The following is a 70,504-nucleotide window of genomic DNA, read 5'->3' as shown; positions in this document are numbered from 1 at the left end:
TCTATGATCACAAAGCAGGTTTCAAAGAACCAAATCGTTTCACTTGAAGATTCTGAAGATCCAGATTGTGCTTTGCCAATTTTGAAGGGTTTCCTGTGACGTAATCAATGATTTGCCAGATATCATATGCTGTCTCAAAAATATAATTTTTTTAAAGCCATTCAACTATCTTCAGTGTTGTAAAAAAATATACAATTTGGCCTATGTTTACAAAAAATTCTTGGATTCCTTGATTACTAAGTTACTGTAGAGAGGAGTTTTGCTATTCAGAAGTTTATATGTAAGTCTATGATTAAAGGCTTTCAGATTAGTCAAAGCTGACAAGGACAGCTAATGATACACATCTTTTGTTACAAAATCACTGTTCTATAGATGATCAATCAGCACACATTCATTGACTTGTATGAGACCTAATTTCATGGATAACGATGAATTTCATGCATTTCAATAGAATTTTACATGTTTATTCTCTGAAACTTATTCTTTTCCTATCATCTCCTGTAGATTTATGATTATTGGAGCTGAACCACATCTTTGAGAGATGAAATTTAAATAGAACTATGAAGATAATCCACACAATTAAGTATCGTGAACCAATTTCATTCTACTTGTACCTCTGAAAATGTTTTGGCAAATCGCTCTCCTCATTGGAGCTCTTCGCAAGATGATTAGTAAAACCAACAGCAAGTCTCTCTAAATTTGAAAGTTCTGGTGGCAATAATAAACCTCCACTCACACATGTCACATTGTTGGTGAAACACTCATCACATGCTGGAAATCTAGCAATCGTGACTTCAATTGCTATATTCTGAGAACACCAGAAATGCATAATTACTTATATGTGTTATTTGAGGACCCCAGTCTGTCAAAAATTACAATAATGTTTCTGTTGCCCTGGTATTATACATGATAAGGATAATACAGGTAATACCTTTGGCCATGTAAACTATATCGCTGACTTCTAAACCGAATACAAAACATACATCTCTCCATTTAATTGTATTGAATGTCATTGAATTTGAACAGAGTGATCACTGTTAAATTTTCCAAGGAAAGGCAATCTATAATTTTTTTCATGTTCTATTAGTACACAAGGTTTTGGCCCAGGCCCATATTATCTTGCTCAGAAAACACATTGAACAAAAGCGCCTTGAGGTTTACCAATACTTCTTTCACGTTATCACATTGAATCTTTCCATTGATGATAAGGCTCATTGGTAAAAGGCACAAAACCAAGATCAAATAGAGTGAAAATGGTATCATCACTACATTCATCCATAAAGTATGCACCATTATTCCATTTGCTCAACACAGCAAACATTGTTCACATCCGAACGGGTTTCCTTCTGATGAAACATTAAACTGAAATTGCTTCTATAAAAAGTTGGGCAGCAGGCTGAGCTCTTACTAGCTTGAGCATAATCTCACAAAACAAATGTTTACAGCATTTCAGCACATGGACAAATATATTCTGTCCCTTATCCATGACAGAATTGCTCAGAACCAAATAATACAACACCTTGGTGGCTTCCACAATATCGGGTAAAACAGGATTGGCCAAAAGTACTTATTTTAACAGGAACTTTAAGACATCTCAAGTGTGAAATTATTTACATTACAAAAACTATCACGTAGATTTACTTTAAGTTAAAAAAACATATGTGAAGGAAAGTTAAGAGATCATAAGTAAATACTCACCTTCAACATTAGAATCTCCATCTACATTGCAAAAAAGGGTTAGTTTAGTTAGAACGCTAGATCAAATTAAAAGATTTCTTAACATTGTTGGATGATTATCTACGGAACTTGGAAACGAGATTATGGATGGCAAGGTGCTAATGTTTATTGATGACATAATGAAATAGTTGCACTTCCAGTAATCTATATGACCATTCACATGCTAATGAGCATCCTCATAATTGAAGGAAGCATGAAATTTTTCTAGTCAACCTTCCAACTTCTTTTAGAAATAACTGGAAAATCACGAGTTTTTCATTATTCCCCTTCACGACCCTGGTTTTCAACGATTTTCGAAATGCCTCTTCCCAACCCTCTCTCATTAGGTTGTTAAGCTTATGTCATGACCGTACAATGATGAGGTATTATGCTTGCATTTATTTGATTGCAGTAATTTAGGAAAGTAATAAAAGTGCAGGAAAATTAAGGGGCATTGCGCAGTTTTTACTAGCCCAAATAACAAATTTTATATATCCCTTTATATAAAAAAGCTCTGTTGATATTGAATATTGGGAACTTCAGGATCTCCTCAGTAACAAAACACAGACATACATAGACCTTGGATACCTTGGAGCAAATATCATGGATGTAATCAATAAATTTTTCGGGATATCCTGTGAAGGAGAGGGTTACAATTGTACCACTGTCATAGTCACAATAAACAAAAAATGATGAGCCAAATAAAACCGAAGGGACAACTGGGAAATATGCTTGAGATTTTCTTTACTCAACAAATGCCCCCATTTTTCCTCAAACGCCTTTGTCAACCCCCCAAAATTGAGAAGTTCACATAATTGACGAGCAGGCATGAATCAACCACTAGCAGAATATAATTGCTCGAAGGGAGTTGACAAATGGCACTTCCGAAATAAAGAAAACATCGGTATTTTTGAGTTTTGCCTTTACAATAAATGGGAAAATAGAAGAGTTGAGCATAGAATGTACGAGTAGCATCCACTTTCTTTTGGAAGTGAGCGTAGTTGCATAACCCTGGGATTGTGAAATGCATCATAAATTTGATATTGTCGAACAATATCTTCAGAAAACTCTACAACATTCACAAAAGAACAAAGTTTTGATCAAGAGGAGGATACAATATCATTGCATTTTGACGAGTGTTTTTCCCAGTTGAACCTACCTGTTGTCATGATCTGAAGTTGTCTTCCTGTATAAACAGGCAAATTACAAAAGCTTTAAATTCTCTCACAAAAGATTAAATTCGGTAATTTCTTCCATACATCCATAATATTCTCCATGTTCCAATGGTTTACCAACATTCAAAATTTCTCAAGGAAAAAGGTATATGAAGAAGACACAAATGAGGTGGAATAAGAGAATACTCAGGCTCAATTAATTTATTTTTAAAGAAAGCAATGAGCTCCAAGAACTTGTCCATACCATTTTTCTAGCTTTCAAGCATCTAATTATAGACTATAGTGGCAAACAGAAAGGAACAAATCAGGGAAACTTTTTGAAGAACATCCACAAACAAATAAAAAACTTTGACTTGCTTTTGTTATCTTCGTTATATGGCGCATAATTGGAAAGAGGATAATAGAGATGTTCCATTATTTTCCAATTTCTTGATCCAGATTGTTACTCTCAATTAAGTTCTATATGTAAAGCTTCAATATCTTAATCTTCAGCCTATAGATACATATTTCTGTTGGGGCATTGACATAGAATTGGACAGTATGTCCACTGGAGATATAAAATTATCAATACATAGTAGAAGTGCATTTCCTTTCCTCTTGGCTTTCCAATGTGAATTAAAACTGAAATACTGAATAGATATCTCAATTTTGATGCTATTATACCTACATACAAAACAACCCTATAAGTGAATACTTCGAGAGAAACTTGTTACCCCAAAACAACGGAGCACTAGAGAAACATGTTTGGTAAGTGGATATAAAACATTGATAGAGCCTTTGAATTTCTTCATATTGTATGCCTCGTCCTGTGTCAGAAACTGAAACAACAAAAAATATGAATCTTTAGACAAATTCTCTTAATTTCAGAATACAAAATACTTCCATTATGGTTTAATGAGCAGGAAACGTTTGCTTACTTGACAATTGGAAAGAGGATAATAGAGAAGTTCCATTATTTTCCAATTTCTTGATCCAGATTGTTACTCTCGACAATGAATCTCCATTTATGCAACTCCTAATGGCATTTCCTATCAACTAGAAAACAATCTGTCCCCGTGAGTCTAACATGTTTTTTCAGGATTTTGCGACCATGTCCTAGAGGAAACGCAAAAACTAATACATTGAAAAGAAATAAGATCTCTCATGACTAGGATATTTTTCTTATACATATATGGTCTGAGTATATGTATGCCATCATAAAATAAGTTCATTTTTCCCAAAAGAAGAAGGGATGCATGACTAAAGGATAAGATTCTGACATAAGATGTTATTGATTTCAATTGCTCCACAGTAAGAAGGAAATATAAGATGCAGAGATTTACAGATAAGCACAGTTCACTCAAAATGAAATAAGAGGATCTATTATGCGTAGAATATTTTTGTTCATTTTGATTGCTCAAGCATATCAATGTCATAAAAGAACATGTCCGGTTTTCCAGCAATAGAGCTTCATGGCTAAATAATAGGATTCAGCAATTTTATCACGCCATGATTTCTTATATATTTATTTGGGAAGGCAATAACTCGATCTCTAATCAATCAGATATTTTTCTTCATTCCACAGTTCAAGAATATGAAAGCGATAGAAGAAGACATTCATGTGTTTTCCAAAGAGAGGGGGCCATGGCAAACGGATATCAGAATTCAGACGTACGGCGTGACTGATGTCATGCTTTCGCTACTGTAATGAAAGAAAGAAAGACAACCAACGCAGAAATTTACTTCTAACCACAGTTTTGTTGAGGAGAAATAAGAGGATTTCTTATCAGAATGATGTTTTCTTCGTTTTTGAGTAGGGGTCAAGCATATGAATATGATCAAAGATTTTGTCTAGAGCGGAAGGGTTCATGGGTAAAGAAGGATTCACACATATTATGTTCTATTGCAAAGAGAGGAATGTACTTCAAAGGAAATCTTACCCTACATGAATATGATTAGTCAAAGGCGCTTATGAGTTTCCAGAGAGAAGGTACATGACAAAAAGGATATTAGGATTCAAACATTCCAGTTTCTCTAGTGTAGAAAAAGAAAGATGAAAATGTAAAGAAAACGCTTACACCATATGAATATGATCAAAGAATACATTTAGATTTCCATATACAATGAAGAACTCAATTCATATGCTCTCTCTCCTGTAAACAGAAAAGAAGTTTTGTAAAGGAAAAGCTTATCAGGACGTATGACTCCGAGGTTTTCAAAAAAAATAGCCTCATGGCTAAAAGGAGTACGTCTCAGACAGTATTATAGAAATTTTATTGATTGTAATATTCCTTCTACTGTGAAGAAAAACGAAGTTCCTAAAGAAATATATTATTCAGCCATTATCACACAAATGCTACTGATTATCCTCTCTCTCTCTACATTAAAGAAAAATCTTACAGTATGACAGGCTGAGTAACCATCCAGAGGCAAATTATTTGAAGTTGATATTGGAGATCTTTCCATGTTTGGAGAAACCATAACTTAGGTGTGATCCGTCTTCAGTAGAATGGAACCTAATTCGACACCTTTTTATACATATAAATATATATATATATATATAAATATATATATATATATATATATGCAGAGGAAGGAACCGAAATCTAAGAAGAGTTCAATTGTAGAGATTCATCGTCTTAGTTTATGCGAGACAATAACTAAAGAGATTCATAGTCTGTGTTTCGATATTCAGAAAAAACTCTTCAAAGGACATCCATGTAGAAGAAAAACTACATTCAGAGAATGCCTTTATTAGATTGTTGCAGAGATTCATCTTGATTTCAATTTCCATTCGAGGAATACATGTACGTACGTACATATGCACATAGCTAAAGACGTGGGGGATTAAAGTTGGAAAATATTCGGAAAATATTCAGACACATACACGAACTAGGGATTAGAGTTGCAGAAACTTCGCAAAGCTTTCCTGGCGACGGCGAGGAAGCAGTTCTGAGTTTTGTATGTTTCAGTCGTAAAAGAAACGAGAAAACTATGACAGATGCTTGTTGGCGCCAATAATCGTGCCACATACATACACAGTTACACTATAGGGAAAAGTACCCGGATACCCCTACCCCTGGAAGCTCGTCTATTTACCAGAATGCCCCTGGAAGTTCCAATTTTACCAAACTACCCCTATGTCAAAAAAATTACACTTTATAAAGTAATTATACACTCAAATCTACAAGCCCTATTTACGAAAGATGGAAGAAATGGAGTGTATAATTACTTTATAAAGTGTAATTTTTTGGACATAGGGATAGTTTGGTAAAATTGGAACTTCCAAGGGCATTCTGGTAAATAGACCAACTTCCAGGGGTATCCTGGTACTTTTGCCTATTATTTATATATATGTATATGTATTACGTATTATGTATATACATATATCTTTGGTCAATGTTTGGAAATTTACGAAAATACCCCAGGCCGCCTTCACCAAATTGCTTCCCTTTCCATCCTCATTATCGTTTGGCGCAATTACCGACGGTAATAATCTCCCCCCAATGATGGGGCTATGAGCAACGGATGAACTTGTGGCAATGCGAGGAACTCTAGATGTTGTGAGCGACATCAGAGCATGAAGATAGAAATAAAGATCAAGGAGACAATGATGAGGCGAAACGAGAATACTAGATTGATGTGTCAATGACTGCTGTTGAATCCCTTGAAAGGGACCAAGGATGTTACAATTATTTATACAATTTCCAGGATTGAATATCTCTAGAATATACTCGAGAATATACGTTAGCCTATCTTTGGCTGCCTGGGCCATCGAGAATTTACCTAAATGAGCACTAAAAGTGACTCCCAGATATACATATGATCCAACTACCTCGACTGGTTTATGAGAGAGGAGTATTTGACACTTACTCCTAACTCGAGACGATGTGTAAAAGATAAGGGCTTTAGTTTTCGTTAGATTCATTACCAATCCTTGTGGGGGTAAAAGTGATATAGGGCATTAAGGTGCTTTTGTAGGTCATGTTCTGAGAGCGAGAGCACAACTATGTCATCAGCATAGAGTAAGAGACTAACTTGTGTGTCCCCAATGGCAACTCCGTTGCCTCTCTTACGAGCAAATAAAATCAGTGATATCATGAATGTAGATCCCAAAAAGTGTTAGTGATAGGGAGCAACCCTATTTTATGCCAATGGTGCTGGTGAAGCAATCAGAGAGGTCACGTGGGCATCTAACACACCCAAAGACTTGCTCATATAGAGCATAGATGGCCCAAATCATGTCAGTTGGTATCTGTAAGCTTTTAAGCCTATCAAACAACCTCTCCCTGGGATCTGTGTCAAAGGCTTTGCGAAAGTCCACAAAGCAACAATATAGTTTCTTCTTGTGGGCCTTCGTCTGGTCAATTAAGCATCTAAGTGTGAAGATATGGTTAATAATGGAGAAGGCTTGTCTAAAGCCAGCTTGCTCATGTGCTCGAAAACTTAAGGTCTCCATATAATCATTGAGCTCTGCTTCCATTGTAACTGCACCATATAGTTTAGCGAGCGGATGACCTATCATGATGGTCCTATATGTATTTAGGTCCATTGGGTCCCCTCCTTTACATATAGGGGCCACTATGTTCATGGTCCACTGTGGTGGAAAACCCTCGGCGAGGGTGCGGTTGAAGATTAGGGTGAGAAAATGAGCTAGGCACTTTTGAGCATATATTATGTGTTCGGCTCGCAATCTTGTGTGGTCCATGGACTTCCTATGTTGTAATTTTTTTATGACCTTCGTGACCCTAGAGGTCGTGAAAAGTGTCCCCGTGGTAGGTCGAGGTGTGGAAGGCATTGGAATGGGTGGTTGGTTTGGGACGTGGTTACTAAGTCTCTCTATATATGTGTGCCAAGTGTGGGGATCCTCGATGGGTGTTTGTGGTCTTGGTTCTCGTAGTCTCTTCCATGCAAGGGCGCAGTCCCCATGAGCATGTGGTAGAGTTCCCTATATTGAGATGCTTCCCAAGTTCATCTTTTACGATGTGTCATCTTGCGCATCTCTTTGCGAGCTTGCACTAAGGAAATAATACCACTAAGTCGCGACACTTTAAGTTGTCTATACAAAGTTCTACAATCTTCATCATAGGACCTATTTTGTGGCATAGACCTTATTCTATTTTGATTGGAGTGTTTCGTGTATGGGAAGCTACTAACCGTTGTTGAGTGAAGGATGTGCATGAGTTCTAACTTCTATAGTTAGGTTCTCTAAAGGCAAGGAAGAATCAATAGAGGAGAGTTAGGCTTGAACATGTCGGGAGTAGATGCTAGAGAACTCATGCGTGAAATGTATGGTGGTGTGATGGTTTGGTTGACTAGAGTTGGTGGCGTTGGAGGGGTCTCACTTTAGCTCAAAGTATAGGAAGTTATGGTCTGTACCAATAGGACATGGGGCCACCCAAAAGGAGTTAATCATGTGGGTAGCTTCAAGGCATCCTATGAGGTAATCAACTGTGCTTTCCCCTCCATGTGGGAAACATGTGAGCTCTTCCAAGCCCAATTACTTGGCCAAACCATTATATATGATCAACTGGTGTCGACTTCCAAGTTCAAGCAAATGATGGCCAAAGCTTGTGGCGTTTGCACCAAGTTGATCTTTTAACCTACGTGTGATGCCTATGGCTAAAGCGTTGACATTCACCATTTCTAGGTTTTTATACATCTGAAATAGTGTGGATTGTCGGGATTGGGTTCTCTCATTGAAGTCTCCTACGAGGAAGACTTCCCCTTGGGAAGAATATTAGATTATGTCATTCGATAAAGGTTCGTATGGAGAATGCCCAGGTGGCGCTCCTTCATCAACTATACTCGCCTCTCCAACCATATTATATCGGGATCCTTTCGGGGGAAAGTAACAAATGGCGATAAATATTGCCTGATCTTTGCCTATGAGGACTTTCACCCACATAAAACGGGTTTCTGAGTCTATCTTTAGTATTTGAAATGTATGCTTTAGCCACCCCCTTGCCTTGTGAGCTAATATTAACTATACCCCCCCCCCTTGTATTCTTATACATCTCAATAGTGTATCTTCGATATTGCCCTTGATAGTAAATGAATAAATGATAGCCATATTTGCCAAGTCTATCCCGTCACACACTAGAGCACCCCAACCCCCTCTTTCATACTAAAAAAGTTGAGAGAAGGTTGCATGATGCCCCGTCTAGAACTTAAACAACTTTTATATTGATTGTAAAATATATATTATTCCAGCAAGCATATGATTTGATGTTGTTCCTATTAGCCCAACCTCATTCACATGTAAGCAACATTTCAACATAAATGAAGCCTCCATGAGGTGCAAGTATGGTCATCTTATCACTGGCATTTGTTGGTATCATGCAAGCCTTCGTTTTGTTAGGAGAAAACCACATAACACAATGTCTCCCATGTAAAAACTAGAGATTTCAACAGCCTTGATGTTGTATGACAAATAAGGTGTTGGGGCCTGTCCACTCAAGTGGAGCCCACAATGTTAAGTCGGCTAAACGTCGAATACAACTTAAAACTAATTAGTTACATTTAAATATATAAATATATATATATATGTATGTATGTATGTATGTTTCCTCTCTTTCTTTTTTTGTATGTTTTTGGGCGTGTGTCTTTTTTGTTTTGTTTTGTTCAGGTGTGAAAACAGATTCGAAAAAGGACGTTGCCCTACAAGGCTGAGGGAAGAGGGGCAGACGCAAAAACTGTGACAACGAAAGAGAGTGCAGAAAAAAATCAGAGAATATACAAGTGTGATACAATCTGATTTTGTGAGTGAAAAAAAAAAACTGAGAGTAAAAACAGAAAACTGAGAGGGAAGTCTTCGAGAAAGACAGAGAAAGATAGAGAAAAACGAAGTGCATAAGAAAACATATCTAAGAGGCTGAAAACAGAGATTCGACAAAAAGAGGTGTGTAAGAAGACACAAGAAATCAGAAGTGAACAAGTGAACAAGTGTGAGAGCTCGAGAACAAGGTGATCGAGAACGAGAACTCGTTGCAAGTGTAAAGACGGAGATCTAGTGAGGTGTTGTTTGGACCACAACAACTCTTCCGTTTACTCGTAACAGGTTTACTTGTTCGTGTTTCTTTTGGGTTTTTCTTTTGGTTGTTTATCTTATTTGGTAGGGTGAACATTGTATCCAAGGCGGTAGCCTTGAAATATAAGTGCATATCTCTAGAGTAAACTCTTGAGGCTATATACGCCTTGTACACTCAGAAATTAGTGAATTTGTTTTGGAACCTAAGGTTCCCGTGGTTTTTCCCAATTTTTGGGTTTTCCACGTTAAAATTTGGTGTACTCTCTTTTTGTGTTGTGGTGTTGTTTATTTTGATTCTTGAGTTGGTATTATGAATCATCCCGATTCCGCTCCATATCCCCATCAAGTGGTATCAGAGCAAGGTTCATACCCTCCGCAAAGACTTGGAATATGGATGAATCATTAGGGGGGATGATTAAATTAACGGGATCCAACTACTCCATTTGGAGATCTAAAATGAGAGACATGTTGGTGTGTAAAGACATGTGGCTGCCCGTACTACATGGTCAAAGCAAACCTGAAGACATAAATGCATCAACTTGGGAGGCAATGCATCTAAAAACAACATCATATATACGTTGTTTCATAGATATGAGTCTATATAACAATTTTGTAGATGAAACCAAGGCACACGAACTATGGGGGAAAATAGAAACCATGTTTCAGACTAAAAATGCCTTGAATAGGGTCTCGGTGTTTAGGAAACTTGTAAGACTTAGATACCAAGATGGCTCTAGTATGGCAGAGCATCTTAACACTTTTCAAGGACTTGTAAGTCAAACAATCTCCCTAGAAATACCTTTAGCACATGAGGTGTTGACTTTGTTGTTGTTAGGCTCTCTCCCAAATAGTTGGGAAACCCTTGTCGTGACGCTTGGGACCGCAACACAATATAAGGAGCTAACATTGGATTCGCTCAAATCGAGTCTTTTGCATGAAGAAGCACGACGAAAGGAGCGTGAATCTAATAATGAGGAAGCCTTGCTCATAGAAAAGAATCCCGATAGGGGAAGACGCCATACTCGGGGTCCACAAGGTCATAGAAATAATGATGAGGGGAGGTCAAAATCTAGAGGTAGGAAAGACTTCAAGAAAGACTTCACGTGTCGTTATTGTGGTGGTCCAAACCATTATGAGAGAGACTGTTGGTAGAAAAAGAAAGACCAAAAGAAAGGAACCACCGACAATAAGAGCAATGACCCCACTACAGCCACTTGTGATGGCGACATTGTCATTGCATGTGATGATGCGTGTGCTAGCTTAGCATGCCAACAAACTGATTGGATTATTGACTCGGGAGCCTCGTATCACATTACTCCATATCGAGAGATGTTCTCGACATATGCCGGTGGTGACTTTGGTAAAGTCAAAATGGCGAACCACGGCATAACAGAGGTTGTTGGCATGGGAAATATAATTCTAACCACGGACACGGGTTGCAAACTAGTATTAAATGATGTTAGGCATGTACCGGACATTCGGCTGAATATTATTTCAGCCGGTAAGCTTGATGATGAGGGTTACACAAATTCCTTCGGTGAAGGAAAATGGAAGCTCATCAAAGGCTCGCTAGTATTAGCAAGATGCCTAAAACAGAATTCTCTCTACGTAATGCGTGCTATGGTGTCCAATGGGGAGGTGAATGTAGCCGATAAGGAAGTTCCCATTGAATTGTGGCACAAGAGACTTGGGCACATGAGTCAAAAAGGACTCGAGATGCTAGCTAGAAAGAACATCCTACCTGAGATAAGAGGTATGCACTTAGAAACTTGTGTTGATTGCTTGGCCGGCAAACAACACAGAGTTGCCTTTCAACATCTGCCCCCAAAAAGAAAATCTCAGCCATTGGAATTGGTGCACACGGACTTGTGCTATATGAAAGATAGAACTCTTGGGGGAGCATTGTACTTTGCCACATTTATCGATGACTTCTCGAGGAAGTTGTGGTGCTTTGCATTAAAGACTAAAGATCAAGTGTTTGAAATCTTTAGGAACTTTCATGTAAGTGTGGAAAGAGAAACAGGAAGAAAGCTGAAATGTATCCGTGCCGATAACGGCGGTGAATATCAGGGACGATTTGAGGAATATTGTCATGAGCCCATGGTATTAGACTAGAGAGAAGTGTCCCGAAAACACCTCAGCACAATGGCGTGGCTGAGAGGATGAATAGGACAATTTGTGAGCGGATAAGATGCATGCTATCCCATTCAAAATTACCGAAATCTTTTTGGGGTGAAGCAATGAGGACTGCCGTTGACCTCATTAATCTGTCCCCATCAATCCCTTTGGATGGTGATGTACCCGAAAGGGTTTGGACAGGTAAGGAGGTGTCATACAAACACTTAAGAGTGTTTGGTTGCAAGGCTTATGTCCACATCCCAAAAGATGAAAGATCCAAGCTTGATGACAAATGCAAACCATGCATATTTTTGGGATACGGCCATGAGGAATTCGGCTATAGACTTTATGACCCAATAGAGAAAAAGGTCATTATAAGCAGGGATATGGTATTCCTTGAGGATCAAACCTTACAAGATCCGGAGCCGAATGAAATGCCGAATCTCACCCCTGATTTTTCAGTCACTGAACACCCAATGCCTGCCCAGACACACAAGGTCATGGGGGAGATACCGAGGAGTATGATGATATGGCTGATGATGCAGCCAACGATGATGACGGGCAATATCATGACCATCATACTCTAGGTGACAATTCAGCAACTCCTCCGGAAGAAGAAGAGGTTAGAAGGTCTATGAGACAAAGAAGACCTTCTACTAGATACAACCCGCATGAATATGTGATGCTTTCAGATGGAGGAGAGCCAGAAAGCTTTAGAGAAGCTATGGCAAATGATCATAAGGAGGAATGGCTTGATGCCATGAATGATGAGATGAAGTCTTTGCTAGACAATCACACTTATGATCTTGTAAAGCTGCCTAAGGGCAAGAGAGCGTTGAAAAACAAATGGGTTTACAGGCTCAAGACTGAGGAACATTGCTCACAACCAAGATACAAGGCAAGATTGGTTGTGAAAGGGTTCAGCCAGAAAAAGGGAATTGATTTCGAGGAGATTTTCTCACCAGTGGTGAAGATGTCCTTGATCATAGTTGTACTTGGGATCGCTGCTAGTCTCGATCTGGAAGTTGAGCAACTTGATGTAAAAACCGCCTTCCTCCATGGCGATTTGGAAGAAGAGATTTACATGGATCAACCCGAAGGATTCAAAGTCAAAGGTAAGGAAAACCTGGTATGCAAGTTAAATAAGAGCTTGTATGGCCTAAAACAAGCTCCTAGACTTTGGTACAAAAAGTTTGACTCTTTTATGCTGAACCATGGGTATAATAGAACAAACACAGACCATTGTGTGTTTGTTAAGAAATTCCCAGATGGGGATTTTGTCATTTTGCTCCTGTATGTTGATGATATGTTGATCGTTGGTCAAGACACCAACAAGATTGAGAAGCTGAAAAAGGAACTCAGCAAATCTTTTGCAATGAAAGACTTGGGACCAGCCAAGCAAATCCTTGGGATGAAGATAACCAGGGACAGGGCAAATAAAAGACTTTGGCTATCTCAAGAAAAGTACATTGAGAAGGTACTTGAGAGATTCAACATGGCTAAGAGTAAGCCGGTCAACACTCCACTCGCGGGCCACTTTAAACTTAGCTCAGCTCAATGCCCTACGAGTGATGAAGAGCAAGAAGAAATGACACAAATACCATATGCCTCTGCAGTCGGCAGTTTAATGTATGCTATGGTATGCACGAGGCCGGACATTGCTCACGCAGTTGGTGTAGTGAGTCGTTTCCTCTCAAACCCTGGAAAAGATCATTGGGAAGCAGTGAAATGGATCTTGCGATATCTGAGGGGTACCTCAAGAGTCTGTCTAAAATTTGGTGAGAACCAAACTATATTAGATGGATATACAGATGCCGATATGGCTGGTGATGTTGACTCCAGAAAGTCTACATCTGGTTACCTAATGATCTTTGCAGGGGGAGCAGTCTCTTGGCAATCGAGATTGCAAAAATGTGTGGCATTATCCACAACGGAGGCCGAGTATATTGCTGTCACAGAAGCTAGTAAGGAATTGTTATGGCTAAAGAAATTCCTACAAGAGTTGGGGCTGACTCAAGAAAAATACATCTTGTATTGTGACAGCCAAAGTGCTATACACTTAAGTAAGAATTCTTCCTTTCATTCCAAGTCAAAACACATAGATGTTAGATACCATTGGATTAGAGATGTGCTTGAAGAAAAGCAAATGCACATTGAAAAGATTCACACAAATGAGAATGGTTCTGACATGATGACAAAATGTTTGTCAAGGGAGAAGCTTGAAGTTTGCAAACAAAAGGCAAACCTAGTTGTGCCTCCCACTTGAGATGGAGGGGGAGAATTGTTGGGGCCTGTCCACTCAAGTGGAGCCCACAATGTTAAGTCGGCTAAACGCCGAATACAACTTAAAACTAATTAGTTACATTTAAATATATATATATATATATATATATATATGTATGTATGTATGTATGTTTCCTCTCTTTCTTTTTTTGTATGTTTTTGGGCGTGTGTCTTTTTTGTTTTGTTTTGTTCAGGTGTGAAAACAGATTCGAAAAAGGACGTTGCCCTACAAGGCTGAGGGAAGAGGGGCAGACGCAAAAACTGTGACAACGAAAGAGAGTGCAGAAAAAAATCAGAGAATATACAAGTGTGATACAATCTGATTTTGTGAGTGAAAAAAAAAAACTGAGAGTAAAAACAGAAAACTGAGAGGGAAGTCTTCGAGAAAGACAGAGAAAGATAGAGAAAAACGAAGTGCATAAGAAAACATATCTAAGAGGCTGAAAACAGAGATTCGACAAAAAGAGGTGTGTAAGAAGACACAAGAAATCAGAAGTGAACAAGTGAACAAGTGTGAGAGCTCGAGAACAAGGTGATCGAGAACGAGAACTCGTTGCAAGTGTAAAGACGGAGATCTAGTGAGGTGTTGTTTGGACCACAACAACTCTTCCGTTTACTCGTAACAGGTTTACTTGTTCGTGTTTCTTTTGGGTTTTTCTTTTGGTTGTTTATCTTATTTGGTAGGGTGAACATTGTATCCAAGGCGGTAGCCTTGAAATATAAGTGCATATCTCTAGAGTAAACTCTTGAGGCTATATACGCCTTGTACACTCAGAAATTAGTGAATTTGTTTTGGAACCTAAGGTTCCCGTGGTTTTTCCCAATTTTTGGGTTTTCCACGTTAAAATTTGGTGTACTCTCTTTTTGTGTTGTGGTGTTGTTTATTTTGATTCTTGAGTTGGTATTATGAATCATCCCGATTCCGCTCCATATCCCCATCATAAGGTACCACTGGGGTGTGGGTGTGTGTGTGTGTTTTAGAACTTCAATGCAAGTAAGAAGGGGGGGGCGTGTAAGTAAAGGTTCGTATATATCGTATAAAGGCAATATTAACCTGTGTTTTCTTGTGCTTTAGCACAGAATGTCTTGTTCTAAAGGTAGCTTCATCATCCACCAAAGGATAATTTTGATCCTTTAGAAAAATAAATATATAATACTTGGCTCTAATGAGAAGGCAAAGTATCATTCGGCTTTTGGATGCAATATATTCACACGGAGGCAACGTATCCCTTTTGCTTTGGATGCACACACTTCAATTCACAACCTGTGCATTCGATATATTTTTGGTTTGGAAAATGCTCGTATCATACGTGATATATGAGGAGGAGTAAATTAATTGCATCCGAGGGAAGAGGGAACATTGTATATACATAATGAAGTAGGCCTTTTGTCCTAATGTACATTTAATAGGTATCCCTCTGAATGAGCTTTACATATGTATGTATAGATAGATAGCGTTTGGCGTGCAAGTGTGATTTGGGAGATTATTCACGGCTCCATCTATACATAGCATAGGCCTGGTTAGGCAGTGGGGCGGGCGGAGATGTCAAGGCGACGTCCAAACGATGATGGCAGTAGAAGCAGCAGCCGGGAAACGAAGGGAGTACGTGTGGATGAAGATGGATATTATCAAGTGGAGGTGAGGGTGGTGTCAGCCGAAGGTCTGAGGCGGGTGGCGTGGTTTGGAAAGAACCAGCCAGTGGCCGTTGCATGGGTCAACCCACTGGCGGCACGACGTACGGGCGTGGCCCGGGACGGCGGCTCCGACCACCCCGTTTGGAATGAGCGCCTCCTCGTACCCTTGCGCCGGGATCAGCTCTTAACGTCCCCGACAACTTGGGCACTCAAGGTTCAGATCCTCCACCACCACACCGCCTCCTTCTTCTGTGCCCGCCTCCGCCTCCGCCTCCGCCATCCCATCGGCACCGCCATCATCCCCGCCGCCCACATCTTGCAGGCTGCGCACAGTACTGCTGCTGCCCAGGAATACGATACTACTTCTATCCTGAAGTATCCTCTTCGGGGCTTCTTGGGGCGGCCCCATGGTGCGCTCAACCTCATCGTGCGCCTCCACAACTACGCAGCTGTTGTTGCGCCAGAAATACATCCGCAGATACTACCTGCGGACGACCACGAATTAGGAGGCGGTCACAAGTCGTCAGCGCAGGAGAGACCCGCTCTTATTGGAAGCGACAGCAACGATAACAATGTTCCAATGACAGCCCCCGGTGGGACAACAACTCCCATGCTGTCAGCACCTGATCAGCTACTACTACCAAACTCTTCGACCATCAGTGACGACCGTCGTCCGCCTACTAACCCTAAGTCCGACCCCTGGCCCTCCCGGCTGAAGCCAAACGTAGTTTATGATACACATAGTACTTTGGATTTTCCTATGCCTACTACGGTACCACCCACCAATCGTCTTCCTGCCAGAACTTCACAGCAGTATTCCAATACCCTGCCACGTCCGGAGCCACCTGCCCCCCGGCCACAGCTAGGCGAAGACATGGCACCGGCGGCAGCAGTAGCAGCTAGTGGCGGCGGCCTGCTTCCGCATCCGACAGCGCCCCCCGCTTATATCTACATGAACCCAAAGTTACGGCATCCGCGTCCTGGTCTGGCTGGCCCTGTTGATCTGGAGCGGCAGCATGAACCGGCGGCAACATCGTCCCAGCCCATCCCCATCCCAACGCTCGGCAATTCACACAAGAAGGATGCCATTGCCAATGAGCACGTCAGAGGATGGACACCATCACCAACAGGAAATATGAATCAGACTCCCGATGCTGATCGGTCGTCGCCTGTATTCCCTCTCTCTGCGACTTCTTTCAGTGCCGCCCCACGTAGCAAAAATGAGAAGAAGAAGAATATCACCAAAAGCAGTTACGGCCCTTCGGCAAAGACCGGTACATCAAATGAATCGAACCATGATGTGCCGCTGCATGGCCAGCCAATATCTCCACGCCATCAATATGGTCATGGATATGATCATCTTCTTCATATTCGTGACCCCGACCATCATCATAATCCGATACTCGTTGATGATCTCTATTCTCCCTACCATGAGGCATACGCACAAGACATGGAGAACCGCATGCATCACTTAATAATATAACAATATTATGAATGCAGTGGCCTCCCTCCCTTTTGCTTATAAAGAAGAATATAACAATTCTTTTATGGTCCATCCCATCCATTGTTTTGGGAATTATACCCCATTCATTGTACAATTCCGACTACTTGCATTCTAATGCTTCATTCAAATATTTCATATTACACTAATTTGTCCCGTAAATATGTAAGTGTATAGGAATATCCACAATAGTATTATTCATGCACATATTTTACATCGTAGTCATTTGTCTCCTAATTACATATATGTATTGGAATATGGATACATAAATGGCTCAATTCCTCCGAGAGGCAACGACATACATTGTTATATAATATATTATATTATTGTGTGATACATGCAGTTCTCCATGTCTTGACCACAACTATGACACCAATGTTGGTTTGCAAGCTTGTTCACCAAGTAGATCATGCATCACACACGGGAGGCAGGCAACTGCATACATAATATTGTTATATAATATATTATTGTGTGAAGCATGCGGTTCTCCATGTCTTGACCACAACTATGACACCAATGTTGGTTTGCAAGCTTGTTCACCAAGTAGATCGTGCATCACACAAACAACATTTAGAAATGTAGTGGTTTTGCAATGTTTTGAATAGTATGGTATAAAGTAGTTAAATTTGGTTCCTTGGGTACTAAGTGAAAACATATTGTATTCAAGAATCAAACACATACATACATATTATATATGCCCATTTATATAATGCTTACATTGATGAAATTCATGGTTTTCAACTCATGGCCCACCAAAGCTACATTTAGCAATGGGCGCAGTTCGGTTTCGGTTTCGGTTTCAGTTCGGTTTCTTGGCCTTGAAACCAAACCAAACCAAACCAAACTGTTTAAATTTTATGAAGCCATTTAAACCGAACCGTTTATGACCAATTTAGAACCAAACCAAACCTATAAACCTTTAAACCAAACCACATAAGCCGAAACCACTAAACGTTGAAATTCAAAATCGAACCGAACTAAAACCGATAAACCAATAAGCCGCTAAACCATGAAATTCAAAACCAAACCAAACCGAAACCAAACCAAACCAGATCATAATATTTGAAACCAAACCAAACGGTTTATTTATCTTTGAACCAATAAACCGTTAAACCATGGCTTAATGGTTTGGTTCGGTTTGAGTTGAAACCGTGCCCATTGCTAGCTACATTCAAACAGTGTGTCCAAAACAAAATACATGTTGACAAGTCATACAATTGTTGGTTGTAAACAATGGTGAACAACTTCTTCTTGGTTTGTCAAAGTTATATTAGACAAACTTATATTCAACATACAAAAGGGGGGGGGGGGGGGGGGGAGAGAGAGAGAGAGAGAGAGAAATGATGGAAGTTACATGGATTTCATGGGACCATTTGGCTACGCAGGTTAGGTGATGTAGCAGTATTGGATTTGGAAATGCATTTGATGGCTCGTAGATTTGCATTATTACGAGATATATGTCAACAAGATCAACCATGGATATCTATGATGCAATATTTTTTGGGGCATGAAGGATTGGTGCATGTCAAAACAAAGATTCGGGCATCCTAGTGGTCATTACTCAATGGAAGTATTCCCCTAAAGATTCGACATTTTATATTTGGACAACATTTGGTAAGATAATGGCAAAATGCATTATCTCTTTTTGAATGGGGGCCATCAAGTGATCGAGAATCTTGTAATTCATGATAGAATGAATTGCTTGTTTCTTCTCGAGTGTTGTTTTGGCATGGGAAAGAGAAGTTGGGATCTCAATCCAATTGTTTATTTCGATTGGGGATTGTACATTTGGAAGATGTGGTTGATAATGAATCTCAAAGGTTGTCCAAAATTGACGATGCCAAGCAATGGTTATGTATTCCCCCAAATTATGGATTTATTTGGGAGGAATTACAAGATATACCATTGTTGCAAGGATATTTGCCATTGAAAACAAATGTTGCACCTTGGGTAGATTGGCGGTTCCAAGATGGTACACGCTTGTTACAAGTCACTACAAATATATTGTATCATCATGCAATGGCATCATTATCTTGGCTATCTCCTAAAGCAACAAAGTTGTGGAATGTATGTAAGTCAGATGCAAGGTGGTGGAAAATATTACAACGTGGTTGACATTCTCATCTACCATTTCGTGCAAAGGTATTCATATGGAGAGTCGTGATTGGTGGGCTCCCATTAGGTTCAGCCTTAAAGAGACGAGGACTAGGGTCTGCACTTGTTTATTTTGCATTGTTACATTGGAGGATAACACACATAAGTTCATTAAATGTCCTATAGTGTGTACCATTTGGAAATACTTATCGGACATTTGGCAAGTTTTAACCCTTTGTTGTTTGAGACCTCAACAATGAGTTTTTTCTCAATATATTCAAAATGGTTCAAATGACGAGATGGAGATATTGTTCCAATTTTTACGTTATTAGGGACTACAACACAATTGGAATATGCATAATGCTTTTATGTTTGATAGTAGACATGGGGTGAAAGTCTATATAAAGAAGTTGAAAGGTATTCTCATGTGGAATTTTTGGATGTTAGAGCTTGTGGAGATCATTTCCTCAAATGTATATTCAGGTTTTTTAATGGCATTACAAGATGTCCCTCTCCCTACATATAGGCATATGATAGGTAGAGGAGACTAAGATGTGTTGTAACTAAGTGGATTTTACATACAATTAACATAATAATGGAGAGAGAGAGAGAGAGAGAGAGAGCTTCTTTCCAACTCAAAGTTGTGCACATCTGGTTGCGAAGAACCTCCACTTCATCCTTGAGAAGAACCCTCACTTTAAAGAGTTCCATGGGTCTAGAGGTTGGTTGAGTATGGTAGTTAGAACACACACGCACACACATCCTTTTTGTCACACTTTGGCCACTTAGTTAGTATATGTATAATGGATATGTATGTAATATGTATTACATACATCCTGAGTTCCGATGGACGGACGGACATGGCAGAGAGCTCTGGCCCGAGCCGAGCCGAGCCGACCAGACACAGAGGCCCAAGTAAGAGAACACAAAGATGGTTTTGGTGGTTCCTATATTTTTTAAACATTTGCATATCTTCTTCGTTCTGTCTGCTCTGCTCATTTGTTCAAGAAATCTTTCGCCGTCCTGATGAGGAAGCACGAAGTAGGGTTTCTTCATAATGATGCACAGAGCAAGCGACAGAAGGTCTCGCCTCTTCCTCCTAAAGCCTCATTGAATCGCTCAGATTGCAATCTAGGTATGTGACTATGACCATCTTTTCTTCTATGCTAAAAAACTCTCAAATTGAGTAAAACTCAAATTATACGTACTTTAATATTTGGTGCCATCACATACTTCAACTTTTTTTTTTTGGGTTCTGATTGTAAGAACTATAATCTCACCTTTATTTTTCGTTTATTTTCCTTAAAATAAACCATCTTTGTTGCAGATTTTACCATAGAAATTGATGGAATAACTGGAAGTGGTCTTCATGAAGAAGGATTTGCATACTGCTGGTCAGGCGCACGAGCAAATATTGGTATCAGAAGAGGCAAGTACTGCTTTGGATGTACCGTTTTGGAGAAGCAAGATGTTACCATGGAAGAAACATCCATGGATCAAAGGAATATATGCAGAGTGGGTTTCTCTGCAGGAGATACTGATGTAGGTAGTCTTGGGGAGTGTTTATATAGTTTCGGCTATGGTGGCACTGGAAAATTCTCTAGCAATGGAGTATTTAATTCCTATGGAGAGAAATTTGGTGTTGGAGATACTATAATATGTGCAGTCGACCTTGAAAATCGATCAAACGCCACCCTTTCGTTCGCCAAAAATGGTGTTTTACTAGGGATTGCTAAAGTTTTTGATGCATCGAGCTTTGAGACAGGCCTTTTTCCTCATGTTCTTCTCAAGAATGTTAAAGTGAAGGTTCTATTAAGCATCAATGATGGATTGGTTCCTTTGGACGGATATAAGTCTTGGGATTGTGCTAGAGACGATGGAAATTATGAGATTGGTCCAAGTCCTGAAAAAGAATGTGAGGTCCTAATGATGGTCGGTTTACCTGGATCTGGTAAGACAACATGGGCTGAGAAATGGGCTAAACAGAATCCTGGGAAGAGATACATGCTTCTTGGTACAAATCTTGCACTTGATCAAATGAAGGTAACGTGGTTCATTTAATTCTTTTTGTTATTGAAAATGATCATTTTATTCTTTTCAATATTGAAGGTGTTTTTTTCTTTTCACCTTGTGAAGGTGATTTGTTCCTTTTGCCATTGAAAATGATATGTCTGTTTTCCATTGAACTTGGTTTATTCCATTCACTATTGAAGATTATTTGTTTGTTTTTCTGTTGAAGATGATTTATTCTTTTTGCTCCATTCCAGATGCCAGGTTTATTGAGGAAGGCTAATTATGGAGAAAGGTTCAAAAGACTTATGGATTTAGCCACGAAAATATTCAACAAACTGCTCGAACAGGCTGCAAAGACACCGAGAAACTACATATTAGACCAAACAAACGTGTACAAGAGTGCGAGAATTCGCAAATTGAAAGCCTTCAAGGATTTTCGCAAAGTGAGTGGAATCGAGACACTTAAATATGCTAACAAATGAAGGCTAAATTGAAACCTGTATGCAATCTTTGCAAGTAATTCTAAGTTGAATTCCCTAAATAACTTTTGCAAAATAGGGGTTTTTCAAGTTTGCCATGTAAAGCTTGCTTTCTTTCTTCTGATGAATCTTTGTTGCAGATTGCTGTGGTTGTTTTTCCTGGTCCACATGAACTTAAGAGGCGAATGTTGGTTAGAACTAAAGAGATGGGCAAGGAAGTTCCAGATAATGCTATCCATGATATGCTCGGTATACTACCAAATTTCTTTCATTTTTAGTGGCTGAAGACTCTTATTGTTATCATGACTACCGTTTTATCTGTTTTTGTGACCATTTCAGTTTTAATACTTTTTTTGTAGCCAATTATGTTCTACCAAACTCAAATGAACCATTTGATGAGGTGTGCTCATAGTTCTATTAAGCTGCACCTATCTTTAAAGATATTTCGTACCTGATAACAATCTTGAAAGGTTTTACGTATTATGTGCATACTAGGTCCGTTTTGTGGAACTGCAAAGACATGATGCAGAGCGGTATTTGATAGATATGAAGAATTCTATACCATCGAAGGATGTCAAGAACCCAGAAACCATTCATATGTTGGGATCTTCACAGGACCAAATTTCAAGAGGCTCATATCTTGCCATTCAAGGTTGTTATATTACAATGCTCAAACTCAAAGGAATTTCAAATTCTGGACAAGTATGTAAATCCTTGTTTGTCTCAAACAGGAATGATGGATTGTCGGCAACCATCTTTGAACAGCTATCAAAGGGAGGGATCTTCTCCAAACTTTGAAGAATATCAGCAATATTATACACCACCAAGCTATTCAAGGGATGAGTCTCTTCCTATTATCCAAGGAAATCAGCAATATTATACAACAAACTATTCAAGAGGGGGATGTACTCGAGTTTTCCAAGAAAATCAACATGAAATTGCTGCAAGCTATTCAAGCAAACATGTTTTCCCAGGAAATCATCATGTTTATGCATTATCAAATCACTATGTAGGAGAGAAATCTGTACAATCATACAGCAGCGATCATCCACAGCCTTTTCCACCCAATCATCCAAGAGATCAAATATTGCTTCCAACAATATACCATGGAAACCATCCCAGTCCTATGGTGAGATCAGCTGGAGGTATTTTATTCTCTTTGATTTTTCAGTGTACTTTTTAAGTGCTCAATCATGGGTTATAAAAATCTATTCTATTCTCTTGCTTGTGTCATTAGTGTAGAGTTATTTATAAAATTTTAATGTTTACATGTGCCGAAATGCATTATTTTGATGTTATAAGCTTGCATTCCATGGATGTGAACATTACTTTCATTCTCTTCTTTTATGGTTGTGGTTCAACCTTCAACTGTATCTTCTTTGCACTCACCTGTGTTCAGGTGCTATGATTTCACCATTATATGGTGAGAGGAGAGGATCAACTATGGAGCACCAAACTTTATCGGGTGCTTGTACAATAAATCTGCCTGGACAATCAACTTATTCAGCACCAGAGGGACCACATTATCGTTACTGATGTTTAGGAATGAGAGTCAAGACGATTGACTAAAATGACCAGAATTATATAGTGGTCCTTTCTGTCCTAATTTAAGGCATGCTTGTAAATTATATGTTTATAACTAGAAGTGTAGTACACTTTTATACATTCTTTTTGTCACTTTTGAGGGTGCCTACTAGTTTTATGCATATATTGGATATCCCTATGGATGAAATATATACATCATCATATCACAATTACCTCCATATGTGTCATGTATTTCTTCATGAAGGATCATTGCACAAAATAAGTTTTATCCTTTGGTTCTATCCATCATTAGTTCAGTACGCAATGTACATTTGGCTTTGCAAAACATGCATTTATGCATTGTCCAAACAAAGAGTGGGAGCATGCCTACTTTCAAAGTTCATCATCATGCCCAATCTCCTCTTTAGATGATGTACAACTTTCCCCTATCTTCATACATAGTCTATATTTATAGCATCAATGTTCATTCATTATCGTACAAGTGTACAAGGGTGAGGTGGGGCTACAAGTGAACCAGTGAGAGTTCTTACATTTGGAATAATTTATCATTGTCCCAATAGTTCAATCAATGCCCTCTAGTCTATTCTCATACCTCGTCTTATCCCATCGATGATGTGAAAAGAGGCAATGTAAACTACCTCAACAAGATTTTTATTTGAATACAACTAGCGTTGTAGTTCATGCTTTTAAGCATCTCACATGTGGAGTAACTTATTAAAATGAAACTCAAATCTCTAAAATTATTCTTTGTACATGTGAGCATAAAAAAAAATGTAGGGTGGGGTGTCTACTTGAGAAGCATGGAGAATCACTTGTCAGCTCTTTACATTGCGTCAAATTGTTACTTTGGGCCCCATAGGTCAGGTTACTTGCCTTTGGAGAATGATGATAAATCAGCATACTAATGTTGTCGCGAGTGTATCTTAATGAAGAACCCTTTGAGCTCGTTTTTTGTTAGATGCAAACCATGTCTTCCATCTATTGGAATGTGAGTTCCAAAAAAATGCATATAATTATTGATGTGTCATTCATGGAAAAACTATATACAAGCAAGACAATGTGTACAAATAATATAATACCATGCTCAAAAGTCCTTTGCATGTGTGCATGATCCACCTTTTGCAATTTGACAACGAGATTGGGTACTCTAGTTTTGCTATTCTTAAAGTATCAACTTAAATAAAGCAAAATGCTTAATATGTTAAAGAAAATATAGCCCTTTCAATTATATATTTCATGCAATGATTAAAGAAACAAATAATGAAAGAAACGTCCACCACATTCACTTATAGTTTGATTTTTCATGATAAACTTGCTATTATGCCTAATGCCGATTGCAACTATACTAGATCAAGTTAGTTAGCTTGGCTCATGTTTCATTCAAATCTAACCATGGTTTACCAACACTTTATAATTAATGGTTGAGAAACAATACAAATTTCCCCCATTGATGTAAATGTTATATGTCATTCTGGTTAGTAGATTTTCAATCAAGTGTCAATATATACAATGTTTGACATTGATGATATTTCGTCTTTGTTGGCCTCCTACATCTCAATAGACGTGTAAAGTAGAATGTACCATGCTCCTGGGATTTTAGAACCATAACATCATCTCTTGCACAAAAGTATGTAAGCTCCTAATGTCTATTAAGATTATGATGATGATGATGTTTTAGTCTCTTTGGGAGGCCATACCCATGACCTATGGAACCCAAAAAAGGGCATTGTAAGAGAGTTTCATTTCAATGCACAAAGATGATGATGCATGAGAGGCCCAACAAGACTCATGCATGGACCAATTGCGTATGTATGTGGGGGGTTTGAAAAAGATAGAAGGAAAAGAAAATGTTGAAACAAATTTGGATATTTGGATATTTGATGAGGACTAGTTTTGTCTTTTGAGTACACGTGAGCAAAGAGCATGCCTAATGTCATCGGGGATGGTTACATCATTGTTAGGAGTTCCAACCAAGCTAGGGACAACCATGTATGAAAGAGGTCCTCATCACTTGTGAAGCATTGGCAAGCCCTTCGGGTTTGTGGCACACATCGACATAACATAGGTCACATGATCTATGTTTTCTCTACTTAATATTCAACAAAGCACATGGTTTTTTCCATTTTCACGAGCGCATGCATGCATATGAATGTGATATCATGCCTCAGTCGAGTTTCGACATGGTTGTCAGGGAATGTGAGCTTGGCTTAACAATCAATCCTCCGGGCATTTGGGAGGGAGATAGAGAAGGTGACATTGGCAGGGTGGGTTTTCTGAGGCGGCAGTGAAAAGAAATCTCCCTTCTCTTTTGTATGGGTTGGTTTTAACGTACAAATGAGAAATACATGATAGAAGCAAAAAGAAGAGAGGAGAAAGGAGTGAGCAAATTTGTACAAATGTTTTTTGTTTTTAATACTTGAGTTGAAATCCAAATGTTATATTTATTTACTGAAGTGATTATATGTATTTTTTTGACACGCGCGCGCACACACACACACACATTATTGATGGCTTGGATTTTGATTGATGATAATGATGATGATAGCCTTCCAAGACTGAGGAAACAATCCGCCTTTATTTTCTCTCTGCATATGCTAATCACACCGCCATATCTTTAGGTCACCCAGAAAAGAAGGAGATCAGCCATGGCTTTTGGATTAATATACCCCTTTTCTAGACTAAGACATTAACCTTCTTTGATTCAGGTAAACGAACTTCTTTCCTTTCCTTTCCTTATCTCTCTTTTCTTCTCTCCCCGAGAGAACCAATTTGGGTTTCTGCTTTCTTTTTTGCCTATGCAAGCAATTGGATATGGCCATAGCTATTGGATTTCGCAGAATGTTCTGATTTCGATTGAACATTCAAAGAATCTCTAATTGGAGATTCACAGAGACTTTATTTTATGGATTAAACATTCAAAGTTAGCCTTTTTTTCTGGCAATTCAATCATAGAGATGCTGATTCTAATGAACTTCCTCCTTTAGCTTTGATTTGTTTGAGAAAAGCTAAAGAAAACAGAATGATCTATGGATTCTCAGAACGATAGCTTTGAACTGAATTCAGAGAAGTTTTTTGATTGAGAATCTGCTGACTTCTTTATTTGATGAAAATCATCTAAAGATGACAAATCTCTAGCGGGAGAGAGAGAGAGAGAGAGAGGAGTGTATATGTAGCTTAGCAGAATGATTAACACGGATCAAATCCAAAAATCTTATTGATTTGGATTGGCAACAGATCGATTTGAATTGGGAAAGAGAAAAGGCTCATCTTATGGCAACGTCAATTAGGAGTCCATGGAAAATCTCCTCTATTCTATTTGCAGCTTGTGAGGTTGCCATGGCTATGCTTCTACTACTACAAATGGCTTTTTCATTTCTTATTTTACACCTTATGAAGCGTTTCACACCAGTTCGAATCTGTTGCAACACTACTATAGGGCACCATCACGCCCTCTTTAAGTTTGGACCATTCTCTCTTTTGGGAGATTTTGTTACTAATTTCCCAACTAGAAAGAAAGATCAAAGAAAACTAGTTCACTCTCATGATGAAGCCACCTCGTCAAAACAAGGGACAGATCTTGTTTCCACGAGAGATGTTAACAATTTACCCTGCTGTTATTTGAAAGGAAAGCAAGAAATTTGGTCTTCTTCTGTTGGGAAGGGTTCAGATTTAGGTGAATTTAAGCTTTCTGATATAATAACTGGGCTCCCTTTCCATGGGGCAAGTACAGGAACCTCTTTAGTTTATAGACGGAAAGGGTGTAGAGGCAACAAAGAAGGGAACTTTATGTATTTGGGGGATACTCAATCTTGGTCAAAAGTGGTAGATGAAGAGGAGGAAGAACAAGAAGCTTCCGTTTCGCTTGTGACTCAACAGACCACATTTATTTGGGGCCAAGAGGGTCATCGATTTTATAAGAGAGAAGCTAGCCATGGATCATTGATAGATGGGGAGGATTTAGAGCATAGTATATGCCAGCAAGGGCATTGTTGTCAGATTGTTCCAAAGATGAAAAAGACTCTTGAAATAGAGAGACAACATCTCCACAACATATATATGGAGTTGGAGGAGGAAAGAGATGCGGCCGAGACAGCAGCAAATGAAGCTATGGCTATGATATTGAGGCTTCAAGAAGAGAAATCTGGTTTTCAAATAGAAATGGCTCATTATCAGAGGATGGCGGAAGAAAAGACATTCCATGATGAACTGGTGATTCAGAAATTGGAAGAAGATATCCGTAAGAAAGAAAATGAATGTCTCCTCTTGGAGGAGGAATTGAACGAACTGAAGGAAACTGCAATAAGAAGACCTCAACCAGAGGAGGCGACAAAGAATCTTTCTTCTCTAAATATTGATAAACCGCCCTCCCTTTCTGGAGAGCATGATGTTTCTTATTTCAATAGACAACAGACAATGGGAAATGCAAGTTCTTGCCAGAGATTGGATCTAGCCCTAACAACACAAGGTAATCCCGTAACTAAAGAGCCGAATGAAAAGACGTCTTATGACATGGATGAGGAGTTCCCAGATTACGTGGGAGAAGAGAAAGTCGTCAACATCGATGTGGCCAACCTTAATTACACGCCATCTTGGAAAACTGAAATACCACTTGTTACACAAGACATATTTGAAGTTCATGAAGGGAGGAAGGCAGGGGTCAAGTTTCTTCAGCAAAGTGAAGTCCAAGCGGAGGAAAAATGCCTTGAGATCCCAAGCAATGTGGAAAAAATGTACAGAACCAGTTTGCAGTTGCCGCTAAGTTCAGTATCTGACACAAAGTCTCGGGTTTATGAAGAAGAGGATCGGAAGTGCAAATTAGTAACATTGGAGGATATCGATTTGAGGCTACAGATTTTGGAAAACAAGACACTTCTTATGAGGCAGAAGTCTCTTCCGTCAAATGATGAGAATATGAACATGGTTTTGCTCAAAGAAATACTCCAGGAGCTGCAAGCGCTATTGCATGCAAATCGAACTTAAATAGAGTGATGAAAAGCTTGGTTTTGTTGTTTCTTTCAAACAATTTGGTGTGATATATATAAGAATTTGGGGAGGAGAGACATATATTCTCTCTTTATAATAGGTTGATAAAATCGACGAATCTTTTATCTCAATGTAACATTCCTATGGACAAAGGTCTAGGGTACAAAACGAGAAATCATCAACTTCTGAGATTGCCAAAGATCATTTCTTCTTCCTGATGAAAGGTTCATTGGCTGTAGAAATTGTAAATATGTGTGGATGTGTACGTGGATTATGTATTTTTCTATTGATTTGGCAAATATAATGGAATCTGTGATCATGAATACTTTAATGGTCATCTACAACTTCCTAGAAATGGCGGAAAAAAAACACAGTACATTGTAAATTTTAATTTGATATTTAGAGGAGCAATGCCTTTGTATTGATCTTTTATGTTTCACTTTTATTGCAGATTGGCACATGTTTAATATGTGTTTGTGAGAAACAGAATAGTTTTGGGTAAATGTCTGCATGTCTTCGTTTAGATATTTATGGAAATATGGTCATATGACTCATGAGTATTCCACAGCACATTAAGCATTGGGATAAACAAGGTACAATTCATTCAATTGTGTCAATCAAAATTTCAGATCCGTATTTATGTTGCTGGAGAAACCTTCTGCAGATTTATTTGTGAAGTTTTTACTGGCCCGATCAAAGAAATAACCAACCCGTCATTGATCATTGTGGATGAAAAGGCAAATGGTCCATTCTCTGCTTGTATTTTGCAATAATTGTGTTTTTGACGTCCAGTTCAACTTGATAATCCAATGACAAATACAGAAAGGAAACTAAAATAAGAATGTCTCAACCCACAATAAATTGAATGATTCTGCCATCCACATCAAAGGATGATTCATAATTTAATCATCCACCATCTTTGAATGAAACCCTACCAATGTAAGAATCACTTACTTATGAATAACTTCGTTGTAGCAAAATACTAACAAAATAGAATGCAAATGGTTGAAATATTCAGTGTAATTTACATAGAAAATATTCAGGAATGCTGAGCTGCAACGTTTAAAAAAACCATGAATTGAAAGGGTAGACAGCTCTCACCCTCTTTCTAGTAAAGAGCCATATATTGCACAATATCATTTTCAGGAATCAGAGACACAACATGATTAGAATATAATTAACCCATTGTTCATATCTGGTGATTATAATATGATATTATTGTAAATTTTATGACACCATTCCATGATTCATATTCAGTCAGCTAGTATGATTATATCTCATTATTGTACTTTTTTATATGTCAAAAGATCTTACGCATTGTTTCATAGCTAATGAATTGGCATTTGGTTGTGCTTGGGCATAACCTGATCAAGATAAAATTATGTTTGGTTCTGTTGATATATATGATTAACGCAGTTGTGTCATTTTTTTAATCGACGTCATATCCAAATAGCTGTATTATATTACCTCAACAGCTTAACTCTGGAAACTTTACATCAACCTAACCAAGTTGCATTGAGGTTTGCATCTATCAATCAATCAATCTCAATTGTGTTATATAATCTTGGATCAAACAAACACTTTTAGTCTGCGTATTGTTGCATTAATGTAGAGAGTTTGATCTCGTCATATATGCTTAACTAAAAATCTATACAAAACACAATTTTTCAATTTATTGAGTTCCAGCACAAGCAATGAAGTGTCATCCACAAGGAAAATCACTAAACCTCAAGCAATCATACATAACAAAAGCAAAAGCAAAATCATTAGCTTAAAGCGATCGCAACTGTCTTGAAGACAATCCGCTTGACGTCCATAGAAACTGGAACAAACATTTTGAATAACGCCATAAAGAAATGCATAATTTTAGGATGTATGCACAATTAAAGCTCTCACAAAGGATCCATGATAACATCAGACCTTGTCTACATGGGTTTAACACTCCAACACAGCTTTCCCATTAGTACGGCTCAGAAAGGATCAATTCAAGCCTAATGATGGCTTTAAAATCACTCACAACTCATCCCATAACAGCACCTTGTTCTATATACGCATGGAACTGATGCAACATTAGTGAACAAAGTACTGATCTCTTTTATAAAAGTTCAAGATTTAGAGAATATAGAATTCTTAGAAAGAAATTTGAGAAAGTTCTGGAGAGTATGTGAAAACATCCCTAATATAATATAATAGAATTATATGTTCCATGATCTACCCAAGGCAACTCGGATCATCCCATTTGAGAGAACATGGATATCAAAATTTTATAACTGATCACCTTGCTACAATCAAATTCATGTGTTCTCAAACTATATCTTCTATACAAAGCCATTTTTAAGGACAATTGTTCTCAATGCCAGATGAGGGTTCAAATTGAGATAAGGGGGAATATCCTTGTGCATTGTTGAAATTGCAAGAACGAGTAAGTATTTCTCGAACTGATTCCAGGGGTCTCCACTCCAAATTTGAGTTTGAACTCCATGGCCCTCCAGAGATTGATTACTTGAATGCTTGATATCAACACATATCTTCCAACAGTAGGATATTCCAAAAAACAAAATCGTCCAACTAAAAGTTCCTCAAGATGTTGCCCAATGAAGCATGTAAGTATGCTTTATTCCTTTATTTGGAGAGCCCCACTACTGATTCACATCAACAGCTGTCAGGACTACATAATAAGCCTGATGATACCAAAGCAAAAATTGACATAAATTCTCATTCTTCCTTGTGCAATAGCACATGACTATTGCTTCCATTAGAAAAGCATTGTACACTTCAAAATTTATTAAACCTTAAATCTTAATAATGGGCTACTCAAAGATAGTCCAGCATATCATTTTGAATATGACTCATTTAGGATACAACTTTTTAGAGGCTATTCAACACAAAACACTGTACCTAGAGAAAATAATCTGGTGTTTTGCGTGCAGTATCTGGCTCTGTTTGCCTTGGTGCAGGCTCAAATTGAAGGAATGTTCTCTCCATTGATTCATCGATCTCCAAAATGGCTGCCATGTTCCCACATCGATAGCAATAATTTGGAGCACTGAAGACAGTAACCACATTCTTATCCTGACAAGCAAAACAAAACAAGTTCCATGAGATTTTGACATTAAACTCAATAATCAACTAACCTACTTTCTTAACCCACTTATTGAAATTGTATGATACTCACTCTATTCCCCAATAACTTTAACATCTATTTGAGAATCGTGACTGATAACCATGAAATAACATTATGAGAATATGAGCACAAACCTGGCACCAGTTGTAGCCCTCCATAACTAGTTGATGTGCTCGAGAAACCAAACTTAACCCATTCACATGATTGAACTGTTCGGCAATATCTTGACCAAATGTATATCCAGCACCACGAGGAGAGATGCCCCAACCACATCGATCATCAGGATCTGACCAAAGTAAATCACACATCGGTCCCTCATGTGGCACCTACATTACAAATTGAACTCAGCAAAGAAAAAGCTATTGCAGAATACGACAAAGAAAAAGCTTTACAATTACCTCTTGGATACGTTCTAAACTACGTATATGATCAAGAGTATCCAGCGATGGAGAGAGACCACCATGCAAACAGAAGATCTGGAAGTATTATATGTAGTTAAGTGAACGGTTTCTGTGGACACACAAAACCTAGACATTAAAGAGTGCTTATTCTTTCACCTGATTTTGAATAAGTGCTGTGAGAGGTAGATAGTCAAAAAGATCCGTAAAACTTTTCCATACATTTGCATTGCCATACTTTCTCAAGCATTCATCATAGAAACCATAACTGCAAAAGAAAGCATATTAACCAACATAGTCATGTTCAATCATCCATGTCTATCTGGCATTTGTAATGTTAATAAACCAAAACAAGACTTACACTTGTGTGATTTGTCTGCTCTCATGATTTCCTCTCAATATAGTGATCCTATCCCTGTAGCGGACCTTTAAAGCTACTAGAAGCGTCACGGTTTCAACTGAATAATAGCCTCTATCTGTACTCAACAGAATCAATTCAGAAAATCTTGTTTCTATTTTGCAAATACAAGTTTCAAAGAAATATGACTCGTAGAAAAGAGGAGCACCAAAGTACACTTCTGAGTCGTCAAGTCAAGATTGAAATATCACATCACTAAACTTGAATAAATCAACACAGATAATCCAAATGAAATTCCACATCCTCATGGTTTTCCTGTCTACAACATGCATTAAGGTTCCTCAGAAGGATATGTTGTATGATATCCATACCAATATTCTACAAACAATATATACTTTCATAAGAAGATTCACTAACATGTACCTACACCTTCATAAGTATAAAAGGTATGTTTTGGAAGAAAATAAAGAATCCAAAAGATTTAAAAAATCAATCACTAAAAACAACAAGGTATCACTTATAGCTAGCATTGCTCTAGGGCAGCAATGTATGGATATGCTCTATCCAAATTCTACAACTATGGTTTCAAGGGATTAGAATGGAATCAAAGAATATTTCTAATCCTTATTCTTTCGGAGTCCTAACACCTCCTTTACCATAGACTATAATCTCCTCTAGAAGTTTGAAAAACAATTATTACCCTAGACATTCTTTTAAAAATGTCACGTGCAGGTTTGTGTAAACTATCATGCGCTTGTCTTTATAGAAAATAATCATTACGTTGGATTTCCTTAAATTCATCAAAATCTTGATTTATCCCTTATTCAGTGTGTTGATTATAGTAAATAAATCCATCTTATCAATAGAGAAGATAGAAACTATTTTACAAAGCTTTTCTCATATTATCTACACAGAAGGGATCCATTCTATATTCTTCTAAGGAGGATCACAGTTTCTTCATGCTGAATTATATTTCTCTTTGTATTTGCAATAGTTGTCTTAATCCCAGACACCTACATATCTGTAATCCTTCGAGGTGGATGAGAGATGGACCAATGAAAGCTGTACAAGGACTGGCAGACCACCACAAGCAAACTGGAAGGGGGTTGGCTTAATGGTTCAGTCCCTTAACTGGTAAGGGAGGCAGCTGGATAGGATCAAATAAGGAGATGATCGTTAACAGGGAAAACAAGCATCCGAGCACATTGACCAAAACATCATTCAGAAGAGCAAGATAAATGTAATTTCAAGGATTATGAACAAAGCGAAATTAAACAAGACAATGTCATTTTAAGGCAAAAGTACAGAACAGTCAAGGACAGGGAAATGGAGAATGTACAACAGATAAGACAGGGCAAAGGAAATAGCAAGAGAACCTTGAGAATTGAGCATAATGGTGAATAAAAGATCCTATAATTATCAAAAACCAAATAATACAAACACGATCATAGATGGGAACAGAAATTACATCAATTCAGTTAATGTATTAGAAATTAAGTTGAATACTTAGGAACTAACAACAGTAGAAATTAAGTTAATGAAATCGTCATCTCAGTTGTATCCTAGACTTGTTTCCTCTTCCACTAGAAGTACATAGAGTCCTAAAAATGGCCAGAATCATCCTACAGAAAGAAAGAAGTAAACTCAAAATGAAAATATTTCGAGTAATTAAGAAGAAAGGAGGATCGGGACTTATATATCAAACAAACTGAAGATCGTATGTCAATAAATGTATCTTTAGAACTGTCTCAAACTTAAAGAAAGGGTACCCTGCAAACTCAAATGGATAATCCCTTCACAACCACCACCCAGGACAATGGTTAATTTCCATTCCTAGCAAGAAAATTATCAATAATAGCAAAAGGGGCATCTCCATTGGAAGAAATCTGGCAGAAATGGAGAACAAATGAGTCAAATTGGAGTAGATGCATAATTCAGGAAAGCAAAGACATATATAAGGACAATAGTATCAAAAAACTCAACGCATTCAAATTATATAAACATGTATGTTATTGTCAAATCCATCAAGTAATAAGTTATACCATCATTCTGACAAGAACCCACATCTCAAGAATGACATACTATTCCCCCAATTCATATCTAAAAAATAGGGAAGCTTCCTTAACATGAAGAGCCAATCCAACGTATATGAGTAAGACAGCATCCTTGTCTTCTCAATCATGCATCTTCAGCATGAAGACAAGAAAACGTGATTAAACTAAAAAGTATAAAAATGGTCTTTATCCTGACCCTTGTATATACTTTATATAATGTCTATCAGCTTCAGTCTTCCTTACTCCAGTTCACTATGAAATATCACAAAGGGACACATCACAGCATGTAGATACAGGCATCCTAAAGTATCTCATTATGACCAATGGTTCAATGCCCATTTAATCCTGTATACACATTGCAGCATGTAGATACATGCATCCTAAAGTATCTCATTATGAACAATGGTTGAATACCCAATTAATCCTGTATGCACATAGCACTAAGGTAGAGATTAAAATGAGAAAAATAACCTACTGATAAAGAAGTTAAAAGAACTTGATTGTGAAATGAGTGAATAAGCAAGAATGATACAGAAGGAATTCACTTATGATATGAGAAAGTGATTCAAGTCAGAAAAAGGTCATTAAAAGTACTGTTAAGATCCCTACATAAAGACACCCTTTGATAAGAGTAAATGCACCCATATACAAATGCAGCTTTACAAGGGCAATTCCAAAACTAAATTATACTGTCAAACTCAAATAGCATGTCAAATTCCCATGAGAAACATATTGCCTTATGATAACAACAATTCATGTAGTTTTTGGTAGAGATATCCACTTGCCAAAAGTCATTCTAGCTTTTCTTGGAGTGTGATATGGGTTGTTTCAGAGCACATGCTCTTGTTGGAATTGTTTAACACGCATAGACAAGATAGTTTCAATGACCCTACTACAAGTAAAGCCCTACTCTGAAACTCCACAGAAAACTTGACTTCAGGATGCAAAAATCCCAAAAAATCAGGTTACAGTTCTTCAAACAAGTAGTAAATGCTTTCTGTGCACGTGCATTTGTGCTATTCATTGGATTCTAATCGAAGAAATAAACCCAGATAATAGAAACCATGACTAACTGTATTTTTATGGTGGATAGAATTCCATAGAACTTTGCCATAGTATAATAGCCCCAGAGACTTCAGCGGAAATACCTATATAATTGGGGGAAAACTTCTTCTTCTGTTATACCTTATATAAAATCTAGACGCAAAAATTGCTTGTGAAAATCAAAATGATACTATAAAGCAGCAACAAAGGAAGCTCTATAAGTCTGCCTAAGGTTCAAATCAAACAGAAGGTAGAACCAGTGTTTTGGGCTCCTAAATTTTTTTATCGATTGGACCAAATCAGATAAATGAATATATACTTTCTGCCAGATTACCTCAAAGTTGTCGTATTTTCTGGTTATTTTCTATTATTACAGGCACGAAAAGTGCCTGGAAAGGTCGATCAATAATTTTAAATTACCCAACATTGCACCACGAACCTCGTTCTAGATACAAATTAGAGTGTGCCAGCCCTAAAAACAACCTCATTTTTTACATATGAATTAGACCCATACAACCTCCTTTTGCCTAGACCTCATAATAGGCCTACAATCAATCTCATATTGCATCAGAGGTAGAACCATGTGACCCGTTTCACATCACTCCATTCCATGACAGCCATACAATCTCATTTATATCTAAGAAAGTAGCTCATTCTACGCAAGAATTACATCCTTGTCCATACAAATTAGCCCTTTCTAAATACATATTACCTCTTTTTACTCGAAATCAAATCATTGTATATACAAGTTATAATCGTTTTCACTTACCAACATAATCGCCCATGAAGAGGTAATTGGTATCTGGAGCTCTGCCACCGATTCTAAAAAGCTCAATCAAGTCATGGAATTGTCCATGTATATCTCCACATACAGTAACAGGGCACTTCACTGGCTGAACATTCCACTCCTCAGCGAGGATAGCACGAGCCTGATCACAGAGATTCTTTACCTCTGCCTCTGACAAAGGCTTGCAATCCAAGAGATGATGTATCTGTCTGTCCAAATCTGCGTGCGCCGGCATCTCTAAAGATCAGATCTCAGTAATTGTGATAGGGATATAGATAGGTTAAGAGTTGAGATTTCAGGACTTAGGATTTAGGGTTAGGGTCAGAGTTAGAGTTAGCAGGAATCACAGTCCTCTCTCTCAGGGTCAGGGTCGGGGTCAGTCTTAGCAGTAATCACAGTCCTCTCTCTCACGAGTCACATACACTCACCCCCCCCCCCCCCCCCTCTCTCTCTCTCTCTCTCTCTCTCTTTCGTCTCTGCGTTTTGCTTTGCTGCCCTACCGTACCGTTGTCTGAGTCTACATACTTTCACTACACAACCTTACTCTTGTTTTTATGTGGACATCTCTATCTCTATCTATCTACCTACCAACCCTTCCTTCACTATGTATGTATGACAATATATATACATATCATATATGTATGTATGTATACATTTATATACCTTTTGTTGTATTTTAACTGCTTTTTCTCTTACCTCGATAATGGATGTAAAGAAACTTACAACATTGGACAAAAGATAGCATAACAATTCAATTACATACCATCGAAGAATCCCTTCTACATTGTACATATAATCCACAGAAACTTAAACATGTGGTTTTTGGTTGAGTTTGAAGGCAACATTGAATGGAGAACAATCTTCATAATGTGCATGACTAGTAAGGGCTGCTAGTACATGGAAATATTACTTTGGTTTAGGAACCAAAGTATAAACATGCTAATTATATATGAGTAAGTAGTTATACATGTTCAATGTGTGTGTGTGTGTGTGTGCATCGGCCAATTACACGAGACAAATGCATGGTGATGTTATATATTGGATGGTAGGGTAGAAAATTATTGCCTTCCTTCTCCAATGTCACATCCACATGCGTGCTTTTCACATGGGGTTGATGTTAAGCCAACACCAACACATGTCACAGAGCATGGCTTTGTCAAATATTTAGATGGGCCAAACATAAGAGCTACTCTTGCATTACTTGACATCTAAAAATGGGATTGACTTGCATGTTACATCCATCAAATTTTGGCTTATTTCTATCATGGATTTAGAAAATGATGTCATACATGTCATCCATCGCTTGTAGCAATTGTTTAATCAATATAATGAGGTTATGGTCGTGAATTTGAACTAGCCTCATACTTATAGGAGAACTTAGCCTTGTATACCAGAAATTAGCCCCAACAACTTGTCAAAACCTTTACCATGAAACTAACCCACTTTATTCATTGCGTAACACAAAAAAGGCTACTATTTCATGAAAGGGCTATGCTCAATAACTTCTCTCACACAAAACTTATATAGACATGTGACATTGAAACCTCTCGACAAGAGGTCGTCAACTTTGCTTACAACGTCAAATGTTTATTTTAAAACATTGTTTTCTCCTCATATTGATATTTAATGACCACTCCTTATTGTCCCAACATGAGCAGTTCACAATGCAAGTTTCCCCGTGTCATAATCCATATCATTCATCGACCAATTATGTTATGTATATCATTAGACATATGTACATGTTTGTGCATAAAACACTTTGGTATAGTCATAATTAGAGCCATTATAACGTGAGAAATTAATTTGATTGTCAAACATGGTTATTTTTCAATTTTTGATTAACATTTAATGTATGATTTTCTTATAGAATATTGAAATGAGACAATAAAAAATGTGACAAAGCATTGTTGTCATCTCTAAGCACTACACATATATAATTTTTAGCGTACAAGTAAACTTATTCGGGGTTCTTTATATGGTTTTGAGGTATCTTTAGTTCGGTGTCAAAAGAAAATGCCAACCAACTTATTTTTGTAAAGGTAGACCAAATTGAGCATTCCCATTGTGCCATACTTTGTATTCATGCAATTATACTTTAGTTAAACCCATATAGAAATCAAGGCCTGGATTCCACTTTTGGGTTGATGCTCGATGAACAAGCATGCAAGTGGTTCCATTCCCTCCCAAATGAAATACTACGTGATTTTGTTGCAATGAAATAAAACTTACTTCACTCGTTATTATCAAGATAGTTGTTGGAATACTCCAAACAGGTATTATTGTCAACTGCCTTGAGATGAACACTCAAAGAATGCACACCTCATATGTTCAAATCACTTTTGTCAATGATACTTCCTCCCAACCACCCATACCAAGTGGTGATGCGAGTTTCATGAAAATTAATTACAACTTTAAGGAAGAAGCTCAAGCAGCAACGATATGTGTTATTGTCCAACATAAGTTTTCAAGCCCAATGAGTTATGCCCAAAAGATGAAATGTCCTCACATCATACAACCATGAACAAAGTGAACTATGAGACACGTCATCTGAGGTGTTGGTGTCCTTGCAAGGTGAACGAAATGAAATTATTTGAATTTAAAGGTCCCACTAATTAAACGATTAATGACACGATAAACATCCATATTACAATCATATTGGTAAACTAAGTGCCTTTTCTAGATGAAGATAACTCAACCATTGATGTTCATAACAATGATATGAACAACGCTCAAATAATCATACATTTTGATCAAGGTCAATGGCCAAGAAACAAGTTTAATGATCAAGAGGCCATTGTGAAAAGCTTTTGGCCATTCGCTAAGCTGAATATTTTATCAAAACATTTTGCAACTTTCATTGGTATTCTCTACCACCCCACTAGTTTCCCATAACAATTAAGAATCTTCAAGATATCCATTTCCAATTTTTGAAGACCTCCCATGAGATGCCTAACAACATCCCAGACACCATCTTCCTGCCAATGCCCTTAGCTTCGACCCGAGTGATTAAAACTTGTAAGCAATTGCACATAGGAATGTGGACTCATTACATTAAGGGGTATGCTAACAACTTTTGTGTACCTATACATTGGTCAACGTACAATGAACAAATGCAAACGTGTGGTAAAGATACAAGGGTTATGGTGAAAAGAGCTCAAGACATAATTATAAGTTAGTCTTTTATGCTTCTTATCGACCATTGTCTTCTAGAGAACTTGAGACGGAGCTTGAACTCCCATGTTCTTCATATATTCATAAGTTATATAATCCTATCACTAATATTCTCAATATTCATTGAGACCCAAAACTTGAGCTTCCATCTTAAGTGTTTGGGTCGACCATAACTTGTTGGAGGAGACACCCAGATACTAATGTTCGTGCTTGGTCTCTTATTTTGTTGCGTTTTTCCTCAATAACTACCATTGAGTGACTAATAAAGATTAAGTCATGGTCCTAAACTCATTTTAATTTATTTAGCTATTAGGTTTAGAACTTGCTCACCCATTTTTGTCATTTGCTCAATGGGCTTATGAGTGGTTTCACACCCTATGTATTGATCACCTCATAAATAATAGAGTAAATGTTGTTATTATCCTTACAAAATTTGTCATTTTTACAATAATTAAGGCTAGTTAGAATAATGTTCCAAGGAAACAAACTTTCACACAACTACAAAGGATGAATATCTACGACAACTATGAAACTTACAACAACTATGACAATGACGAGAAGGAGGATAATGAAAAAGAGGAGTTCATACGTGAGAAGGCGATGAAGGGAGAGTTGCAGGAGAAGTTATGGATGATTAGGAAGGGTACTTGGTGTCTAGGAGCATACTTGAGACTGCACGTGTTTTGTGGGGGTGGGTGTGACACCAATATCACATTTGTGTGATACACCCCAACGCACACACATTTTTACAATGTTATCATACTTACATCAAAACACGCCCATTACAATTTTTGAGTGATAGTCATTTCCTAGAATATAACACACATAAGGTTTTGTTAGATTAAGAAAGCTACGAGATAGAACTCATGTTGGTGTGTATGATCGTTGGATCAAAGTTTGTTGGTTTAAGACCCAATCAAACAAAAAATACAAAAATTTGTTATGATAACGAAGACACAATGACGAGAAGATGTTCACAATCTTCAAGAGAATAAAAGAGAGACCTTTCGGGAATAACTACATATATGAAGATGTGTAAGAAAATCCATTATAACTAGAAATTCGTCGCTTTGGCAATTACCATTTGCATATGCATGTTCACCATAATGCTCGTATGCATGGATATATTACTTCTCGTCATTAATCACGAGAAGTGATGTTCACAGTCTTCAAAGAGTGTAAAGAGAGAACAATGTTGACGACTTTGGTCAGTTCAAGACATCTTGGTAAGAACTACATATATGAAGATGTAAGAAAACCCATTATAGCTAGACCATCGTTGATGAAATTGTTTGGTTAAAGTCTTGTTGAGAAAGAACTAGATAAATGAATTTGTAAGAAAATCCATTTGCTAGAAAGTTGTCACTTGTTAATTTTCAGTCGCTTTTTAATTACCATTCGCACATGCATGATCATCATAATGCTTACATGCATGATTATAATACTCTGATACTTGACCCAATGTCAAGTGAATGTTCATGATCTTCAAAGAAGTAAAGAGAGAGACAATTGTTGATGACATCGGTTAATTTAATAACACAACGTGCCATGGAGTTTTGAGGTGATCACAATTGAGATGACTTATGTACACCAATGGTGCATGTAGTTTAGAAAGCTATGATTGTTGCTTTCTTGATTACTATACGTATATGCATGAATGTAATATATATACTTCTATGGTCATCTTTCTCGATTACCATATGCATATGCATAACAACCCAGGATTCAATGCATGAAGTATTTTATGGTCATCATAATGACTAGAAGTGATGTTCACAATCTTCAAACAAAGAACACACACACACACACACACAGCTTAGTTAGTAAGGTTTCCATCGAGAGAACTCATTTGGTAAGGTTGCCCAATGGAGACAAAGAGGTCATGGGTTCAACCCTTACATTCCACAATGGCATCTAATGAATTAAGAGATATGTATGAAGTAATAGTGAGGTGAGTAACACAAGATGTAGTGCTTGTAGTGTAAAATCCTACCACAAGTAAGCTAATTATTATTAAGATAGAGAGAAGCTTTGTCAAGGTCACTTGCTTAATATAACGTGACATGCATTGCCTATCCTATGCTTACACTACATTTACCTTGGATATTAATAGATTGTTCCCATGCTCCTAAATGTGGCCATCAATGCACTTGGCCAAGAGTAGTAACGTAGCCTAAAGGAATCTCCATACCAAAGAAACAACAAAACAAAAAAGACAGACACTCAAAGAAAAAGAGTTCAACTTTTAAAAACATCCAACAAAGCATGACAGATTTTAAAACTATCAAACAAGCATGACAAAATTTAAAACTATTGAACAAGCAAGACAATATCCAACGAGGCTCACTTGCTCCAAGGAGACCACTATGGGGATTATATATTATACGATAAGCATTTACAACTTGCATAAAAAGGTTCGAGGGCTGCCCTAATTGCCAAATATATCTGCTCCAACAAAATCCTTATATTCTCTTATACATACCATCCAACTTGAGAAAATAGTTACTCCTCCAAAACAAGGGGTGTAAGATCCAAGTCCTCTTTATTTGTGTATAGATCACTAGCTGCATGTGAAACAGAATGGATGTCTCTTGGGTAAACTTCCGGACGCTCTGTACTTGGCAGCAAACTCTTCTGCCTTCAGCACCTCCTCTCCGTGAAGTGCCTCTGCAAGTGCTCTGTCCTCCTCTGCTCTCATTTGGACTGCGGCTATCTCGTTCTTCATTCTCTCTATACTCATTGCCTTCTCCTTCTCTAGCCTTTCCTATAATCAATAAAGACTCAACAAAAGTCAAGCCAATATCTTAACAAATTTAGGTCTGTCTAAATCAGCTTCTTTTTCGTTATTACATTCAAAATTCAAATTCTTCTAAGCTATCATGGTCATAAAAAGCAAGAGGCCCATCAGATGTCAAAACCAAATAGTTACTTGCCTCTAAAGCTCTAAGGTTTGATTCAGCTTTTGACTTCATAGATTTCTCCCATGCTGATATCTTTGCCACTTTCCTGTTATACCTATACAAAGGAAATCGATTCTTGTAAAACAACCTGCCAAGTTCCATACACAAAAACTGGACAACCAGTCTCCACCCTTTTCTACAAATGTCTAAGCATGCTGAGCCATTGCTTTCTTTATAAATTGATGAGAGAATAATTTAAGCACCATTATATCATTATTAAAAAAAAGCTGGCATTAATCACCTATGTAAAGACTTTGCTTTCATGTGCTCCTCCCATGCTTTTATCAATGATATTGTTTTGTCTTGATTTAGCTTTGCCAAAACTAAATCTGCCATAAATAAAGAGAATTAATAAGGAACAACGATTATAAAAATGTATTGTTTTAAAATTTATTAGCGTGTATGAAGTTAGTAAAGCTGTAGTTATAAACCTCGATTCAGGGATCCTCTTCCCATTGATCCGACACTCCGTGGTGATGAATTATTCTCAACCTCTATGTCCTCTAAAGAAAAATAAGTGACCAACACGGAAATTAGTTTTCAACACGAAAGAAATGCCAAATACTTACCTACTAACATTCCTATTTATAAGCATCTTACTAAGTGCAGGAGGTGGAAAATCACGATGTCCAGTTAGCCCATGATCATCATGCTCCATTTGAGAATCTCTTGAGTTTGAAAGTCTCTCCGAGCACTGTTCTTCATTAGACATGACAGATTCTCGTTGCTTGTCCATATCACCAGTACATTGATCAACCGTCTGCTGCTCTAGTTCAGCCATGAAACAACCAGTTTCAGGGAGAAAAACGTCTGCTAAATATTAGCCTGTGAAGGGAAAACAAAAACTGTCCGGACGGCTAGAAGTAGGAGATGCAGAAATACTAGAAACTCCCGATTCTTGAATGTTACGGTAAGGACTGGTGATAAAGTTGGAAGTAAAGTAGACGCAGAAGTAGAACTCTTGCAGATTGTTAAAATGTAGGATGAAAAAGAACCGTCTGCAAAACCAGCTGAGGATGGAAAGAAGCAGAAATATTAACTTCTGAATCCTTTTAAGTGCTAAAATAGCTCTCGAAGCTTCACATTCGAAAAGGATGAGCGATGCAGAAATAGAAACTCTAGAAGAGAGCCGTCTGTGAAGCTGGACCTGGAGAGATGCGGAAATATTAGAATCAAAGATTCAAATGGCGTTTGAAACATAAGCATACAGAGACACGCTCTGCAAATAAGATAGAATGCATAGATGGATACGGAAAAAATAGAAACTTCGTTTTGTTGAATTGAAAACTGAAGCAGGCTTGAGGACCGACTGGAAGGGGGGGATGCAGAAATAGAAACTCCTGTTGACAAATGAAGGAAAGAGTTGGAAGTGGAAAGATGCAGAAATAGAAACTCTAACACGCGCAAGACGAAACAAAACTGACAAGATGATGATAAAAACATGGGAACAATAATTTTGTTGTACATATAGAGGCTTTTCTTTTGAATGGAACTCATATGAGTTCCCATCGAGAAGAGCTCCGGTGTAGCAATTCCTATCCACATTAATTGGTCGTGTGGAAAAGGGCCTTCAACATTTATTGCCTCCGCTTTCACTGAGAATGATCGGAGCGGGATGGAGCGTACACATGATTCTTAACATGACATCTATTCTTATGCCAGCCGCCAAGACGATGATCAACGCTCGACAACAGCAAGCTATTTTGCTAGACATGTTTTTTGATTTTCCGTGAACATATTACACCCGTTCAAAGACTTTCTCCTCTTCCTGAAAAGAAACCCTAATTCTATAGACTTAAACGTCAATTCTGATCATTGTTTTTTTACTGCAGAGAATTGAGTTCAGTGTTGCATCGCTCGCTCAAACGAAACAAAATTAAATTCAAAATCTGAAGATAGCGTTCTGATGTTCCTTAGCAGACAACACAGCGAACAAATTGCAGACGATTTAAATGCATACATTTGTTCTGAAAATTCAAAAAATGCATATGAAAAACAAAACTCCGATCTTTCTTAACAGACGTGGCATTGACAGTAATTGGCAGAGAGTCGCAAAATGCACAAATCCGTGCAGAAAGGTCAAAATCATAAATCCGAACAAGACAACTTTCTAATCTTCCCTGTAGACAAACACGGGAATTCGTTTTAGCCTTAGAATGCATTGTAAAGCAGATCAATGAAGGCACCATTTTAAAGAATTATTGATGATAAAGAAGTATGCGCGAAACAGGAATTATTGTAAAGCAGCAGCAGGCACCTGCAATGTAAGCAGATGAAGAAAAACTCTTCTGCTTGATGTGTAACTCAGAAGAATCAGGGAAACAGTCGATCTTTAGGTATGCAAGTAGTACTTCAGGTTGTAATTAAGGATAACGACAAGTGATATCTCGGAATTGCAAGCAGTAGCTCTGGGATTGAAATTCAACGATGGAGAATCAAGAAGATGATTAAGGGGGAGAATCTGGAAGAGGAGAAGAAAAAGGCAGAGAAATGGCAAGAAACGCAGAGAGAGATCACCTGAGAAGGTATGGTATGAATGCAGAAAACAGTTGGGAACTATATGGCTAGGGCTCGTGGAAGTGCCTGGGCTTTTCTTCGGTTCCGAAGAAAGAAACGCTGTAGCTGCATCCACGTGCTGCATGATGAAGAGTTATTATGTTTCTTTAATTCAATTCACTCATTAATTATGAGATGCGATAAGGTTATTGGAGTTCCCTTCGTCTTGTGCAAAGGTAGGTAGGTTCTGCCTGCCTGCCTGTCTGTCTGTCTCAAAAATTTGTGGCGACAAAGCTTTGCATCGCCATCGCCATCGCCATCGCCATCATACGTATACATACCACATTCGCCCTTCCCTTTGCTTGAAGGATATGGATTTATTAAACGAAGTGGGGATGGGATACCCCACTCACACTCACTAAATTCATCGCTGATCGTAGGACACTTAACTAACCATGTAAATATAAGCAGCACGTCAATCCCCACAGAGTGTGTGCGTGCGTATATGTATGTATGTATGTACATATAACTAGCTCTGCCCCTAAGAAGTAACATCATTCATTACTACATTAATTAATTGATTACATACAGGCTTCCCACGTTTCATATGAACTACATACATACTACCTGTAGTACATATAGTAAGTAAGTTGTACACACATACATTTGTATGTACATAGTGAATGCTCATCATCATCATCATCATCATCGTATGGCTTATGTGTTTCTAGTCCCTTTTTATCACCGTCATCATCACACTACATAAATGCGCAGCACCATGAATGCCATGCATTTATATATCGGTTTGAAGCTCCTTCTCCTCCCTTCCTTTCCTCCGTTAGTATAAGCATCTAGATACAGCAAATTCGTTCATTGAATCGTGATTCGTGATCGAATGCTGAAGTTTGGATAGTGACGGTAAATTATGTGGTTGCATCCTGATGAACACGTAAGACACGATAAGCTATAAACATTAGTGCGGTGTAGCAATCCATACATACATTGATTGCTTGGAAATTAATAACTTATAAAGATTGGGTAGTAGAATTTCTTTTACTTCCTTAATTCTAGATGTAATACAAACATTGTATCATACTAACCATCACTATGACCCATTTATTCCCAATAATAATAAATTTATGTATGTACTTTCATAATGAATTTACCATAGCGGCTAGTGAGGTGTGAATGTTATGAAGAGGAGCAAGGATAAACAAAGTTGGATGTATTTAGTGGAAGTTGTCAAAATGAAAGTCTACTTTTGCGTGTGAATTCGTAGCCCCCTCAAACTCAAAATCTTCTGTGTGACGATTATGATGAGGGTGTGAAACAAAGACAAGGCCAAGCTCAACAAGGATCACTTTTTGATGGTCACCAATCCTTCAAATGGAGACGATGTTGGTTATCATAAACCTTACACGCAAGGGTGCATGGAAACCAATAATGATCAAAACGCACATCCACATTATTGAGCTCTACAGGAATTTCTTGTCTAATACAACTAATTGCAACAACAACTTTTGTGTATATACATAGATCATGTTTAATTTGCTTGCATGGGGACATTATGAAAGCATCAATTACCTTATGCATAACATAACACAACGAGAGGAATTTCAGAAGTTCTCATAACATAAGAAGAAAATTTATACACTCTTCATTCAGTTGAGTACCATATGCAAAATATCTGACCCAGACGAGAAATCACGAGCACTAAGAAGTTGTTTACACTTCGAAGCGTGCAATGAATGCTATGTATGTGTTTACGAAAGAAAACCAAACATGACAAGGCTCAAAAACGATGAATTATGTATGGGCATGAATGAATATACATACATATACATATACAATTCGTAGTGCAAAATCGGGCCTTTGCCTTTTGCCTGCCTCTCCAACCCAAAATCACGAAGAAAAGCCACAATATTTTGTTTTTGGCGATTCGACTTACGAACTCAGCAGGGAAGAGAAGGAATTCAGTTTCTGAGGGAGGGAAAGGAGGAGGGGAGGGGAGGGGAGGGGAGGGGTCAGTCGGGGGTCGGGAAGGCAGACAGAGACAGAGAGACAGAGAGACAGAGACAGACGAAGTAAGAAAGAAAGCAACGACGCCGTTTTCGAATCGTTGAAGCAGACGAGGGAGGAGGGAGTTCACACGTCGCTATGGCAGGCGACACAGACACCAGGAGCTGGGCGGACCTTCTGCATAACTCTACTCAGCTTCTTCAATCTGCCACTCCTTCCGCTCAGTTCCCCCCTATCCAGGTACGACCACAGACCTAGGGCTTTCTGCCAGCAAATGTCCCTCCTTCCACTGTCGGCATGGCTTTCTCTACAGAGTTGTCTGGGTTTATACACAATCGTGCTGTTTGTCGTCTTTTCACACGGAGGAGTTTAGAACAAACAAGCACGTCAATTGTTTTTTATTCATCACAGAGAAGTTTAGACAAGCACGTTCTTAATTCCTTTTACATGTATTATGTTTTTCTTATCATTCAGAAGTTTAGATCAGTTCGATCTGGTTAGCGCACACTTATATTTTTCTTCTTACAGGGAGTAGCCATAGAGAAATTTTAGACCAGTCCGGTCTTTTTTGCACAAAAGTTATGTCCTTTATCTAGCACGGAGCATTGTAGACCAGCTCAAACTTTTCACGTAGTTGATCGTTTATTTTTTCTTGCAGAGAGGTTTAACCAGTTTGATCTTTTTAACATAATTGATGTATTTCTTCTTTGCCATCGTTTTACATAAGTGTCATGCACTTCTCACAGAGAAACGTGGATGAGCTCAGTATTTTTTACATGAGTGGTGTTTTTTAACAGAGAAGTTTAGATCAGTTGGAGGCGCTCTCGAGAAAGCTTAAAGCACGAACTTCACGTCTTGAGTCTCCCAATCAAACCATCGCGGCAACAAGGTAGTCATTTTAACTTGTGATATGCTTAGATTCTTTTGTAAATAGAGCTTAATTGGGAACTGTGAATAGCATCGTGAATGTGGTTATGTGCTCTAGATTGGCCAAAAAACTCCTGTGAGAATTATTATGTAACTACTTTCTTTCCTTGCCATTGTGCTAAAGTACAGTCTGCAGGAGCCTGGGATTGAAGTAATTGAACTTTATTAGGTGTGATAACTGTAAAGAAACAGACTGTGTGATGTATACATCCTTTGTCAATTTCCATTCTTGCGTGTTTTAAAGCTGTGACACGTCATTTGTAAGTGAAGCCCTCAATTGTTTTTTGGGAGTAGATTCATGGAATGGTAGGTCTAATATGAAAGAAATTGTCATTTTGTTAGCTCCAATTTAACATAGAAATTTGGGGCATGATGATTTGGTTCCAGACTGTACAGAAGATGTGAGGTGGATTCAGATGAGAGTGTGGTGTTCTTTGCTATAATATATGTTGGTGGCATGTGTAAAGGATGCTGACTCTCAATGAGTCGGGGTTTGCCAAAGTGGTATGCATGTTTGAGAGTGAGTGTGTGGGCAAGAGAGAATTATATTGATCAACTAAGAATTATCATAAAAAACAATGCCCCAAGCGGGCTTTATATACAAGTCCCCAATAGTCTACCACATTAAGTGTGGCTGGTGGTCTATTCATTGACATCCACCTGAGTACAATTCTGTCATAAGAATATCTAATATTCTTGGACCAGATTTACACTTGACAACTAATTAGGTATCAAAATCTAGGTCTTCGAATATCTAAATAGTTCACACAGATTACAATAGTTTCACACATATTTTTAACACATTATGCTTTTCTCCATAAGAACTTGTTTACTGAAGTTGAGCTTGATTTTTAATAACATACATACCACACGCAAATATATCATGGTTGCTACTTGCAACATTTTGAATGTCAGAGTCAGCTGCATTAGAATGGTAGATAAAGATTTAACATATTAAGTTTAAGCAATGGGAATTTTGCTTGAGATGGTACAGAAGATGCCGATGTGGATTCAGGTGAGAGTGGGCTATTATTTACTATAATATGTCAAGTCCAGACTTACTACACAAATATATCATAGTTGCTACTTGTAACAGGTTGAATATCAGACTCAGCTGCATCAGAATTGTTCTTGGATTATTGTCGTCTTAATCTTGTCAACATGTTGCAGATATGATGCAAGATCTTTTATCATATTTATATGAACATAGAAATTAATATACAATAAAAAAAAAAATGTCTGTGTTTTGCAAGACACCCACAAGTTATTCCTCCAAGTCCATATCGATGCATACTGTTATTAGCTTTCCAGAGGAGGTGTACCAGTTTAGTATGGAAGTTGTAAAGCTTAATTTTTTCACATTTCACCTTAGCATGTAAAATGTATAATGCTGTGTTTGAACATATCCATTGGTATTAATGAATCTCTGACATCCTTGTAGATTGCTTGCACGAGAAGGTATTAATGCTGATCAGCTTACCAGAGATTTGAAATCTTTTGAGCTGAAGGTGAGATTTCAATTGGTGGTGTATTCTGCTGAAAGGATGTTAAGAGTCCAAAATGTTCACTTTTGAGTGAGGGAGAGGAGAGTGTTTCAGAATTTTAAATACAGTTTCATTATCTGGTTTGTGACATTTGTGTGGAAAGGCATGAGCTGTAGACTACATCTAAAGCATATCGTTGTTTTCTGCATAAAACATAAAGAGTACATTAAATGTGGTAAATGTGGAAATACTTTCTCACGATATATTTCTCTTTTAACTTTTCAGACAAGCTTTGAAGATGTTTTCCCTATCGAGGCAACTAGTGTAGAGGAATATTTGCAGCAGGTATGTGTCTTTGACTGATGTTTCATGGCAACTTTGAATATGCAATCTAAATATCCACTTTGTCATCTTAACATAACCTCTTTGAATTTAAATTATTCTTCTAATTGCCATGATATGGACAAGGTTTGATAATTGGACTTGGGTTTTAATCTGTACATAAGTATTTTATGCTTGAATACATGAATCTGTAGGGCTGCATCATTTCCTATTTGCCACAACTGGAGATAATCCCTATTTTATTCCATATTAAGGCAGTGCACCTGTGCAATGAGTTGTTTTGTTATGGAATATCTGAACCTGTGGGACTCTAGTAATTTCGTGTCTCCTATAATGGAAAACAAAACTTCCCATGTTGAGACAGTGGACTGATGAAGTCCTTATTCTCGTTTTAAGGTTCTGAGTGCTTTTTTTAGTACATATCTGAGATTTCCTACCAAGAAATGGGAGTTGAAGGTTCAGAAAAATCAGTAGATCTATTGGCCATAAAGAAATAATGATATGAAGGCTGGTTTATCCACACCCAACATCAGTGCTGAGACATTCTATCATATCCTTATTGAAGATTCCCTTGGTTGTAGTTTATTTTGTGCCTTTCCTGAGTTATGGAAATTTTCTATCAAAAATAATACCATCAAAGTCTCACTGTATTTTCTATTTCTATTTGACAACTTCGACCAATATCGTTCTCCACTTATGTCCCAAGCTGTTGCTATATTAGCTGATCTTTTTAATTGCAGTGCTGTATAGCTGAGCATGTATTCCTCTTGCTTTGCTTGGATTATGTTTTATTAACCTATCGAGTAAATTTAGCAGGTACATGAAATGACCATGCTTTCTGCAATTCAAGGAGCCCAGAAAGACAATCTTCGAGCATTTAATGGCTACATGATGAAGACACTTGAGGTAAGGTTTCACCCTTCATGAAAGCATTTCTGTTGGTGTTACTACTTGAATGTTTTAATTTTGGAGGAGGTAAATCTACTATGTCACAAAAATATTTGGAACAATTGACATGACCCCTTGCGTGCTCTTCCAGGATGAGTGGCAAAAAGAAAAGCGAGATTTTTTGCACACATTAAGCCGTTTACCACTTACTCTTGCTCCAAATGTAAGCACGCCTTCTAGTGCAAAGCAAACACAGAGGAGCCAGATTGTTCCATATAGTGCAAAATCTTCACAAGATATGCAGATTAATGAATCTGTGCAGAACACGTACCAAGAAAGAAAGGCTGCAGCATATGCTGGAGTTGTTGTAAAGCTGAATGAATCACGGGAACGTGGGATACCTTTCAATGTGAGTTTTTTTTCTTGAAAAAGTATGTTTGCTTAATGAGTTCTTATTCAAAAATAAGAACTACTTTTAGCTGTTTATTTTCTGCTATTTCTTCAATTTATATAGTAGTTTTTGCTCTGTCCTATTGCTGGGTGTGTTGTAATTAGCCTATGATATACTTGACATTATCTGAGCTAGTGAAGATGTGTGGCTTTTGACTCCGAAAATTTGAAGTTTTGTTCCTTAATATACATATGATTGCAGCTCCATTATCACAATCATTATTTTGAATTGGAACATTGTGCAAATTGAAGTAAATAATAAAAATCAAACCCTGGCCCTGGAACCTTTCACGTGGTTTAATTTTCTAACGGGCAAACTTGTGTTAGTAGCACATCAAATTTGCACTGTTCCTGATTGCATCATGCACTTGTATCTCTCACTGATGACAATAATGGTGGGTGTATCTTTTGCATATGAATTCAATCATTGTTATACTGGCTTTTTTTTATCAATAACAATCATGAACAAATTGATCTTTGTTATGGTCATAATCAATATAGGACCAGTGGCTTTGAATTGTAAAAAAGAATTAGTGGCTGTGACCATAATATAAGAATTCTAGATTTTAAGAGCCTGATATTGTGGTTTTGCTGTAAGACATGTGTATAGAAGTTTATCTGGGTGCTATTTGCTACTACAATTATCCACATGGTCCACACAAGCAGGTGCATAGTATCTCCCTGTTCACCTATGAACTGAAGAAGAGATGGAAAGTTTCCATTTGAAACTTGGTTGTTCACTCCTTTCTTGGGTACATGTCTTGGACAATGATATATGATACGTGTTGGGTCGGAATACATTTTCCCCAAGCCAAATACAGTACCTCTTTTACACTTCTGTTTTTTGGGCTTTTTCCTTTACATATCATATTCATAATTTCAGATTGCTGGTTGATTCTTTGGGTTACATGTCTCTTGGTCTAAATACATTTTCTCCAAGCTAAATACAGCATCTCTTTTGCACTTCTGTTTTTGGGGTTTTATAAGTCTCCTAAGAACATGCATATCCATACATCAGAAATTCATAAGTTCAATTGCGGGTTGATTCTTCTGAATATGATTGTGATATTGGTTGGTAAGTCCTCTAAACACATGCATATCTATACATTAGAAATTCTGGCTGAAGAATGTATTCAAGGTGTTGATTCTTAGGAGATGTTTTAAAATGTCTGATTGGAATTAATTTTGTTTAAAATGGAGACATTGTGCCACTGTTTTTTTAAAGTTCCTGTTCTAATCTTATGTTTTACCAATGAACTTTATTGTATTCTGTGTTACTTCAAAAATTCGCATAACATAGAAATGGTATATAGGCTGCAGCTGAATTTAAAGAAGCTTGCGAAACTGTAGCAGAGGACATACATGGGTTGAAGTCGGTTACTATGCGGAAAGTATGGCAACTCATTCAGGTCAGATCATTTATGCTAACTTGTGGTCATTGTATAATTGCATTTTTTTCTTTCATTTCAATTGGCGCTTTGTGTTCTATTTTAATATTAGTCTCTCTTTGCAATTTCAGTGCTTACTGTCAGAAATTTCTGATACTTCTGGCGGTATGACAAGAAAAATGCAGCTGATAATTGGTGCTCGACATCATCTTGAAGAAGGTCATGAAAAATACATTCGTGATACAATACAAAATCATCCAGCACAGGTTAATTTCTAATAGAGATAAAACTGTAGTTAAAATAACATTTCAATACACACTGCTGGAATACTGTATAGTGCAGGCTGCACTCGGAGGCTCAACAGGAAACCTTCAACTTGTTCATGCGTTTTTGAGGGTAGGAACTTATTCTTTTAGATCTGCCTCGTTTATGTACAATCTCTTTGCTGCTAGAGACTAGCACTTTTTTTTTTGATAATTAAATTGAATTCTTGTACTACAGGTGCGCTTGAGAGATCATGGCTTGCTTGATTTTGATGTGCAGCAACTGAGGCGACAGCCACCATTTGATACTACTTGGCATCAGGTATTCAAGACTGAAAATTTATCAGTATTGAAACTGATTACTGGAATGCTACAACAAATATTGATAGTGTTGCAATGCAGCACAGTAGTTTCTTTCTTGAAATTATTGTTTTATTACGTGTGTGTAACGGGAAGGTTCTGATTACAATGTCTGCCCAACTTCTCTCTTCATTTCATTAGTGAATTCTCGCACAGTTAATTTGTGTTCAATATGTAGTTCTCAACCCTTTCATTCAGGTGTCGTTATGCTGTACCACTCTACAAGCACGCATACACACATATTTTTGATAAGCTTGTTTGGAATGTTGTATTCAAGGCCATCCTCCATTGCACTATTTCATCTTATATTCTCTGATTTTAATACAATTTCTTGTTTTTCATCTTGTAATTTTGTAAGCTATTTATTTTGTCTTATTATAGTACATTCTATGTTATTGTCATTCTGTTGAGATGTTTTATATAATTCTTGAGGTAAATTCACTAAACGTTTACATGCATTTGAACAGATATTTTTTTGCTTACGAACTGGGTATTATGAGGAAGCCAAAGAAGTTGCTGAATCATCAAGAGTTAGTAGGGCCTTTGCATCGCAGGTCTGGCTTTACTTTTGACCCGAATGATATAAAAGTTGCAATCTTAGCTTTTTAAAAATCTGGATGTTATGGAATAACTTCATTTTAATTCTGTGTATAGACATAAAGCAAACATTTTCTGCATTAAACTTGCAATGGGGTTGTTAATTTTGTGGACCCACAGAAATGTTTTGTTGGTTAGGAGGTCAACTTTTGTTTATTTATTTTCTCTAGCGATGTTATGGGAAATGCATGAGAGATGAAATGAAGATACTGGGAACTATTTTTCCTTTTTCGAATCGAGTTAGGTTTGTCTTACTTAGATTGGTGCATTGATTTTCATCGTAAACAATTCTCCTACAATTTCTTTGCATATCACCTCGTAATTACTTATCTCAATACTCATTATCTTCATTCTCATTGGTCTTTATGCTGTCTACTGGGCTTTTCCACTTTTGATTTGCATGGATTGTTTCTGTTTGTTGATTCAGGTTTCTCAAAGTTCTGACTTAATGCAAAATAAGCTCTGCACATGTGTCACAGTGATGCATTTTAATAGACAAGTGGGGTGTCATACTACCTTGTGATTACTAATTAATCTGTTATGGTTTTCAGTTGATAGAATGGATATCCACTCGAGGTTTAGTAAATGAGTCAACTGCAGCAGCAGCAACAGAAGAATGTGAGCGCATGATGAGGACTGTTGACAGACCTGGGAGAGTTGGCACTGACAAGTATAAACTTTTAGTTTATGCAATTGTTTCTGGGAGTAGGCAGTTGATGGACAAGCTTTTAAGAGAGATACCCACATTGTTCAACACAATTGAAGACTTTTTGTGGTTCAACCTTGCAGTGGCAAAAGATGATAATCAGAGTTCTTTACCAGGCATGAATGTTGGGATGCAGTCTTATACTATTGAAGACCTTCAAGCATATTTACTTAAATTTGAGCCATCATACTATACAAGGAATGGCAAAGATCCTCTAGTTTATCCATATGTACTGCTTCTTAGTCTTCAGTTGCATGCGGCTATTTCTTACTTGGTAAATGAACCAGGAAGTGACAATATAGATGCTGTTCATATGGCTATAGCTATAGCTGATAATGGGGTTCTTCTTGACAAAGGAATCAACAGGGCATGTAAGCTGGGATCAATGGATACTGTCACAGAAATTGCTGGGATTATCCGATATTATGGATTGGCTTACAAGCGTCAACGAAATTTAGCGCTTGCACTTGAATACTATGTTCAGGCAGCGGCAGCAATGGGTGGTGGTGCAGCATCATGGGGTGCGCATGTAAGTGTTGATCTCGCACGACAGCGGCAAATGATGCTGAAACAACTGCTATCTGAAATTCTGCTAAGCGATGGAGGAGTACAGCTTCTTCTTGGACCGTTTGGCACAGGTTCAGAAGGTGCCTTAAAAAGATTTGTATCAGATCATGAATCACAATGTCATTTCTTGCTTGAAGTTGCATCTCAATGTCAAGAATCTGGCATATTTGACAAGGTTATAATCCTTAATCCCCTACGTCTGTATCTACTTATTAATAGATGTATCTCTTAGTATTGGAATATTCTTCATCGCAGGCTATCGAGTTGTTGAAACGTGTTGGTGCATTTGCTGCAGCGTTGGAAATTGTTAATAACCGTCTTTCTGATGCAGTAAATTCTGTTAGTAAAGGCAGGATGGATGGAGAAACCAAAGCGGCAGGGCTTATTTTAGCTGGGAATAGTATCATTGAAGCAACCAAAGTTCTTGGTGTTACCAGGTTTGTCAGGTCTTAAGTTTTGCAAATAGCTTGAGTATATTTGATTCTTTATGGTTTTGTATGATCTTGTTTTTGGGTTGCTGTTTCTGCCATACCAATATTCTTTAATGAAGTGGTGTTCCATTAAAATTATTTTCTGTTTGATTTTTCTAATCTTCATTATGGTCTAGTCTGCCCATAAATTTTTTTATACAGTTCTTTGTATAAGTCATTCTGGAACTGATGGTAAGATGAGGAATGTCATCCTCGAACATATGATAAGATGAACCGAATGACCTTTTGTTCAACTTGTACTAGCTTTCTTGTGTGTATTCATGTTTTTATTTTCTCCCCCATTTTCCCCAGCTCACATTTAATATCTCATCAGTCTTACGAAGGTGTGCTACTACTATGTGGATCATGACTGTTTGTTTTCTTATATAAATGTGTCCCCTTTTTTCCTATAAATTAATGTTGGGGTCATATCAAATTAAACTCATACTTGTACTTGCTAATTACATTTAATAAGCCTATATTTTCACAAATACATGTGCTGCATGTAGTTTATTCTAAAAACTAGAAAGAAAGCTTATGTTGTTTATTGGAGGGTATTATTGGTGTATCATTGATACTGATTGCTCGTTTATTGTAGAATTTGGTTTCTGGTTCATAAAAGGCATTTATTGTTTGTTTTATACATGGCAGCATGCAGGACCGAGAAATGATTGCTGAAAGGCAGGCTGCATTGAGGCAATTGGAAACTATATTGACATTTCATAAACTTGCAAGAAATGGCAAATATAGTGACGCTCTAGCTGAACTACCAAAGTTGTCATTTCTACCATTAGATAGTTGGAAATATGACCTTGGCACTGATTCTCTACAGAATGTTCAACCAAGTGTCAAATCTTGCATTCCAGAACTTTTGAAGGTTGCTCTCTCTTGCCTAGATAACATTCCTGATATTGATGGCAGTGTACGGAGAATGAGAGGAAAGGTTAGTAGACAGTCTTTTCTGATTTGAGATTTTTCATGTACTAAATTCTATCGTCTCCTACAAATGAAATGCAAATAGGATATTTACTAATGAGAGGTTTCCTCTCTCTCTCTCTCTCTCTCTCTTGCTCCCTCCATGGTGCCCTTAATGTATACATTTGCATATCAACACTGCGTGGTCCTTATCAAAGAACATTTTAACATACACTCGTGAGGTTCACCCCCCGTAATATATCATCATCTTCGTCGTCGTTGTCATCATCATCATCACCATCTCTCTCTCTGTCTCCCCCTCTTCCTCTTCCGTTTTGTAAATAGTAATGCATTAATTACGAAAGTTAAATTATGATCGATGGCTCTCCTGTGTGCACTCTATTATTTTTAGTATACATATGCTAATATTGATGTCTGTTTGCTCTTGCAGATAGCTAGTTTTATTGCAAATGCATTGCCAAAGGGTTTGCCCAATGATCTTTATGAAAGAGTGGCACGGATGCTTTGATAAATGGATCAATATCATCAGCAATGTAGATGCTGGTTATCTTGGGCACTTTCCAAATGGTCTTCACGAAATAAATGCAAATACCAGAATAATGCCTAATTATCTGCGTGAAAGAAATGCCCTGGTGCTGGGAAATGTTGGATGACGGGCTAGCAGATGACCTCCAATGTTACGTATCTATTCTTCTACTCAGATAGAGAGCTTGATTATGGCAGTTCATGTCTTTGCCCATTCTGAGCACTTGAATTTATAAGTTGAGATATTATGGTGCAATGGATGGACGTAACTGGATACTGTCATGAGGAATTATGTTTCTCAGCATCAACTAATCCTGAATTTTGATAGCATAGTTGCAAGTAATATTACAGCGGTTTCTAAATGTTCAACCTAAATAGAATTTTCATGATTTTGTTTTTATAAGTAAAACTTGTTCGAATACATGAATATCATATATTTATTCAATACAATTTATATAGGTAGCAGTCAGCATACTCATTAGGAATATAGATATAGGTCTGCTGGCATTCATTATCTTAGAAGTTACCATCTTAAAGCGTGTTCCAAATTTAGAAACCTGATATGATACATTCTGTTTTGTATGTTTCATTGCTTATCTCATGTTTCTGTCATTATCAATGAAATATGTTTGTCATTATTAAGGCATTAGTCCGAGTTATGCAATGCAATGTGTATAGTGGGATATAATTTGTATTAAGCTTCTTTGGAAGTGATGTAGAGAAGTAACCAAACCAAGGAAAGGTGGGTCACCCAAACAAATGAGGAAGAAATTCAACACCTAGACTGATGAGGGCGAATTGTAACACATTCCATAGATTGAAGAAGAATAGATTTGAGCCTAATGTCAACGAAAGGATACAAAAGAAACTCTACACTGTAATAGAGAGACAAAGGAAGGTATATTAGTTTCACAACTAGAGGCCAGAAATCGGCATATGGATCAATTGAATTTATCACCATATTGAAATAAAAATAAAAGAAAGAAATGTAAAACATAGAACATATGGAGAATTCTACATTGACCTAATTGCATAGAAAATCGAGAAACGAGGCATTATCTTATCCAAAGTAGCAGAAACAGTAACAGAGGAATAATTATTATTGTAAGTCATAAATTGTTATTATGGTTCTGCTCAGTCTAATTAAATATTTCGATCAGTTCTATGTGACCACCCTATATGAAAATTCGATCCCTCAACCGTTTTCAGCCCTATCATAGGCATTTGACTTGTGACGGGGTGTGAAGCTGAAATTTGCAGGTGCAGGGCCAAGAAGCATCTCTGAAATTCGAACCTGAGATGAAATTGCAAGGCTAGTTTTCACAGAGATTCTAAAGACAATTAGAATTGTGAGAGAAACTTTAGTTCACATTGCCTTACCCAATCTGCAGCACTGTCAGATGCCATCATTGACTCAAGCTCATCACGACCGTAATACAGTGGAGGTCTCCAGTTTAATTTCTGCGGTATCACTTCCAACAAACCTACGGGTATATAGCGATGCATGTAGCTCAACCATTCCAGCAAGAAATGCCTTGTTGTTTCAACACCTGCACAAGAGCAGAAATATTCACTGGTTATGGATACTGGGAATCAAGATGTGAATTCTATATTCCAATCATGTTTCAAAGAACAAGAATGAACTCGATACAAATGCTATTATCTAAATTGAACAAAGTCTTGGAGATGTTAAAAAGGCAAATGTAAATTTTGTCCAACGGACACATGACAAGGTTTCAGAATTATGGCATTAAAAGCTGTCAGCAGGTAATATTCTATATTAAACAATTGAAGCCAAGCATAGCACTACAAGCAGACATTTCTAGAGAATGGTTGAATACAGGTAAAGATTATTTGCTGATATTCCCATTACCCATATCTCACAGAAGTGAGAATGCTAAAGGGAAACCCTTCAGGTTGGATGCCTTGTGCAGTGATGTGATAGATCTTATCCACAATGTATGGTGTGAATTCGTTAAATGTTTGAGAAGCTGCAACATTAGCTAATAGCAAAGTATAGAGTCTAGACCATGTGTGTCAACCATGTTTATTCAATGGTTGTAAGTACAATGCAAGGAGAAGAACTGTTCCCAGGCATGTATGCCAGGATTTCTTGGCTCAAATAGCAGTTTTGTAGTAAAAGTGCTTTCGCTCACTTCGTTGTGTTGGGCTGCTGTTTGAAAGCCTTTTTTATTTCGTAAGTCTCCTTTTGGAGAACCATAAAATCGAAATATGAAGAGGATTCTATGACCTACACGTGTAACCTCTCTCTCTCATCAATAATCTATCCCGTTTTATGGGTTCGTTAGTTTGTACATATAAATATTACTTTACATCTAAAATAGCTATTTATTGCAACTTCCTATGCTCACCTTTACCATCAGAACCCCAATGTTCCAGACCAAATCGCACATAATCCTTCAATATATCCAACCTCTGGTTTGACGTTATGTCCCAGTGTCGTTGCTCCTTAATTTCTGTGAGCAACCATGGCTACAACACATTTTTCTGTTAGACAAAGCTATATCACTTTCACAAAATCTGGAATTCATATGTATTACATTCATAAAATCTGGAATTCATATTAATTGCAGCCTACCTTGATCAGAACACCCCTGGCAACCATGCAACTTGAGAGTTTTGATGCACTTAAATGTTCATTCCAATCGGTGTATGAAAAGATATCACCATTTCCAATAACCTGCAGACCATCGGATGCAAGATTGCAGCTTTTATAAATATAATCCCAATCTGCAAGCTTGCTATATCGCTGTTGGCGTGTCCTGCCATGGATTGTCAAAGCACTAGCTCCCCAATTGTGAACATCTCCAATGAAAGACTGAACACAGTTTTTTCCTTCAAAGTAGCCTGTGCGTACCTAGTATAAAGAATACTGATATAAAATCTTCAGAAACATTATTAATGTTCCTAATGTTCCTTCAAATCAATTTCTCACGTAATAATCTGCAACATTGGAAAGAAATAAAATGCTAACCTTCACAGTAAGTTGGCACTCAATAGAACCAGATGCAGCCTTCACGATCTGTTGAAGTCTTGATGGCTTTGTAAGAAGGCATGATCCAGCTCCCTTATTCACAACCAAGTCAATGGGACAGCCTACATTTAGATCTATGAAATCAATCTCGGATTCCTTATCAATCATCTCTGCAGCACGTGCTGCTGTATCTGGGTAGGCTGCACATATTTGAACTCCAAAAACATCTTCACTACGATGCCGCCTCATTAAAGCCCACTCTGAAGCCTGACCCTGTACAAACAATGACCAGAGATCTTAATATTATCTACAAACAGTGCTAATTAGAAATTCAGTAAGATTAAGTGCCTACCTGCAACAGATTAGTACACATGGCCATTTCACCACATGTGATATCAGCTCCTAGCAGCTTGCAAACTCTCCGAAATGGCAAGTTCCCAACAGTTGTCAAAGGTGCAACATAAACTTTCCCTCGGAAATCAATAAGTTTCTTTTCCCTCATTCCGAGTTTGCATTCAATAAAATCATCAGCCTCCTGGGTTCCCTTAGAAGGGGGCTTGTCATTGGCTATCATACTGCTGTCAGTAAACTCCTTGACCGCATCTGAAGATAGGATATCTTGTTCAATGTAAGTTCTTGGCTTCTTTGAAGCTCGCAGATCTTCTTCATTTGATGTATCACTAACAGACTGCTCCAACACTGCTGAATGAACAATCTGTAAATCTTCAGCCTTAGAATTCCTGTCTACATTCAATGGTGAGGGTGTATCATGACTTTGAACTGTAGAAGAGGATTTCTCTGATGCCCGTTGCTTTGATTTTCCCTTCAAATCATTAAAACCTAGATTTATTACTCTCTTTCTCATACAATTACACAACTAGGGAGAGTGCTTTGTAACAATTGTTAGCCTCATGGGTCACGTTGCGTTAATATATCATAATCATCATTCACCTCTTCTCATAATGATATCCATCAGGCTACAAAGTTCTATAATAATATTTTAGGAGGATGACCACATGGATAGTTTGGGATGCTCTAGGATGATGTTTCTTATAGTATAAGGATCCTTTGATAGTCTTATTTACTACTATGGTAGCTCTTTTTATTTACATTCTGTCACACAATTTTATATTTGTAGTACTTCAAGCAAAGACCTATGAGAGACTTCATGAGATAAGGTCCATGGGAAAGCTATTTATATGCGCAGTGGAAACAAGTTGTGATGTGTCACCCGAAATCCAGCTAGGGAGCAATACAAGAGAAATAAACGTCTGGAGTCAAGAAATGCCTCTTTGACACTTTTGCAAAACAGAAGCTTGAATATGTAGTTGATGTATATGGTGGTAGTACCTCTACAGTCAAAGAGTTACGTTTTACAAATCAATACACATATGCTCCCATTTATTGAGATCAGATCACTGGCATTGCAATTGTGTGGACTGGACATCAAGAGATTGTTGATTACATACTAAAGGTGCAGTAAACAAACACAATTTCTGTGCTATTTGAGGGAATCCTAGAGAAAAACTTGACGGTTCAACAATTGGAAAAAGAAGGTGAAGCACATGCACATGCACATGGTTGTGAATCTTTGGAGTTGAATCCCTCCCACTAATACCTCCCATGTCTGAACACAACTTTAATTGGACAATTATTAATCCAAGGCATTTTGCTTACTAATCTTGAATTATGAAGATTCTCTCTTACCTTCTTCGGAGTCAAATGAACACCAGTTCAACAATGAAATTTGATTAGTTTGTGTATGCACATAATTAATATGTTCATAAATTATAAAACTAATACTCCACATAGGCAAATGATGTGCATGCATTATACTTCTTTCTAATAATAACAGGATGTTTCAATAAGTTATGGAAAAGTCTTACCAAAATGCCAAGCAATTGCAATTGTGCCTCTGCTCTCGGGAAAGAAACCAGATTTTTCCACAACATCTTTTGGAAGCCTTTCTTGAGAGCATTAAGCTCATTAGGATTGTCATCTTCCAGTATCTCAGAATTATTGTTCTTCTGCAATACATGGGAACCCGCAAATCTGCATGCTGCACCATATATACAAGGCCTGTTGATTGCCATAAAAGGACATTCACCAGGCAGATCGGGTGATTTCTGCACAAACCCAGTTTTAGTTTGATGATGCATTTATTTACTTGAAAGAAACTTTCTATTTCATATCTATTTATTACTGAAATTTGTTGCATTACAAACGTTTGAGTGAGCAAGCTATTCAGAAAATATTAGGTAAGAGATCATGCTCCATTATTCTCAAACTGTAACATTGTAATTCTATTTGGACTAAAATAATGACTCTATCCAGATTTTATTAGTTTTCTGACTACGACTCTACAGATCAATAACAAGCGACATGTACTATTAATAAAATTTAGGCAGTGATGATAAGATGGGGATGTGCATGAACAATTACATGTTTACTCTTAGTTTCAAAAATGAAGCATTGCACAGAAACAAGCCTAAAACGCATTCTAGAGCATCTCAAGATCAAGAACAAAAGGATACCTGTGCTAAAAAAGCATCCAAGTCATGATTAAAACGGCACTCTGTTCCATATGGACAAGCATTTACATCATTTGTCTTCGCAACTGCATGACATATGCTCTCTGCTGTTTTCTTGGCCTAGATGGCAGCACCAAAAATTGTTTTAATCAATAATAAAGAGCTTCAAAAAGATATAAATAACTTTTCAATTAAAAAATCTGGAACACATGAGTTCTGATCTACAATAATCTGCCAATTAAATGTTCTTACTACGCTACATGCGTGGCTCTCCAGCGAGTTATTCTAGCATGTTATAATAAGCTAACTGTCTCAAATTTCAGTAAATTAGGAATGGCCAGTATAATGTACTCGAATGAGGTCCAATGCCACCATTACCTTTTCAATCATACTTATTAAAACTCAACGCAACAGTTGAAATATGAGGTCTCATAGGTTATTCAATTCACTTAATTGCTAAGACGTTTTCAGAACCCATATTGAGCATAACCACCAATCCAAAATGTAAAATGCTAACATATAAAAAATAATTCAGAATATTATTATAAAAAGATATCTATTTTTGTAATGACATTTTCAGTTGGCACTTGCTAAACTGTTTTGGAGCAACATAATGACAATATAAGCCAAATTGAGAGGTAAACTAAACCAGATATGAATTCCCTCGTGTTTCAAAAAATTGCCAATGGGTACAATATTAGTCTCAATTCTCATTTTGCAATTGGTGTTTGAATTCACTAGTTACAACTTCTCAAAAACAGCACATCAACCATAAAAACCAAAGCAAGAAATCATGTAAATTACCAATGGACACTCCATTACATTGCCCACTGAGCGTTATGCTAGAATGAGGTCTGACTTTGCTATCACTTTTATCTTTCATCATTTGCTAAAAGTATTTGAAAACCAGATAAGATCAAATGAAGTGGTAAAAGCCTCAATTCAAATGATTTTCCAGTGGCAACTATATTATGCCAAAATAAGGTCTATATATTCTATCAGCTTTCTGGTCAGATCTTTGTAAAACACTTTGAGACACAACTTGACGACCATAAAAATCAATGCATGAGAAAACTGCTCACATTTCAATAATTTGCTAATGGCCAATAAATTTATGCTAGAGGAAGGTCTAAATTTTCTGATGGTATTCCAGTTGGAACTTGTTTAAACCATTTTGAACAACAGCATCATATGTATCATGAAAACCAAAGCAAGAGACAGAATGGAATTTTTTGAATGTAATGCCATGCACACCTGCTGTCGGTCTCTCTTCTGTTGCCGTTTTGATTTCTTCACAGCAGAGACTTTGGAAGATTTTGCTTCATTTTGATCCAAGCCTGTACTTACAGGATCATTGACAACAACTACGTCTGCTGTTGTAGGTGTAGCACTAGGGTCAGCTTCTAGGAGTACACGAGCCGAGGGTGCTCGTAGGAAAGCCTTCTTTACAGGAGCCCGACCTTTGACGATCAATTCGGCAGGAGAAAGGTCGTGAATCAGAGATGGAGATGGGAGTACTATTGCTACATCCTTAATCAGGTCTTCAGCGTCTTCTTTTGATTTACATTCTTCATGTTCCTGTGTTTCATCACGTATGTCTGTTCCTTCTCTTCCTTGGACATTATCTTCTTGGGAACCTTCCGGTACTGCTTCTGTTGTTGCAGAGATACGGAGCTCCCCGCAAGATACCACCATGGCTGCTAAGCTTCACAATATTCCTTCAACGGGAAGTCTGTGTCTGTCTGTCTGTCTCTGTCTATCCCTGTATACAAACACAAACATACATATATGATATATCATATATATATATCATATACATATGTATCCCTAACCCTCACTCTCTCTCTCGTCTCTCTCTCCACTTTTGTGAAGGGTTTATCGATAGTGAGGCCCATGCATTTTAACCATCTTTTTTTTTTATAAGCTCTACCCTTCTTCTCTCTCTCTCGGTGAAAACGCACAATTATATTAATAAAAGGGTGTGAAAAACACTACTTACAATGGGTGTCACAATGGAGTATGGTACCCACTAACTACAATACATGGATAGTGGAATCTCTCTCTCTCTCTCATATCTCTTGAGAAAGTGGATTTATTAATGCAGCCAGTATCGTACAAGTAAAACAACACATACGTGGCTGCAACAAAAACCCTATGATAAGGTTTAAGGTTAAGTGACATGAAGACAACAACTCTTATGTGGACATGGTGTTTCCATGGGCATCTTTCCAAAAACTCCCAAATCAAATTTCCTTCATGCTTGTACATCTATTGTGGCTAGTCCATGGAGAACACCAAACAACTTATTTTACTGACTCTAATTGTACCATGGACCCCGATACTTAGTAGCATCCTTACATGATGGTTGGGCAAAGAGCTCCCTAAGTAAAAACCCATTGAAAGGGTGACAAAAGGTTCGTTGTTAATTATGCCCTATTGGATTTAGCAATTGGGCAATGTAACACATCTATGTCTAGCATTGCACTATCATAAAGCCCATGGTTAGTCTACAAGTCACTAGAATTACATTTTGCACAATTACTAAGACCACATTTGCCATATGATTCAAGTCAAACTTGAGACATTCTTTTTCTACCTTGATGCAAGAGTCATGATGACACAATTGCCATTACCTATTTGTATAGAGAATTATTAAGGTTGTCTACACTAATCAATCTCAAACTTTGTTTACAAGTGGTCACCAATGTTGACCTATAATGAATTCTCGGCAAATGATTGCACACTATTGGCAATATGTCACCATGAAGTTGAAATCTTCATTCTCCCATGCTATATAACAAAGGTAATGTATTAGCTATCCCCTGAGTGTGTTTCTACGTGCATATCTTTTTAGATGTTAAATCTTTGAGTAACAACCCAATCTTCCAATTTTATCAGGGATGCTCACCCTAAGCACATTGGGATGCATATATGACTCCATGAAACTTGATACATGTGTAGTCTTCACTATTTCTTCTCGTGTGTATGTTGACATTAATGGATGATCTGATCAATCAAATGATTTCCTTATCGTGATAACAATGGCAATAAATCATATGAACCATTTTTGCTCATACCACAATAAGGATTGATATACAAAGTTATTTATGATTGTATACTATATACATGTCAAAGTTTGACAAGGTGAAGATATCAACACCAAGAGTTTCACCTAAGTGTCAAAGTTTTCGGTCTGCCAATAATTGGCCATGCCATCCAAGATCATCGACATCTCTCTTAATACATGAAATACGCACAAACTGATAAACTTTAATGTGCAACCATAATTATAAGGTGATACCTTTCACGCTTTCATGGATTCAAGTCCATTCTTAGGTAGAGCTTTCGAGAATAAGAGCAAGATTTCCACCAATACCTGGGGTGTTTATCGTTTTACCAATGGGAGATTGAATCCCCAAATATTTTTCTAGGTTATGCATCAAAACAAGAATCAATCACAAACAATAATGGACCATTCAACATCCTTGTACTAACCATGACAAAGGTATCATCATTGTCGTGCCACTGTATTTAGATCAACTTGTGACATTGCATTAACCTAAAAATCAAGGGGCATCATTTACACAAAAAACCATATGAGATGTAAGTTGGGGAATAAAAGATCAATTTATATGATTGTATACCTTCTCTATATCTAATTGTCCTTGGTGTAATCAATGACTTTTCCACATTAATAACAACCATAGTTACTACTTTCTTGTTGATCCATCCATCCATCTCTTCTTCTTTTTTATCGTAATTACCTTGCGTTAGTGGTAAGTTGTTAGCACTACAAGCACTGCGTGTGTTTCTGGGTTCGAAACCCAACATCCTCACCTCTCTATTGTATACTTCTTATATATCTCTTAATTCACTAGATGCCACTGTGGAATGTAGGGGTTGAACCCATGACCACCTGGTCTCCATTGGGCAACCTTACCAACTGAGCTCAAGCTCGCTTGCTCTCTCTCTCTCTCTCTCTCTCTCTCTCTCTCTCTCTCTCTCTTATCGTAATTAGCTTACCCCAGTGGTAAGTTGATAACACTACAAGCACTGTGTCTTGGGTTTGAAACCCAATTTTCTCACCTCTCTATTATATATTTCATATATATCTCTATTTCACTAGATGCCACTGTGGAATGTGGTCTCTCTCTCTTTGGTGAAAACACTACTTACAATGGGTGTGACCATGAAATATGGTCACCCACTAACTACACTACACTACATGGGTAATTGCCAATAGGCAAGACAAACATTCCACCGAGGAAAGGATTTCCACTTGCTCCAATAAAGAAAATTGCCACATTAGTACTCCCTTCAACTTTCATAGATATGCTTTCACTCCATGTCTACCATCAAATACAAAAGCGTTGTGCATATTCCAATTATGATGCAATCCCCAATATCTCAAAAATAGAAAAACAATCTCCATCTCTGACTTTGGGTCCACCTGTGTAAATTGTACAAACACCCACTATCTAGGTGTCAAATAACACCGTGATAAAACTTGTCAAATTTGAGAAATGTAACTCCAAAATTGAGAAGCAATCGAGCATTGTATAAATCGATGAGTACTCTCTCTCTCTCTCTCTCTCTCTCTCTCTCTCTCACACACACACACACACACACACACACACACACATTGAAGCATAAAATCAAAGAATAACCAAACGCCCTTGGATATTGGGCTTCAAAGTCACTCATCGTGTAGAAGCAATTAAGAAGACAAGGGAACGTGAGTTACCTCACCCAGAAGTTCCAGATGAGATACCATTTACATTGAGGCCACAAACCACACATGCATAAACTATTTACTCTAATTTGGTCTCTCCATGCTCCACCATAATTTTGGTGATCATGACTATGAATTCATAGTGATTGCCACCCCACTTTGAATGGCATGGATATGGTAACATGTTAGTTGTTAAGTTCCTATTTCATTATATAAGATTATTTGAGGGCAAATTGTTGATCACTCCATTTGGCCACAAGTGTATCTAGATATATATTACAATATCTATTCAAACTACATCACATGTGGAAGATTTGACAACACACATATAAGTTGATATATAAAGTAATGCCATGAAACAATATGAGAAGGGCCACATATGGGTGATTCATCAATATTTTCTATAAGAACCATATCCTCATGCATAATATCATCTCAAGCATGTTTTGTGAGAGGACACCAAATGTTAGATTAAGGTAGTGACTTCCTAAAGTGAGTGGTATAAACAATGGTAAAAAAACAAAACTTGTGTAAACAAGTTGTCATCGTCGTCCTTTGAGCTAATAACCCTAAAATTTGTGTGGCAAAATCAACATAGTTTCTTTAAATGTGTAATTAGGAGTGGCACCACAAAAAGTAACTAAGAAAAAACTTGAGAAGAGCCAAGAATAGTAAATTTGCACAATGATACATAAACATCAAAATGCTAACATTGATAGTGAAATCTTCAATGAACTTAGCTTGATGCTCGACGAGCTCATTTTCTTTCATCGGGATCATAACATGTGTTCTCAATCCAAAATGCAATTATCGTAAGGGGACAACACCCCTTAAAGTGGGTGGTGTTAATAATAAGTATTTTTTATATCTACGTCAAATGATAATTCACACACACATTATCACTCATCCAAATGAGCAACCTACATTGTTCACATTACCTTCCATCCAACCCACATGAGCATTATTGGTGCATATTCTCTATGCTCATAAACTATATGTATAAGCTAGAATTGTGTTTGTTTGTTGCCCATTCCCCATTTTTCAAGGTACAAATTGGTAAAGAGACATGACTATACATCCTCTCATGTGCCATCATCATACGATCATGAACATTGATTGGAAAACTAGCAACAACACAATCCGACGACTCACTCAACATTTAAACACCAAGTTTGTCAAATATCCACGAAGATGCATGAAACCACTAGTCCAATAAAGTTTACAATCAATATAGTTCACAAGAGCATGGGCAATATGCTTTATATTTACTAATGAAGGTATTGATGCCACATGGAATTTGAATGTTGGACCAATTCATTGAGTTATATGTATAAGGGTTTTTACTTGTGAAAGTTTGCAAATATAAAAAACTAAATTGTCCATCAAGCTCCTACATATGTCTATATTATAAATGTGCGTCATATATTCAAATCATTACTAATCAACTCCAAGAAAGGCACCGTATGTCACTTAATAGGGCATGATGATGTCATGTACTTGAGATTGCCCACATAAGGCATTGTTCTTAAAGCCACATGGATTTTGAATTTTGGATTATCTCATAGAGTTATATAAGGATTGTATTTGTGATGATTTGCAAATAGCACAAACTAGATTAAGTCCAAGAAAAATATTTTATGACACTTCATAGGGCATGATGATGTCATGCACTTGAGGTTGTGCAACATTGAACGAAACATAATTAGGATGTAGAGGAATTCATGAGAGTGTCAAGAATATTTCATGTGCAAGTCTCGAAAACCAAATCTTTTCCTTACAATTTTATTACGAGATTTCAGATTGTGATAGCATGCATGATGAAAGCTTAGGGAGACGGAACATCTTAGTTAGAGATGGAGATTGAGTCTTGGAGGAGGCAAAGACATACACATTCCCCAATGTAAGATAATGGATTACAAAAGATAGAGGAAGAGTTCAAGGCTGAAGTGGGCTAGTGAGATATAATGCAAACAAAGGTGTTTGTTCAATGTATTATGTGAGATTGACAAGAATCTTTGACCAAATAACCTAAAAAAGGAAGGAACAATAGCAATGATGCTTAGCTAAGATTTGTAGTATACTAGACTCTAGTGCTTTTAGCACATGAGATTTTGTTAAAAAGAACGTGAAAATAGATAGGGAGGGGATGGCCTTGAAAGTTGGTGTCAAGTGTGCAAGCAATCATAGATTAAGTTAATGAAGAGAGGAAAATATCTATTATTACCCATGAACCAATGATGATGTCTTATCTAGTATTTTAATAATACGAGCAAGAGAGTCGAGGTAAGTGACAAAATTACTCGACCCTGAGATCGAGAAAAGGAGGAGGAGGTATGTGACACAATTGCTTGACCTCGAGATTGAGACAAGAAGAAGGAATTCTTTGACATGAGCATCGATGCAAATATCAACACACGCGCGCTGCAATGTAACGACGCATGCTAATAATAATAATGATAGCAAAAACCAACCAACCATATATTATATATTCTTAGATAGAGAATCGCCCTTCTAAAAATGATCACGAGGGAACAACAAGCCCTTTACACGTTTATAACATTTAAGACAACTTATATATATAAGATATATATGGTGAGTCGTGACTAACCAACCAGGCTGCTAGGAATGAAAGGAGTACTTACTACTTACTATCTTTGTAGTTGTATCATTGTTACTGTGTTCTTTGTGGGTTGTATGTACTATGGCCTAGCTAGTTGCGTGAGATGCAATATTAAATAGACAGATGTACATAAGCATAACCTAGCAAAGGCGTGCTGAATTGTATTGAGTGATCATAAGGCTAATAACAAATCATATACTTCATCAATCTACCCAAGTAATCTGGTAGTTGTTAGGGATGGAGAAACTTCAGATACTACGTCAGTACGTTGGCAATTTGGTGGAAAGGGCTAATGTTAGGGTGGAGAACAGTGTGGTTGGGCGGCGGTTCAAGTTAGCGGAACGGGGCACATGCTTTACCCAAGAGGTTCGCGCAGGCACCACCACTTTTCTCACCATGGCATATATACTAGCAGCAAATGCGCGCATTCTTTCCGACTCCGGAGGCACGTGTTCAGTTTCCGATTGCACTTGCCTTCCATTAAATTCTTCGTCCAATTCTGAATGCCCCCCCTGCCCACCACCATTCAACTCTTACAGTAATGCCACCAATTCGGAATGCACTTGCCCAAAAAATCCGATCAATGCCACTTCATGCCCGCAGGAATTTGACAGCAGTTGTAAGTTCTTTCCCGTGAACCCGGGCTACGCAGCATGTGTAGATCGGACTCGCCAAGACCTGGTCGTCGCGACTGCACTGTCGGTGATAATCGGCTCGGGCGTCATGGGCATCTGGGCCAACCTGCCACTGGCTCTGGCCCC

General features: G+C 37.6%; 8 protein-coding genes and 1 pseudogene across 10 annotated transcripts in view; 5 read left to right on the top strand and 4 right to left on the bottom strand.

Annotated features, from left to right (window-relative positions):
- The window catches only part of LOC147852599 (type 2 DNA topoisomerase 6 subunit B-like), an 8,186-nt gene extending 2,316 nt beyond the window's left edge, over positions 1–5,870 (bottom strand). Inside the window, exons 1-9 of the mRNA XM_087333620.1 lie at positions 5,271–5,870; positions 3,809–3,926; positions 3,605–3,709; positions 2,876–2,902; positions 2,683–2,785; positions 2,305–2,380; positions 1,699–1,719; positions 615–808; positions 1–93 (exon numbers count right to left, since the gene is read on the bottom strand). The exon at positions 1–93 is cut by the window's left edge and continues 46 nt beyond it. Of these exons, the coding sequence (XP_087189746.1) occupies positions 1–93; positions 615–808; positions 1,699–1,719; positions 2,305–2,380; positions 2,683–2,785; positions 2,876–2,902; positions 3,605–3,709; positions 3,809–3,926; positions 5,271–5,351 (818 nt within the window). The 5' untranslated portion in view covers positions 5,352–5,870. The remainder of the gene's footprint in view (positions 94–614; positions 809–1,698; positions 1,720–2,304; positions 2,381–2,682; positions 2,786–2,875; positions 2,903–3,604; positions 3,710–3,808; positions 3,927–5,270) is intronic.
- A 9,905-nt stretch (positions 5,871–15,775) lies between these two features.
- On the top strand, positions 15,776–17,650 carry LOC147852598 (uncharacterized). Its single transcript, XM_087333357.1, has one exon. The coding sequence runs from the start codon at positions 15,845–15,847 to the stop codon at positions 17,417–17,419; it is 1,575 nt and encodes a 524-aa protein (XP_087189483.1). The 5' UTR covers positions 15,776–15,844; the 3' UTR covers positions 17,420–17,650.
- A 2,765-nt stretch (positions 17,651–20,415) lies between these two features.
- On the top strand, positions 20,416–23,704 carry LOC147852597 (uncharacterized). The gene is made up of 8 exons (XM_087333580.1): positions 20,416–20,666; positions 20,859–21,574; positions 21,799–21,987; positions 22,164–22,272; positions 22,383–22,423; positions 22,519–22,675; positions 22,755–23,168; positions 23,423–23,704. Exons 1-8 carry the CDS (start codon positions 20,558–20,560, stop codon positions 23,557–23,559), a joined length of 1,872 nt encoding a protein of 623 aa, XP_087189706.1. The 5' UTR covers positions 20,416–20,557; the 3' UTR covers positions 23,560–23,704.
- A 2,373-nt stretch (positions 23,705–26,077) lies between these two features.
- LOC147852596 (uncharacterized) lies at positions 26,078–28,876 on the top strand. The gene is made up of 2 exons (XM_087333202.1): positions 26,078–26,273; positions 26,803–28,876. Exon 2 carries the CDS (start codon positions 26,839–26,841, stop codon positions 28,546–28,548), a length of 1,710 nt encoding a protein of 569 aa, XP_087189328.1. The 5' UTR covers positions 26,078–26,273; positions 26,803–26,838; the 3' UTR covers positions 28,549–28,876.
- A 1,751-nt stretch (positions 28,877–30,627) lies between these two features.
- Positions 30,628–36,739, bottom strand: LOC147852595 (serine/threonine-protein phosphatase PP2A-2 catalytic subunit). Its single transcript, XM_087332827.1, has 7 exons — positions 36,299–36,739; positions 32,435–32,549; positions 32,233–32,341; positions 32,074–32,151; positions 31,810–32,001; positions 31,450–31,623; positions 30,628–31,232 (listed from the first exon to the last, which is right to left on the bottom strand). The coding sequence occupies exons 1-6, from the start codon at positions 36,549–36,551 to the stop codon at positions 31,450–31,452; spliced, it is 921 nt and encodes a 306-aa protein (XP_087188953.1). The 5' UTR covers positions 36,552–36,739; the 3' UTR covers positions 30,628–31,232.
- A 5,095-nt stretch (positions 36,740–41,834) lies between these two features.
- On the bottom strand, positions 41,835–43,956 carry LOC147852594 (remorin-like). The gene is made up of 5 exons (XM_087333246.1): positions 43,048–43,956; positions 42,879–42,950; positions 42,689–42,776; positions 42,421–42,502; positions 41,835–42,251 (listed from the first exon to the last, which is right to left on the bottom strand). Exons 1-5 carry the CDS (start codon positions 43,226–43,228, stop codon positions 42,048–42,050), a joined length of 627 nt encoding a protein of 208 aa, XP_087189372.1. The 5' UTR covers positions 43,229–43,956; the 3' UTR covers positions 41,835–42,047.
- A 3,067-nt stretch (positions 43,957–47,023) lies between these two features.
- Positions 47,024–57,262, top strand: LOC147852593 (nuclear pore complex protein NUP93A-like). 2 transcript variants are annotated; one of them, XM_087333060.1, is made up of 15 exons: positions 47,024–47,202; positions 47,760–47,851; positions 49,331–49,397; positions 49,659–49,718; positions 50,532–50,621; positions 50,755–51,012; positions 52,367–52,462; positions 52,573–52,707; positions 52,784–52,837; positions 52,943–53,026; positions 53,532–53,618; positions 54,213–55,109; positions 55,190–55,371; positions 56,056–56,347; positions 56,771–57,262. In XM_087333060.1, the coding sequence occupies exons 1-15, from the start codon at positions 47,101–47,103 to the stop codon at positions 56,846–56,848; spliced, it is 2,574 nt and encodes an 857-aa protein (XP_087189186.1). In that variant the 5' UTR covers positions 47,024–47,100; the 3' UTR covers positions 56,849–57,262. The 2 variants fall into 2 exon arrangements, with proteins under 2 accessions (XP_087189186.1, XP_087189185.1); XM_087333059.1 differs by having other exon boundaries at positions 50,529–50,621.
- A 673-nt stretch (positions 57,263–57,935) lies between these two features.
- On the bottom strand, positions 57,936–64,167 carry LOC147852592 (FMN-linked oxidoreductases superfamily protein). Of its 2 annotated transcripts, XM_087333138.1 has the most exons (9): positions 63,646–64,166; positions 62,395–62,511; positions 61,747–61,986; positions 60,213–60,683; positions 59,861–60,133; positions 59,465–59,743; positions 59,238–59,358; positions 58,246–58,415; positions 57,936–58,159 (listed from the first exon to the last, which is right to left on the bottom strand). In XM_087333138.1, exons 1-9 carry the CDS (start codon positions 64,084–64,086, stop codon positions 58,061–58,063), a joined length of 2,211 nt encoding a protein of 736 aa, XP_087189264.1. In that variant the 5' UTR covers positions 64,087–64,166; the 3' UTR covers positions 57,936–58,060. The 2 variants fall into 2 exon arrangements, with proteins under 2 accessions (XP_087189264.1, XP_087189265.1); XM_087333139.1 differs by lacking the exons at positions 57,936–58,159; positions 58,246–58,415 and having other exon boundaries at positions 59,238–59,373; positions 63,646–64,167.
- A 5,604-nt stretch (positions 64,168–69,771) lies between these two features.
- The window catches only part of LOC147852591 (adenine/guanine permease AZG1 pseudogene), a 2,093-nt pseudogene continuing 1,360 nt past the window's right edge, over positions 69,772–70,504 (top strand).

The sequence above is a fragment of the Azolla caroliniana genome, unplaced genomic scaffold (assembly GCF_043228905.1).
Source record: "Azolla caroliniana isolate FFs.n. ecotype wild unplaced genomic scaffold, voAzoCaro1.0.p SCAF_17, whole genome shotgun sequence".
Taxonomy (NCBI): Eukaryota; Viridiplantae; Streptophyta; class Polypodiopsida; order Salviniales; family Salviniaceae; genus Azolla; species Azolla caroliniana.
Note: the sequence above shows the minus strand (reverse complement) of the source record. Positions and strands in the feature narration are given on the sequence as shown.

What these genes read in the sequence shown, in the direction of transcription:
- LOC147852592 (XM_087333138.1), bottom strand. Translation starts at nt 64,086, where the DNA reads ATGGTGGTATCTTGCGGGGAGCTCCGTATCTCTGCAACAACAGAAGCA. An exon ending in TGCAATTGCTTGGCATTTTG is followed by an intron (nt 60,684 to 61,746) that starts GTAAGACTTTTC and finishes AATGATTTGAAG; the next exon opens with GGAAAATCAAAGCAACGGGC. An exon ending in CTGACAGTGCTGCAGATTGG is followed by an intron (nt 58,160 to 58,245) that starts GTAAGGCAATGT and finishes ATTTCATCTCAG; the next exon opens with GTTCGAATTTCAGAGATGCT.
- LOC147852596 (XM_087333202.1), top strand. Translation starts at nt 26,839, where the DNA reads ATGGCAACGTCAATTAGGAGTCCATGGAAAATCTCCTCTATTCTATTT.
- LOC147852597 (XM_087333580.1), top strand. Translation starts at nt 20,558, where the DNA reads ATGAGGAAGCACGAAGTAGGGTTTCTTCATAATGATGCACAGAGCAAG. An exon ending in CAAATGAACCATTTGATGAG is followed by an intron (nt 22,424 to 22,518) that starts GTGTGCTCATAG and finishes TGTGCATACTAG; the next exon opens with GTCCGTTTTGTGGAACTGCA. An exon ending in TATGGTGAGATCAGCTGGAG is followed by an intron (nt 23,169 to 23,422) that starts GTATTTTATTCT and finishes ACCTGTGTTCAG; the next exon opens with GTGCTATGATTTCACCATTA.
- LOC147852594 (XM_087333246.1), bottom strand. Translation starts at nt 43,228, where the DNA reads ATGGCTGAACTAGAGCAGCAGACGGTTGATCAATGTACTGGTGATATG. An exon ending in TTTTCCACCTCCTGCACTTA is followed by an intron (nt 42,951 to 43,047) that starts GTAAGATGCTTA and finishes ATTTTTCTTTAG; the next exon opens with AGGACATAGAGGTTGAGAAT. An exon ending in AAGAGGATCCCTGAATCGAG is followed by an intron (nt 42,777 to 42,878) that starts GTTTATAACTAC and finishes TATTTATGGCAG; the next exon opens with ATTTAGTTTTGGCAAAGCTA.
- LOC147852593 (XM_087333059.1), top strand. Translation starts at nt 47,101, where the DNA reads ATGGCAGGCGACACAGACACCAGGAGCTGGGCGGACCTTCTGCATAAC. An exon ending in TGAAATCTTTTGAGCTGAAG is followed by an intron (nt 49,398 to 49,658) that starts GTGAGATTTCAA and finishes TTAACTTTTCAG; the next exon opens with ACAAGCTTTGAAGATGTTTT. An exon ending in TACGGAGAATGAGAGGAAAG is followed by an intron (nt 56,348 to 56,770) that starts GTTAGTAGACAG and finishes TTGCTCTTGCAG; the next exon opens with ATAGCTAGTTTTATTGCAAA.
- LOC147852598 (XM_087333357.1), top strand. Translation starts at nt 15,845, where the DNA reads ATGTCAAGGCGACGTCCAAACGATGATGGCAGTAGAAGCAGCAGCCGG.
- LOC147852595 (XM_087332827.1), bottom strand. Translation starts at nt 36,551, where the DNA reads ATGCCGGCGCACGCAGATTTGGACAGACAGATACATCATCTCTTGGAT. An exon ending in CTTCATGGGCGATTATGTTG is followed by an intron (nt 32,550 to 36,298) that starts GTAAGTGAAAAC and finishes TGTTGAGTACAG; the next exon opens with ATAGAGGCTATTATTCAGTT. An exon ending in GTTTAGAACGTATCCAAGAG is followed by an intron (nt 32,002 to 32,073) that starts GTAATTGTAAAG and finishes TTTGTAATGTAG; the next exon opens with GTGCCACATGAGGGACCGAT.